Source organism: Canis lupus, chromosome 33 (genome assembly GCF_003254725.2).
Source record: "Canis lupus dingo isolate Sandy chromosome 33, ASM325472v2, whole genome shotgun sequence".
Taxonomy (NCBI): Eukaryota; Metazoa; Chordata; class Mammalia; order Carnivora; family Canidae; genus Canis; species Canis lupus.
The window spans coordinates 14,735,531-14,807,619 of record NC_064275.1 but is presented as its reverse complement, the minus strand read 5'-3'; the positions used below and the strand labels follow the sequence as shown (position 1 = coordinate 14,807,619).

General features: G+C 39.1%; 2 long non-coding RNA genes across 2 annotated transcripts in view; one reads left to right on the top strand and one right to left on the bottom strand.

Annotated features, from left to right (window-relative positions):
* Nucleotides 1–26,657: 26,657 nt before the first annotated feature.
* On the bottom strand, nt 26,658–62,681 carry LOC112678798 (uncharacterized). The gene is made up of 3 exons (XR_007407892.1): nt 62,419–62,681; nt 61,913–61,959; nt 26,658–27,374 (listed from the first exon to the last, which is right to left on the bottom strand). It is a non-coding gene; the product is annotated as an uncharacterized LOC112678798 (long non-coding RNA).
* Nucleotides 62,682–65,027: 2,346 nt separating this feature from the next.
* Nucleotides 65,028–72,089, top strand: part of LOC112641238 (uncharacterized) — a 13,239-nt gene continuing 6,177 nt past the window's right edge. The window contains exons 1-2 of the long non-coding RNA XR_003124565.3: nt 65,028–65,108; nt 65,729–65,857. This is a non-coding gene — a long non-coding RNA (uncharacterized LOC112641238). The remainder of the gene's footprint in view (nt 65,109–65,728; nt 65,858–72,089) is intronic.

Genomic DNA, 72,089 nt, shown 5'->3' with positions numbered 1-72,089 from the left:
TGGTCCAGTATAGTTCTACAAGATACATATCTTTGTATCTAGAGACTATTCCACTTAGTCACATCTACTTGCCACAACTCAAGTCTTAGAGAACCGTAAGAAGAAGGAGCCCCAAATCAAGATCACTATTACATTCCTTACTCCCCTGGTAGTTGAAAACTAGACCCACAATAATTGTTTTTTAAAACGTTGAAGTTCTTTAATTCAAGCAATGTGTGGCATGAGTTTTAAGGTTGTTCTGAGCTCCGTTTAAATACTAACCTTAAAAGGATGTGTGGGTGGCTCAGTCAGTTAAGTGTCCGGCTCTTGATTTTGGCTCAGGTCATGACCTCAGGGTTGTGAGATGGAGCCTCATGTCAGACTCTGCACTGAGCATGGAGCCTGCTTAAGATTCTCTCTCGCTATCTCTCCTCCTGTCCTTCCACCCCTTCTCTCTCCCTCTCCTTCTCTAAAAAAAATAATAATAATAAAAATAAATACTAGCTATGTATATGACCAATATTAAATGACTTAAATTCACTAAACTTTAGTTACTTTAGTATTTGTAAAATCATAACAATATCTTGAGGCAAAGGTATAAAACTTAGGATTTCATAAATTGATGGACATCTTGTGTGGCATACAGTAGGTGCTCAATAAATGGCAGCTATTTCTATCATCATTATTATTTTATAAATGTGCTCCATTATGGAGAAAAGAAAAGGTGCCATTTCCATAAAAGGGGGCCTATAGAAGGTGCTGTGGTATATCACTCAGATCCCCTTCAGAATCAAAGAATTCTTGAACTGGGCTACCAGGCATTTGGATCACAGAACTCATCCACTGGCATAAGTTGGGAGAGCACATGTAGAACTGGATCTAAGCATGCTAGAACAAGGGGGCATGGAACATTAAGTTGGGTAAGAAAGGATCTATCACTATGGGAGCATTCCCCTGTGAGACAGGACTAAACATTCTACAAGGACTTCAGGAGACAATACTAATAGGCTGCTCAGAGGATGTTGGAAGCATGAAGAAAGTGATGGCCTACGTTAGGTGACTGAGAAATATCAGGAGTGCATGGCTGGCCCAGTTGGAAGAGCATGCTACTCTTGAGCTCAGGGTCATGAGTTTGAGCCTCATGTTGGGTGGAGAGATTACTGTCCTGCGTACATATCTCTGAGTCTGTTTCCCAAGGAACCCAATCCAAGAAAAGGCTAACCTAAACATTTATAACTTAAAAGGAAAGACAATGGAAATGTTGTATGAAAGATAATGAATACTTTCATCATAAAATGTGTATTTTAAATTCCTGAATATTTTAAAGAAGACTGAAGCAAGTGGCTAAAATTGTTACCACCACCACCCACCCCACACCTGTCAACGATACAAACACATAGACTCACAACTCACAGACATACCCACACAAACATTCCACTCATTCCTTGGAACAAAAAAGAACAGAACAGTGGGCTCCCTCACAAAATCAGATTTCAGATTGGGAAAAAAATCAAAATATGATCTAGAATATGCACAACATACGTATCAAGCAATAAATGACTAAATATGTGATGCTTAACTGTATGATGGAATATTATGCCAAAAATGAAAATTGTCTCACTTAAGGATATCTCATGATGTTATTACAAAGTTTGACATATTACAAAGTGAATAAAATCTGAAACAAAAATGATGCCACTGTATATCCATTAGAATGGTTAATATAAAAAATAAAACACAAACAAAACAGAAAACAACAAATGTTTACAAGGATGTAGAAAAATTGGAACACTTGTGTATTGTTGATGGGAAGGTAAGATGATGCAGCTGCTAGAGAAAACAGTATAATGTTTTCTAAATAATTTAACATATGATCCAGCAATTCCACTTCTGGATATACACATAAAAGAACTTAAAACAGGATTATGCACGATAACCAAAAGGTGGAAACATCACAAATGACCATCGACAGATGTCTAAACCCATGTGGTATGTATGTATATATGTTGGAATATTACTCAGCCATAAAAAGGAGTAAAATTTGGATATACTCTATAATATAGATAAGCCTAGAAGACATTAAGTGAAGTGAGCCACACACAAAAGAATAAATACTAACACTATTCTGTATATATGAAGTACCTAGAATAATCAAATTAGTAGAGACAGAAAACAGACCAATGGTAACAAGGAGCTAGAGGGAGTGGGTACTGGGGATTTATTATTTAATGGATGGATATAAAATTTCACTGTGGGATGATGAAAAAATTCTGGAGATGGATAGCAGTGATGGTTATACAGAAATATGAATGTACTTAATACCACTGAAATGGGGACACCTGGGTGGCTAGTGGTTGAGCGCTTCCCTTCAGCCCAGGGCATGATCCCAGAGTCCCGGGATCCAGTCCCACATCAAGCTTCCTGTGAGGAGCCTGCTTCTCCCTCTGCCTGTGTCTCTGCCTCTCTCTCTCTCTGTCTCTCTCATGAATAAATAAATAAATTTTTAAAAATACCATTGAAATGTATACTTAAAAATGGTTAAATGAGTCAATTTTATGTAGGCATAATTTACAATAGAAAAAATAATTTTAAAAAACAATCAAATATGGGGCAGTGTGATACGATTTTTGTGAAAACATGCCTAAGTTCTATAATGAGCATCTAAGAATCCTCCCCTCCCTGTCCCCCTTCTTCTTCCTTCCATAACCATGTATGGAACACTTACTCAGTGTCAGATCCTAAATACTAGAAAAACAAAGATTTCTTTTCTTTTTTTTTTAACAGTTTTCAAAGACAGAAAAGGATCCTTTAAAGAGCACACAGACCCAAAATTTAATATGAGAAAGAGATCCTGAAGAGAAAATGTCACCACAATTTGATTAAAGGCTCTAATGAATATAAAAACAGAAGACTGGGAGAGCAATAAATTCTGCTGTTACTCTGCCCCCAGTAAAGTTCTGGGAAAATAGCAGTAGGGTTAGCATGGAGCATTTGTATCAAAATATATTTTTCAACCAAACAAATATTTTGAATACCTACCTCATGGGGTATATATCATGCCTAATTCAAAGCTTGCATCTAAAAAATTTTTATCATGCCTATCCACACTCCCATGAAAATTTTTACTATGCATAGTAACAGCCATTACGATCTTTCTCCAACATTAGAATTCCAGTTGAAGACATTACTGTATCTTGTTCACCATTGTACTTCTACTTCCCATCCCAGTGTCCAGAACTTAATAAAAGTTCAAGACCTTTCAATTGAAGAAGCATATGATGGAGAAGTAAGAGTGTCCTAAGAGCCTATATGGGGACTGAGGAGTAACGTCATTGCAAAGATGGCCTGCTATTCAGTGTCCACAATGGAGAATACCTCCTTGTCCTAAAAGTGATTGGTGAATTGAATGACAGCTGATGGTTGAGAGCCTTGTTTATCATTTTTTGGTGGGAACTCTAGCAGTTTGTTGAACTGTTACGCATTTAAACTATATGTTTACTAGACTATGATAAACCTCTGAATTAAAACTAAAATATCCAGAATGAATGAACGAATAAATAAACTTATATCACCTCTGGAAAGATAAAATCCATTTAAAAATTAAATTAAGAGAGGCTCCTGGCTGGCTCAGCTGGTTGAGCATCTGACTTCAGCTCAAGTCATGATTTCGAGGTCCTGGGATCAGAGTCCCATGAAGGGCTCCCTGCTCAGCGGGGAGTCTGCTTCTCCCTCTCACACAGTCCCTCCCAACTTGTGCTCCCTCTCTCTCAAATAAATAAAATCTTTTTAAAAAATAAAGAAAAAAAATACATATTAGAATAGAAAATGGAAACTATTTATTGTGCTAAGAAAAATACAGTTGAGGTCAGATGCACTTACTACTAGTCCCAATTCAACCACTTAAAGTTGGGTAACCATAGATCAATTATGTAATTCTCTGGACTCCAGTTTCCAGTTTCCTCATCTATAAGATAAGAACACTGGATGGGGCAGCCCAGGTGGCTCAGCAGTTTAGCGCCGCCTTCCATCCAGGGCATGATCCTGGAGACCCGGGATCAAGTCCCGCGTCGGGCTCCCAGCATGGAACCTGCTTCTCCCTCTGCCTGTGTCTCTGCGCCTCTCTCTCTCTCTGTGTGTGAATAAAGAAATAAATAAATCTTAAATAAATAATAACAAATAAAATAAAATCTTAAAAAAAAAAAGAACACTGGAGGAAAAACTCGAGTTCTTTCAGAACTATTTTTCCTGAATTCCACATGCATCACTGTGGTTCATTGTGCAATTAGAATTAAGTGAAGTATCTCAGTGTTTGTAAATTCTAGGAATATCATTGAATCTGGAGCTATCAAGTTTGCTTTGGAAAGATGATCAAATTGTATTAGAGAAAATAAAAAAGAGAAAAGGTTTTTATCATGAAAACAATAGGAATAAGATTACTAATCTAAATATCCTCAGCAAATATGGCATCAATAATCTAACATTAGGGGCGCCAGGGTGGCTCAGTGGTTAAGTGTCTGCCTTTGGCTCAGGTTGTGATCCTGGAGTTCCAGGATAGAGTCCCACATTGGGCTCCTTGTCAGGAACCTACTTCTCCCTCCACCTATGTCTGCCTTTTCTCTGTGTCTCTTATGAATAATTAGATAAAATCTTTTAAAAAATCTAAGATTAGTGAGAAAATTAAAACTGCTCAGTTATGCAACATTCTTACTCTTTTACTGGATGAGAAAAGAGAAAACACTATCAGTCTCTAATTTTTGGATGGTTAATTTTATGTGCCAATTTGGCTAAGCTACGGTACATAATTGTTTGCAAACATCCATGTAGATGTTGCTGTGAATGTGTTTTTAGATGTGATTATTTAATTCGGTAGACTTTAAGTAAAAGAGATGACTCTCATAATGCAGGTAAGCCTCACCCACTCTTTACAGCAAGATTCCCAAGGTAGAAAGAATTCTCAAAACTGCAACATGGAAACCTGAATTTGTGCCTGAATTTCCACCTTGCTGGCCTGCCCTACAAATTTCAGATTAGCCAGCCTCCACAATAGCATAAACCACTACCTAAAAATAAATCTTTTCTCTCATCCATACAAACATGAATTCTGCTTCTCTAGAGAACCCTGACTAATACAATTCTCTTAACACTCTCATAAATGCTTTATTTTGGGTTGTTGAGTAAATACAATTCTTCATTTAGAATAGTTGAGAAAGTTCTAGAAGATGCATTAAATAAACTCTGCTCAGTCATTCCCAATTTCAATTCATAATGTTGCTTGAAACATACTGTTTCTGGATCTCCACATACATTGCAGTCTTAGACTTGATTTTCCATTATCAAGAGAATTTTAGAGATATTAAATTTTAGAATTACTGAGTTGCAATTAAAGAAACAGCCTTAATTCAGACAATGACAGTGATAATGGTAGTGGCAGTAGCAGCAATCATAATTATAATAGTGGTTCACATAAGTAAAAAATAGAAAGCGGACTTGACTTCAAACCTAAAAGGCTTCCAAAATATCATCAAGACTCCTGAGCCATCCTTGACTTTGGCTTTTTCAGTGGAGAATTTACTCTCAAACATTCTCTAATATGGTCGTTCCCATGCAATTCCAGCACTGTTTCATCCTACATCTAACAACTCCCAGTGGCAATAGAGAGCCTCTAATTCTCAGTAATTCCAACAAGTTTCCAGAAACCACTCTAATGGTCTTCTGCTGTCATGCACCTATAACTAAATAAATCACTATCAGGAGGGTAGAATATGCTGTCTGACCAGAAACAAGTCACTTCTTACAACACGGAGTTAGGGAGGAAGGGAATAACACAGTAGGATTGATATAGGGTAAGGAAAAGAAAAAAGAGAAAAGTCCCAAAGAAAACTCAAAATGCTATTGCCAGAGAACAGCGTCATTTTTCAAGAATGAAAATTTAAAATACAGGGCAATATTTTCTCCAGTAGGTATTCTTGACCAAGAGGTCTTTAAATAGGGAGGTTTCTAAAATGGCCAATGAAGTACTACTCCCTGGAACACCCACCTTGTGTTAACCCCTCCTTTTGAAAGAAACATCAGAACCGGTGGATATAACGGAATATCACTCCCATGATCATGGATGCATTATATGGCAAAAAGGATTTTTCAGATATAATTAAAAGTCCCTAATCAGGGGACAACTGGGTGGCTCAGTGGTTGAACATCTGCCTTCTGCTCAGGGTGTGATCCTGGGGTCCTGGGATTGAGTCCCACATCGGGCTCCCTGCAGGAAGCCTGCTTTCCCTCTGCCTATGTCTCTGCATCTCTCTCTGTCTCTCATGAATAAATAAAGTCTTAAAAAAAAAAAAAAAAAGTCCCTGGTCAATTGACTTTAAGTGAATCAAGAGGAAGTTATCCTGGGTAGAGTTGACCTAATCAGATGGGGACTTTAAAAGAGACTAGAAGCATCAGAAAGTTCTTGTGCTAGAAAGACATAAACTGTCTTTTGGATAGGGCCTTGTGTATTACCAAAGACCCGGAAGTGGCCTCTAAGGGCAGACAGTAGCCCTTGCCAACCACTAACTAATGAAAATTGCCTAATGATAATTAGGGTCTTGATCATTTTATAACCCAAGGAACTGAATCTTGCCTTTCACTTGCCAAAATGAGCCAGAAGAGCTCTGTCAAGCTACAAATCAGACCACAGCACTAGCCAACACCAGTTATATGGTGCAGAGAATTCTGATGTACAGAAACTATAAGGCAGCTTGGTGGTATTTTAAGTTCATGGTAATTTGTTATACAACAATAGGAAATGAACACAAGATCACTTCTTAAATTCCTTTGTTTCCATTTTCATGGCAGGCAGCACAATACACAGAAGTGCACACCACGTCTGTTAATAATGACGGCTGCAGTGTTACAAACAAAGGATTTTTTTTGAGTATTTTTAGCTTCCAGCAGTGGCAAATAGGATAATTTTGAGATTTGAAATGTGCTCTTGCCTGTGATATGCCCTGAAGCTGAGTTTCAGGCGTACTTTCTGGCCAAATAATCTGAGTCTTCATTTCAGTTTCGGAGCTAAACAGAAAAAATGTTGATTGTTTACTTTGCAAACGTTCTTTTCTATCACAAAGATCAATCTGCACTTCTTAAAATCAATTAAGTTCTTTTAAAGTTATGCCTTCTTATCTGTAAGTCAGGGCATGCCTCCTGAAGCTTTAATACTCAAAAGAGATTGAAAAATGAAGGAAATATTTCCCAAAATATGTCCTTTCCTGCTAAACCACTGTACAGGAATTGTAGAATCTTTACCAAAAATAATACATTTTGGAAAAATCAGGAGCCAGGAAATGTGTTTTGCTTCCTTCCTGAATCCTAAACCCTCTACTTGCTGACCCTGTGACCTTGGGAAAAGTTCTTCTATGTAAAAGATTTCATAAACCCCAAAAATTGAATCAGTGAAAGGATTTCATGAAAATGATGTATGTTAGGTGCCTTATGAATTCCAGAGTGATAACTAAAATTAAAACACGGGATAACATCCCTATTAAGTGGAGGGTTTTTTCCTCCCCCAAACAGAATATTCTAGACACCAGCACGCTCAGAATATAAGCCTTTTAGGAATGATGAAGTACTGGAGTACTTGTATCCAGTACTGGTATCCTTGGAGTGCATTGTAGAATGTGTTCTATTGGGATGTTGATACTGGAAAACAAATTACACTAATCAGCCTGTTAAATAATACTTAACCTCATAAATTACAGTGCTTGTATACTTTGTAAAACTTATGTATAGGGGCACATTTAAATGTTTAGTAAATTGAGGCAATTATTAACTAATTGTTACTGGTCTAAGAGTCTTGAGTTATTAGTGTAATTAAGGTCATTTGTACAAGAATGAATCTTGATACAGGGGGATATCTTTTTCTCTTTCATTTTTTTTTTTATTTTTTAACTTCCTTTGACCAGAGCTTAATAGAAATCCAGAATCATTGAAATCTCAACAAGTAGGGTGCCTGTGAGTTTGAGATGATTTCAGGAAAAGTGATAATTCAAACTTCTCACTGCTCTTTGGATAGGAAAATGCAGTGAGAAGATTTTTTCATTCTCTGGGTGATATTCCTGGGGTTGGGGAGGAAGATCTTGCTCTGCCCTATTGTCCTTCTAGCTGGACTTAGAATCAAATTGACGTGAGGCAGATCACAGGGTAAAAATAAAATTTAAAAAGCGTATATGGTACAGGGAATCCACACAGATATGGATTCCAGAGACAATGAGGCAACAGGAACCTTATATGAGCTAAGGAGAGAGGTGGGGATCTGGGGATACCAGAGGGAAAAAACTCAACAGCAAGAGCTGAAGAGGGGTGTTTAGGGAAAAACAAGGTGCTCCATTATGCAGATAAGTTCCTTTGGTAAAGAGGAGTCTGTGAATAACTCTTCCTGTTGCAGGCTCTCCTTTCCAATGTAAATTTAGGCAGTTTGGGGGGAGGCAGAGTTTCTCCTACATCTGCTAGGTTTTCATACTTTCATCTTGAAATAATCTTTATGCCAGTGTGGTACATTTTGGGGTATTTCATCTACACCCCTTCGCTATCTTTGCTGCCTTCCAGGAAGTTTTTTTGTAATTTAAAAAAAAAAAATTTTTTGTATCCGATCATATACAGTATCTTGCTATTCACAGGGGGTAAGGAAACTTCTCTGCAAATCCATCTCACAGAGACATCAGGGGTACCTCTGGAAATTGCACTGTCTAACCACTTCATGCCATGCCGCAGCTCAGAAATCTAGAATGACATTTCCCCTGGACTCTCCTTGGATCCTACTTTTGTTTTCTCACTGTTTTGAATAAAAGTCATTCCTCCACTACCAGGGATCCACCTAGCCTAGGATAGTTATGAGTCCCTTCCCAGTAGTTTGGCTCAATGATACAAAATTCTCTATTTCCAAGAGATAACTGCTTAGGGCAGGAAGAAAAATTTTATTGCAATATCTGCCTTGCTCTGTTTTTAATAAAAGCCCTTACAGCTACAAAATCCTTTAAACTAGAATTATTTGATCAGGTCAGAACACCTCAGTGCCTCCAGCTCACCCAAGATAGATACTAAAGTAAGAAGTAAATCCAGCCAGTATTGCCTTTTCCCACAAAACAGACTTTGGAAAAAGAGGAAAACATACAACACAAAACTATAAACTTCTAGAATTGCCTAGGTTTAATCTATTGAGTCCCTGCAGTATTTTGAAAGTTGTGGTGATGCCAGATGGGCCATCCTGATTAATAAGATGATGTAGAAATCAATGTGTCAAATTCAGGGTTATTTAACATTATTTAAATCAGCTATTTGAAGCACACCACACCTTTCCAATTGGGATTTACATTGGAGAAACTGTGGGGATCAGGATTCAAACGCAGATCTTCTGAGTTTCAGTAAAATTGAGTTACTGTTTCATTTGTATAAATCATTCTAGCAGTTAAAATAAAAAAAGGAAAAAATACTCAATGCTAAAAGATTAAATCCCCTACTAAAAAAAGATTAAAGTATATATAAAATGATATTGCTATTATAATTGTTGTTATTTATTGCTACCGCTTTTGTGTCCAGCTTTCTCTAAGTTCCTATTACCATCATTATTCATCATCTTAAATTGTGTGCATTAGGCGACGTGCAGAAGCACACACCCAGCGCTTTGTGTGATCCTAGAGATTGTCCGTTGCCATCCTAATCCACCCATAATACTCCCTCAACTCTGGGGCAGAGAAGATTCAGTGGAATGATGTTCCAGAAACCAAAGGAAGGGACCAGCTTTCATAGCACTCCTTCTAGGAACTCTGATAAAACTAGGAGAGGACTCAGAAAACAGGTGCCAGGTACCAGTGCAATAAGATGGAATGAATTAACGCATCAGGAAAGGCCAAAATCTAAGGAGATCTTTCACTCACCCATTGACAGTTTGAGGCAGAGATCTGCTACCTCATTTATTGACTCATTTACCTGCTATATGTGTCACAATAGAGTAAACGCTAATAAAGACAAAACAAGTTAACCCATTTATAAATACAAATGGTGCCTAATAAACATTCCTTACTTACAAAGATAAAATACTGGAAAGAGCTAAGTAGAAGGAAAAAAAGAGGATGTTGAGCTAGTGTCACATGACAGAAAGATGGTAAGCTTCTACTAATATAAAAATTTATTATAGGGGATCCTGAGTGGCTCAGCAGTTGAGCATCTGGCCCAGGGCGTGATCCCGGGGTCCTGGGATCAAGTCCCACATCAGGTTCCCTGCGTAGAGCCTGTTTTGCCCTCTGCCTGTGTCTCTGCCTCTCTCTCTCTCTCTCTCTCTCTCTCTGTGTGTGTGTGTGTGTGTGTCTCATGAATAAATAAATAAAATCTTTTTTAAAATGTTTTAAAAACTTATTATAAAGTTACAGGAATTAAAATAGTGTGTTACTTGCGTAAGACAAGACAAATAGATCAGTGAAACAGAACAGAGAACAATGTCGCAAATAATCACATAACTGTAAGTGAAAACAAGGAGATACCACTTTCACTAACCAGATTAAACGACTGGCAATATCAACTGCTGGCAAGACTGGTAGGAAAAGGGAACTCATCCAGAGAGCAGGACATTAGAACAGCTATTCTAGAACAGCAATTTGGCAGCATCTAGAAAAATCCAAAATACTTAAACCCTATATGACCCAATAATTCAATGTCTATTTTTCTAAGGAAACTTTTCACAGAAACTCTGCCCAAAGAAACATATAAATATGTACGATGTATCATTTTTATAAACTCTTGGTATTTTACACTGAAAATGTAATGTCAATTCATTAGAGAACAGTGTTATGACAAATAGGGCCATAGATTTAGAATTTTAAATAAAACTTGGTAATTTACTCAGATTTTCATTTCAGGAGGGGTACCTGGTGGCTCACTCAGTTAACTGTTGGCCTTTGGCTCAGGTCATAATCTCAGGGTCCTAGATAGAGCCCCCCCCAGTCAGGCTCCCTGCTATAGGGGAGTCTGCTTCTCCCTCTACCCTCTGGCCCTCTCCACCCCTTGTGCCCAGGCTCGTATGTTCCTCCTATGTGTGTATACACACACACACACACACACACTAAATAAATAAATAAATAAATAAATAAATAAATAAATAAATAAATAAATAAAATCTTTTTCCAAAAAAAGAATTTATTTGGAGGAAGGGAAGGGGGTAAATATTTACCATCCAGGAGCTCGGTAAATATCATATCCTAATATTCCCTTAATATCAAAATCATAGTTTCTTTAGTATACAGGTACTTACTTAAAAAAGTCCTCCAAGAATTTTCTTGGGTTTTCAGGGGAAAAGGAGCCTTCTGACACTTAGGTAGATCTCATGACAGCAGCGGTCCAGAAGAAAAATTCACCATTATAAATCAGTAATCTTCAAAAGGTTATTTATTTATTTATTTATTTATTTTAAGGTTTTATTTATTTATTCATGAGAGACAGAGAGAGAGAGGCAGACACATAGGCAGAGGGAGAAGCAGGCTCCCTCTGGGTGCTCAATGGGACTCAATCCCCAGACCCCAGGATCATAACCTGAGCTGAAGACAGATGCTCTACCACTGAGCCACCCAGGCATCCCTTCAAAAGTTTAGTTAAAAGATATCCTTGACAATATGTTTAAAATGGGATTAGGGTGCCTTTCCTATAAAACGTAAGTTCCTATTATTTTGTTAAAACTTCTCTAACTACTATTACGTAACACTGACTAAATAAGGATTATTTTTCATCAGTCAACAAATAAAATGTACATTTATTCAAAATATTTATATGAATCAAATTGATCTATATGTATCAGCATGGGGACAGATCTAAGTAAAATGAATGGTTGCAAACAGATGTGTATAGTATGATATCTACATGCGTTATTTAAAAACAAGGAAGGAAGCTAAGGTTTTAGGCTATAGACACAGGTAGGAAAACAATAAGCTGAAAGGATATACACTAAATTCATCATAGAGATTGTCTCTGAGGAGGGGGAAAAGGCATTGGGATTGGAGAAGGGGGATTTAAATTTATCAACAGCAGTATAGTTGTTTTATATTTAAAATCTGAGTGAAATAATATATAACAATAATAAAATAATATATAATAATAAAATAAAACCTTTTATATTTCATAATTATCATGACAGGTATACATATAACTGTTGAATTATTACCTCATTCTTTCAACTCTGTCAATTTTGGCTTCATGTGTTAGGGGCTGTGTTGCAAGTTGCATATACATTCATAATGTTATCTTTCTGATGTAGTGACTCCTTTAGCATAATGAAATGTCCTTCTTTGTCTCTAGTAATATTTCTTACCTTAAATTGTATTTTATTTATAATATTAATACAATCATTCTAGTTCTCTCATGTTTATTGTTTATGCCATATAATGTTTTTCATCATTTTATTTTCTACATTGGTGTATCTTTTAATCTGTCTCTGACAGAAAGCATGTAATTAAGATTTTTCTTTTTTATCCTGTTAGATAATCTTTGCTTTTTGATGGAAAATTTAGCCCACTTAATTTTGGTTCAATTATAAATAAGTTTAAATTTATGTCTACCATTTTGTATTTGTTTTCTATAGGACTTGTGTCTGCTTTTTTTCTTAGTTTCTCCTTAACTGACGTTGTTAACCTCACAAAGTAGATAATGGTATTATGTTGGTCCGAGTCCTCAAGAAGGATAGATTAAATGAGAAAACAATAGATTAAATGAGAAAAGATTTTATTAGGGGAAGCCTCTGTTAGAAAAAGTGAAAGAGAATTTGGGAAAGCTGTCAGACCATGAAGCAAATTTCATTCTGAGTGAAGGAGAAAAGGAAGGACAGCTAAGGTGTACCATTCAAAGCGACATAAGAGTCTGCAAGCCAAAGAGCTCCATCAAAGGAAGTCTGTATTTCTCATGAATAGACCTATCTTCATGTTTCAGTAAACTCAGTCATTGGTTGGGAAGAGCACTTGAAAATAGAGACCTTGGGGTAAATCTGCAAATGGATTTCAAAGTGCAGAACGAGAGCTCTTGACTACTCATGCTCCCTGATACAGGAGACCTGCAAATTGCACTTTCATGGCTGTCACATCATCATTACCTTCTAGGGGCAATATTACTTTACATTCATCTACCTGTTTGCCAGTTTCTTTGCCCATTATTCCTTGTTGCATATCAGCCTTTTTTCTGGGTTCACTTTTCTTCTCGAAGTTCATATTATAGAAGTTTCCAGAGTGAATCTGTGCTGCTAAATTCTCTCAGATTTTTTTAAATGTTTTTCAGCCTCATTCTTTTTTTTTTACCCCCAGCCTCATTCTTGAAGGTTAAATTCAATAAGGACAAAAAAGTAATTTGACAATTATTCTCCCTTGGTGTTTTTAAAGTTATTATTCTTCTGTCTACAAGTTTCCATTGTTGTTTTAAAAACAATCAGGTGCTAGTTTAATTATCATTCCTCAGTAGATAATCTGTCCTTTCCCTCCACTGTTTGAGATTTTCAGTTTCTCTGTAGTGTTTTGAAAAGTCACTACAAGGGATGCCTGGGTGGCTCCATGGTTGAGCATCTGCCTTCGGCTCAGGGTCTGACCCCAAGATCTGGGATCAAGTACTGCACTGGGCTCCCTGTGGGGGAGCCTGCTTCTCCTTCTGCCTGTGTCTCTGCCTCTCTCTATGTGTCTCTCATGAATAAATAAATAAATCTTTAAAAAAAAAGAAAGAAAAAAGGAAAGAAAAGAAAGAAAGAAAAAGAAGAAAGAAAGAAAGAAAGAAAGAAAGAAAGAAAGAAAGAAAGAAAGAAAGAAAGAAAGAAAGAAAAAGAAAGAAAGGTCACTACAATATTCCAGGGATGGATTTTTTTATTTATCTTTTTTGGTATACTTTGAACTTTCTATATTTGTGAATTCATTTCTTTATTTTCAGAAAATCATCAGCGATTATTTCTTTGATATTCTTTTACATTCTCTTATCTCTTTTCCTCAATTATAATACAGCTACTCATTCTATCTTCAATATCTTTTAGCCTCTCTTTCATATTTTCTATCTCCTTGTCTCTGTGTTTTATTATGTAATTTTGTCAAAACTATCCTCTTGTTCACTAATTTTTAATTCATGTATGTGTCATTTGCTATTTAATTCATACTTTTAATTAGACCGTTAGACATTGTCATTTCTGGGGGCACCTGGATGGTTCAGTTGGTTAAGTGTCTGATTCTTGATGTCAGCTCCAATCTTGATCTCAAGGTCATGAGTTCAAGTGCTGCTTTGGGCACCACATGGAGCCTACTTTAAAAAAAATGTAATTTCTAAAACTATTTGGTTTATTTTCATATCTTACCTAAATGATTTTTTTGATATCTAACAAGTAATTTTATTGTAGTGTGAAAGCCATTCAGATTATATAAACCTTCATAGAACCAGAGGCAAAAATACCAGATTTCACAAGACCATATAGGCTTAAATAATGTTAAATTTAATTATATCTACAGGTATGGTTCAAGGACATTCATTAGCATTTATTAGACCTTACCCCAAATTCTTTTTTTTTAATAAAATAATTTTATTGGTGTTCAATTTACCAACATACAGAATAACACCCAGTGCTCATCCCGTCAAGTGCCCCCCTCAGTGCCCGTCACCCACTCACCCCCATCCCCCGCCCTCCTCCCCTTCCACCACCCCTAGTTCGTTTCCCAGAGTTAGGAGTCTTTATGTTCTATCTCCCTTTCTGATATTTCCCACACATTTCTTCTCCCTTCCCTTATATTCCCTTTCACTATTATTTATATTCCCCAAATGAATGAGAACATACACTGTTCATCCTTCTCTGATTGACTTACTTCACTCAGCATAATACCCTCCAGTTCCATCCACGTTGAAGCAAATCTTACCCAAAATTCTTAAAGATGATTTTCATAATTTATACTTTAGATTTTTATTATCCTTATCATTCAAGTATCCCTTAATTCTTTATTTTTACCATGTTATTATTATTTTTTTAAAGATTATATTTATTTGAGAGGGAGCATACAATGTGGGGGAGGGGTGGGCAGAAGGAGAGGGAGAGAAAAAAAGCAGACTCCTTTCTGAGCCACCCAGATACCCCTAAAGACTAGTTTTTCAGTATACTTTTGGGATAGTATCCAAAGAGATATGTTGAATTTGTGATTCAAAATAACAGTTATTCAACGTAGGGGGAAAAACTATTTTTACTTTCAAGTACAATATTTATAAATGTTTATAAATTATAAATTAAATGTTCAAAATGCATCATTAACATTGTGATTTGTATATCCAAACTCATCATAAAAAGTGCTCTTAAAAATTAACTCATAAATTCATATACATTAAATTTCAATGGATATAATTTCAACTTATAAATAAGCTACATGTTAATACATATTTAACAGATGTAAAAAAATAAATTTATCTAGAACTTAACATAATCATGCAATGTATCATACTACCCTTAAGATGCCTAGATTATAAGATTATAGTGCTATATATATATCTTTATAAAAGAAAATTTAGATATTAATGATTCAAAGATACACATAGATTCTCTGAGTATTAAAAATGTAACTGAAGAGGGGGACACCTCAGTGGTTCAGCAGTTAAGTGTCTGCCTTTGGCTCAGGTCGTGATCCCAGGATCCTGGGATCGAGTCCCACATTGGACTCCCTGCATGGAGCCTGCTTCTCCCTCTGCCTGTGTCTCTGCCTCTCTCTCTCTCTGTGTCTCTCATGAATAAATAAATAAAATCTTAAAAAAAAAAGAAATAGACCAAATTCTCATTAATTACAGGTGATATCACAGAATCAAATACTTATAAAACTCTGGAATAACTGCTGTATAAAAGACTGTAACCACAGGCTTTAGTAATTTAAATACTACATCCTGACATACTTTTCTTTCACTCTGCAAATATTTATTGGTTATCTCCCATGTGTCAGTTACTGTGCTAGAGCTTGGAGATTCAAGCAAGTCAAGCAACACACCACAGTCCCTGACATTTATGGAATTATGTCTAATATGAGACAGAGACACTAATAAAATATTTACAGTAACATAAATCACAGAGTATGATAAGTCCTCTTGATGAAATGTACAGTGATCTGTAGGAGAACTGAACTTCATCTGGGAGACAGAAGAAAAATCATGAGTATAAGAGATTCAAATAATGATGAGACATTAATTAGATGAGGCAGAAGAAGAAGGGGAAAATGCTTCCAAAAGAAAAATGACACATGCAATGGCACTTGGAAGTAGCACAGCCCATTAGAGAAAGTGAAAGATGCCCAGTGTGGTCAAGAAACAATTCTTCATGGTATTTATGGACATCCTGTATCACCTGTTGTACTGGACTATCTTTTCAAGGATGTGTGTATAGCAACAACCATGGAAGACAGGATAGTGCCTCTCTCTGGAGCAAAAGACCATATTTGTTTCCTGACCAGAGTAATAAAAATATCTTCCATCAGGTCAAAGACTGGACAACGTTGATAGTAGCCTATTTATAAGATCGAGGCTTTCCTAAGCACATGGTTCATCAGTGATTTAGACCCATCATGTAAAAGGCATCTACCTAGGCCTACACTCACATTACCTTCATGGGACTTGGAATCAGGAAGAACCAGGATGAACAAGAATCTGACTGCTGTGCTGTGCACAATAATATCCTCTGTCTCTGACCCAGGAATCTTGTGTCTTCTGCCGGCATCCACAAAACTGTGGCAGACGACATTGTTAGCTTTCTAGTAGCGTAAAACTTAAGCCCCTTTAACATTTCATAGCAAGTGTGAGTGAAGCAAAGACAACTTGGGAGTGAATGGCAAAACGACTCTGGAAGGGAGAACAGAAATAATATTGCAAATATTAGCAACCTTCTAGCATGGACACAATCCAACTTGAAAAAATTCAAGAGAATCACAAAGCCATTAACAAATCAATATGGCCTTAGGGATGCATAATTGCTAAATATGGGCATTAGCCATGAATGTCTTATTTTTATCTTAAGTACAAAATCATCATAGGATGTTTAGCCAGGTAGTGATACTAACATTTGATTTTCAAAAAGTTTACTCTGATGATAGTTAAATGTCATTTGTGATCAGAGACTGGATTCTGAACCGGGGGGGGGGGGGGGGGGGAATATTGTACTACAAGATATTAACGGCAAACTGGAAATTTTGATCAGTCTATAAATGATAGTATTCTATTTTTGGTTCTGATTTTAATCATCATACTGCGGTTATATAAAATGATTTATCATTTTCAAGAAATACACACTGAGGTGTTTAGAGGTAAATATGTACAATGTTTGCAATTTACTCTCAAAAAGTTCCCTCCGAGGGATGCCTGGGTGGCTCAGTAGGTTAAACATTCAACTCTTAATTCCAGCTCAGGTCATGATCTCAGTGTTATGGAATCAAGCCCCATGTCTGGCTCTGCACTAAGCAGGGAGTCGCTTGTGATTCTCTCCCTCTCCCTTTGACCCTTTCCCTACCCAGTGCTCTCTCTCTCTTTCTCTCAAATAAATGAATCTTAAAAAAGAGAGGTTCCCTGAAAATGTATAAAAATAAAAAGAGAGAAAAAGAGGAAGGAAGGAAGGAAGGAAGGAAGGAAGGAAGGAAGGAAGGAAGGAAGGCAGGCATAGACAGGGAAGGAGGGAGGAATGGAGGAAAAGAGAAAACTAAATGTAGTAAAATGCTAAAATCAGGGAAATCTAGGTGAAGGTTATATGGACCATTTTTATTTTCTTTTTTTTTTAATATTTTTATTTATTTATTCATGAGAGACAGAGAGAGAGAGAGAGGCAGAGACACAGGCAGAGGGAGAAGCAGGCTCCATGCAGGGAGCCCGACGTGGGACTCAATCCCAGGACTCCAGGATCATGTGCTGTGCTGAAAGCGGTGCTAGACCGCTGAACCACTCAGGGATCCCCCATTTTTATTTTCAAATCGTTTTGTAAATCTCAATTTAATTCAAAATAAAAACCTTAAAAAAACAAAAGATTACTTTGTTTATAATATGAGAAATATTTTAGAGGGGGGCCATATAGTAGGCAAAGTGTATCTCTAAAAATAAATTAATCTATTTTTTGCAGGCAAATTAATTACATTATCTCCTGATATAGTTGCCTTCTATCTTCCCACCACAAGATGTGATCCAGTCATTTGTTTTCAGTTGATCTTTTATTATTTAGACATTCTTAATATTTTTTTAGCAGTTTTACTGCAGCCAGCCTTATCATCTAAAAGGATAAAGGTTTTCCTTGCTCCTCTTCTCAATTTTCACTGGTGTATTTTCCTAAAATCTCTATTTCTGAAAACTGATTCCATTTCATCATTTAAAATTTCCTACCTTTCCCCCTGCAAAACCATGTGCTTCTATTTCACATTCGTGACCTAACCTGATTTCCACACTTAGTGACAGTCTCATCTACTTCTCCATTGCTTTGTGCAGCTCCAAAATTAACTAACTTTATCTCTTGTTAGCTTGCCCAGCATAATCCCATCTGCAGGCTTAATGAGCAATCTCTCCATTCCATCACCAGGAAGATGCTAACTAATTATTAAATTATAGAGTATGCAAAATCAATCTCTCTCTCCCTCTGCCTCTCCCTCTCTCTCTTTCTCTCTCTCACACACACATATAAACACGGGTACATATAGGCTAAATCTAAACTCTTGGAAAGATTAGATAAGACAATCTCAGTAACAGCCTGTCTGCTCCCTGAATGCATTTGTGCTATGCTATTTGTGGTTAGTCCACTGACTTAAAAAACAATGATTTTACAAAATATATTTCTAAAATTTTGTTAAAATGTGTATATATATCTATATATAAGGATTTTATGTATATACTTATATTTTATATTTTAATTAAATATATTAAATTTAATGTATATAAATAAACTTATTTTCTATTTATATATATATTAGGATGTAGGATCTTCTGGAGCTGTGGGAGAGTCTTATACTTGATCAACAAAAGCATTGCCATGTGCTGCCTATTTGCAGCTAGACTACAGCATGTTGAAAACTGCGTGAGTTGTCTAAGTGTCAGAGGCAAAGAGAGCTGGCCTTCTGTGACCTCAGCAGAGGTTGCAGAGATGCTAGAGGGGCCTGAGTTGTCAGCTTACCTTCTCCGTAATACAGGAAACTGGGATCTGGTGAGCTTTTCCTGAGAAAGAAACACTGTGGATGACTCTTAACTCCATCTTTGTTTTTCTCCAATGGAAAAAGTATTATCAAAAGCACATGTCATGGAAAGGAGCCAAAAAGGAGGCCAAGAGCTCCAGAAGTCCTGGATCTCTGTTCCTCCCCAGTCTCTGAGCCTCCTTTGTACACTGATGGGATACACTCACTCTTGGGTTGCAAGTCCACCTCAGGATGTTAGCAAAACCAAAGCAGAGAGGATTAGATAGAGGCCAAATGTATCTTTAGAAAGAAATCAGATGACAGTAGCATCTGCCATTTCAATCACAAAATCAGATCGTGTTTTAATAGATAACATTAGGGCAGCAGTTAGCATTATCAATGAAACAAATGCTGCCCTATAGAATTTGCAGCTGAGGGACCAGGGCAGGAAATGGCAAACAACCAAGCTCAGCAGAATCAGTGTAATTAACATGAGTACTGCATTTGGGTCACTCCGCGGACTGCACAGAGACAGAGGGATAAAGCAGGCGACCTTGCACTTTGCCCTTCAGCCCTACCATTTTCTGATTCTACGTAACAGGTGTCTTCTCAAAAATGAATTCAAGGATATAACTATCTGATGGGTTGTTGGGCACTTAAGTAAGTAAATAAGTAAGTAGATGAAAGAAAAGAAAGAAAAGAAAGAAAGAAAGAAAAAGAAAAGAAAGAAAAGAAGAAAGAAGAAAGAAGAAAGAAGAAAGAAGAAAGAAGAAAGAAGAAAGAAGAAAGAAGAAGGAAGGAAGGAAGGAAGGAAGGAAGGAAGGAAGGAAAGAAAGAAAGAAAGAAAGAAAGAAAGAAAGAAAGAAAGAAAGAAAGAAAGAAAGAAATTAATTTGAAAAAGAAAGCTTGTCATAACCAAGGGGAGAGCACCAGGATGTCTGAGAGCTGCCTTGTTGATTGGATACCTTAGCTAAGAGCCTAACCAGAAAGCAGGGAGAAGTTTTGAAGCAGGGGAATTCCTGATAACATCCTAGTTTTCTCACAGGAATCCAGAAATGGGAAAAAAATATTGCATCAATTATCTTGCTTTTGGACCTATTACCTTCTTATCACCAGGGAAGAGGAAGGGGTATCTCCTGCACGGTGCTGAGTTTTCTCACTCCCAAGCTGTCCCACAGACACCTCCCAGCCACAGCTGGGAGAATCACGTTCCAAGATCTTTCTCCTGTCCTCTCTGATACTGCACTAACCACTGGCCTTCTGGTTTTCTCTAACACTGTACTAACCATAGGCCTTCTGTTTTTTCTACACTGCACTAACCATAGGCCTCCGGTTTTCTCTAATACTGCACTAACCATTGGCCTTCTGTTTTTTTCTAACACTGCACTAACCATAGGCCTCTGGTTTTCTCTAATACTGCACTAACCATTGGCCTTCTGGTTTTCTCTAACACTGCATTAACCCCTGGCCTTCTGATTTTCTCCAACACTGCATTAGCCATCAGCCTTCTGGTTTTCTAGTCCTCTCTGGCTGGATCAAAGGAAAAATTAAGTTCCAAGCATTAGCAGCCCAGATTTCAAAAAGGCTGTCATCTCTTCTTTAAAGTCAGAGTAGGCACTGACAAGCACAGGGAAATCACACTCAATACCTATTCCTAACCCATCTTGGCATTACATCTGTGTCTGGACACATCCGTGCAGAAAACCCCACTGCTGGTACACAGAAAACAGGGATTTCTCAGTCTACCTCTTAAATAATTACAAGCCAATTTTTAAATTGCAGAACATTGAGCTCTGTTCTCAAGAAAATGATCATTCATTGAAGGAGTTCCCTCTTTCTCCATTTAGGTCCTTTCTCATGTTAATCTTTTTTCCCCCTTCCCCCTCCCCTCATTTGTTACTAAAGTTGTTCACATTTCCAGTCTTGCAGAGTTACTGTCCCTAAGCTGAGCAACCCCAACACGCAGACCACTCTTTTTTGGTGTCAATCATGTTCTGGAAGGCTCTCTTCCCAGTCTCTCCAGTGTCTGCCTCCCCACTGCAGGCTGATTTTCCACTAACCTGGGCCAGGTGCTCCTGCTCAGAAATAGATGTGGACCTAGGAGGCTTGACACCTTTATGGGTACAAATTAAAAAGATAGTCAAATTCTCAGTTTGGGACGTTGTAATGCATACTGTGCTCTGCCCTTTCTAACCATATCGCATTTGGCTCCCCAGCAGTGCCATGAAGATCATCAGTCTTGTTTCAGGATGAGAAACAAAAGCTCATAGATGTTAACTATCTTCCCCCAGGTCACATGCCTACTTAAGAGCCCAATCAAATTTCCCGATGCCAAACTGCATCCTACCTCACTAAATTGTTGGTTTGCTCCGTAGATTGGATACGTTTCCCTTCAACAGGCTACAAATCAAAAGCTTTTTTTCTCACAGATTTTTCTGGTTAACCAAGAATCACTAAGTATACTATTGAATCTCATTTCCAGGACAGTACACTCCCCACTATGGGAAGGAGTCAGAATTCATAAATTTGATCCTTCTCAATCCTTATAAATCCCTTGAGAACAAAGATCTTATTTAAACTATAACAACTTCTGTGGCTTTTGAACAGAGCTCAGCCCAGGAGAGCTGGTGATTCAATGGATATCAAGAATATCATGTTCTTGATCTAGGGGCCCCTGGGTGGCTCAGTCGATTAAGCATCTGCCTTCGGCTCAGGTCATGATCCCAGGGTCCTGGGACCGAGTCCCAAGTAGGGCTCCACACTTATTTAGTAGGGACCTTGCTTGAGAATTCTCTCCCTTCCTCTCCCCCCACTTGCTCATAAATAAATAAATCTTTTTTAAAAAATCACAACTTCTTAAAAAAAAAAAGAATATCATGTTCTCCAGCTGATTTCTTTACCATTTGGCATGGCAATCATGTTTTCAGGTTAATTTCCACTATAATTTCAAATAAATGTGCCCTCATCTTTAATTGCTCTATAATTGGCAGTGGATTCCCAATTCTTTAATTTTCTCTGCCCTGTTTTCTTTGACAAATAATGAATGATGTGTAAAATAGGCAGATGTACTTTTAGAGAAGGCTTTGGAAGCAACCCCTTGGCAAATCCATGCAATAAACTAAAGATCACTCGTGGAAAAAATCCTTCAACTGCTTTTTTGCATGTAGATTTTTCTTATATCAGTTTTCATAAACCGGGGTGCTTCTATGGTCTAGATAAACTTCAGTTCCTAGAAAGGATCACTTATCTTGTGAGCACAGAACTCAGTAGAAAATGAAAGGAAATGCAAATCTGAATTTCCACAAAGCCTAAGAAAAAACACTTCAGAAAATTAAATTCGGTTTACCTGGCATTTCCACTCACATGGCAGGTGGTGGTGCTAGAAAGGTATCATCACAAAATTATATCTACTTGATACAGTTGGTTTAGAACAAAGCAAGTTAAATACGGAGGGATAATGCTGTGACACATTGACAACAGCAAAGGGTATGTCACACGTGCCAGAGAAGTAGGAGACAAGTATTATCGTGACGAAAGGTAATAATCAGAAAACTACTTTGCTTCATTTAAAGCTGTCAGAATGGATGAAATGGGAAGAGATTTGGAGTTTGATCTTCTTTTTCCCTTCCTAAATGAAAAACCAAATATGTTATCATAAAAGCCTAATTTACTGGAGTGTTTTACTCTTTCTTATGCAACTTCCAGAATATTGAAAAGGTATTGTCACTCGTTTTCTGCAGTGTACACTATTGAACTGCTTCTCTCTTCTGTGCTGTAGCAAAAAGTATTTAAATATTGACATTTGCATTTTGATTATAAGTCTAACCGTCAGCTTCATACTGATAGCTCAATTGGTTGCTTTTTTTTCCACCCCCAATTTCCAATATCATTAAACTTTGTGGCTGACAGAAGGCTTCAAAAAAGAGCATGCTTCAGATTGAATTAGATTTAGTAGATCTTTTAGACTTACTCCTCATCACACAAAGGGAGGGTAGAGGGAGGCGCTGAGGGGGAGCTAATATTTTAAAATACTCAGTAAAGTTTCCAGCACTAATAACTACTCAGTAAATGGTAGCTACTATTACCATAAACTTCACTACTTTAGGGAAATAAACATCTTATTCTGGGAGGCCAGCACTGGGCCTAAGTCCACCATGTTGGGCTGGAGAGAAAGGCATAAACTTGCCCATAGCAGTTTACTCCAGTTCTTTAGAAAGATTCATCTGATTTGGTCTCTGTCTTTGGACTTAACTTCTAGTTCGAAATGAACAGCAAAAATTAAGAATAACATTTTCCAAGTAATAAAAAGGAACTTGTTTTGTAAGGATAAATGCAGTCTTCTTCAGGATAAAGGTAGTGATTGAAATCTAAAAAATCTAGATAAGAAGGTATTTGCCTCTTAATACAACCTTGGGAAGCACTTAACACTATGGAGTCACTTCTTAGTTGACTTAAAAGGGAAACATAATAGCTACTCAACCTCTTATGCAATATGTAATCGATTTTTTACTAATGCCCAGAAAAAAAGTTTCTGGTTTGAGATAATTGGTTAAGTCCACTTCCATGTTAAAATAGTACATTTGAAAAAAATAATAAAATAAAATAGTACATTTGCTTGGTGTTTCACTCTTAAACTAAAACTGTTTAACAAGCAGTGTTATGTAAAATTCTGGAGGGAGGCTTGTTATTTTTAAATGTTTTGAAATCAGAGAAAATCCAAAATCCTCAATTGAGGAAATTAGGGCATATGTTGAAAATTGATCGCATATGTATATATGTTTTACTCTGACAAATTGAAAGTTATTTATTTCCTTTAAAAAATTTACTAAGTGCTTGCTATGTGAAGGTTTAGCCAAAGCAAATGTGAAAGACAGTCTCAACTCTCAAAATGTTTATAATCTGATAGCATATTTACCAAGAAATTTACAATTTCACATTATTTATATGAGATTTTACAAATTTGTTTTTTAAAATTCAGGCAGTCTGGGATGCCTGGGTGGCTCAGCGGTTAAGTGTCTACCTTTGGCTCAGAGTGTGATCCTGGTGTCCTGGGATCGAGTCCCACATTGGGCTCCCAGCATGAAGCCTGCTTCTTCTCCCTCTGCCTGTGTCTTTGCCTCTCTGTATGTTTCTCATGAATACATAAATAAAATCTTTTAAAAAATAAAATAAAACAAAATAAAATTCAGGAAGTCTATAAATATTTCTGTTGTTGCTGAATAACAAAGAGCTGGATTATAAAATATAGGTCCATCTTATTCAGAGTATGACTTTTTTTTTATTTTAAATTGACTCTTCACTCCCTACAAAATACTCTTTTTATTTTATTTTTTTAAGATTATTTATTTATTTATTCATGAGAGACACAGAGACAGAGACAGAGAGAGAAGCAGGCTCCATGCAGGGAGCCCAATGTGGGACTGAATCCCGAGACCCCAGGCTCACGCCCTGGGTTGAAGGCAGGCGCCAAACTGCTGAGCCACCCAGGGATCTCCAAAATGCTCTTTTTAAAAGAACAAATAGAATAAAAAGTTTCATTAATATTAGTAGAGATAAAAATACATAATCCAGCCTAGGTACATGGCCATGGAAACATAAGTTTAAACAATTCTTCTTATGCACTAAAGATGTAGTCAACTCATAGAAATTAGAGAATAATTATGGGTAGCAAAAGCAATTAAAGACATCAATTTTAGCAAGACTTCTAAGACAATCATGGAAAAATGTGGGCTCTAGTTTCATTACAACTCAGTTTCCATAACCTGACTCTCCAAAACCCAACTCTAGACCCTGCTGTAAATTGTAAACAGAGAAGAGGCCAAACACAGATTCAAACAGGAAAGAGAATCAAGAGGCAGGGAGGAGCTGAAGGAAGATGGACTCAAAGAGGAGCACAGTGGTGCCTGGGTGGCTCAGTCAGGTAAGCACCTGCCTTCAGCTCAGGTCATGATCCCAGGGTCCTAGGATGGAGCCCCACATCAGGCTCCTTGTTCAGCGGGGAGCCTGCTTCTCCCTCCCCTTCTGCTGCTCCCCCGTGCTTGTGCTCTGTTGCTCACTCACTGTCTCTGTCAAATAAATAAAATCTAAAAAAAAAAAAAAAAAAAGAGTAGAGAGTTCTGGAAACAATGACCATGAGAAATTGTGTTCATCTCGGCCATCATCTCCCCACCAACAGAAGTCTAGCTGGATTGGTAAGGTTTCCAATACACAAAGTACAAAATAGAAATGCAAATGCAGCTCATAAGACAGCCTGGTCGCTGGGTAATTTGTTCTTGTATATGGCTTCTAAGAGGGATGCATTAAGTATCAACATAAATATTGACCAATTTTCAAACTGCTGTTATTTCATTTAGTATAAACTCCAATGTAACTCTGTATATCCTGGAGTAAGAGTATATTAATTAGTAAACTGCAGTGGGATTCATGTGATAATATTTATTTTCTCTCAATAAATATTACATTAGAATTAGCCCATCATATCAGGAAATTTTCTCCCAATTCTAATTAAGGTATATTAGATATGCATGAATTAGCATTGGCATGATAAATGCCAAATAAATTAATAACTATCGACCACTAATTATATGAAGAGACAGCAGAAAAATTGAAAAAGATTAAAATACAGTTTGGGAAGAGGCATTTCTGATCTTATTTATTCAACCATGGAGAGTGGGGTTGTTTTTTCTCATCCGTTTAAGATTCACATAAATTTATATCACCCAAATGTTCAACAGCTCACCATTACTGAGCTGCCTTTTCTTTCTTCTGTTTGATCTTCCTTTATCCTTTCTGAAATTGAAGTTTGAAACATACTAAAATCTGGATATAACCCTGCGAAAATATTTTTTAAATTATGATCTTTCTAAGACCATTAAGAACTACCCCCAGCAATGATTATTTACCACTGTTAAAGTATATTTGAGACTAGTGGCATTAAAAACAAAAACATAAACTACATAGAAAGGCTGTCTTGATATTAGGAATAGTCCTAGGGGTGAGTGGAGGATATAAAGTGAACATTTGAATATCAAATACGGTTTCGTGACAGGTAGTATATCTACATATAAATGTTAGGCCTTGGAAAGCAACAAATATGGCACTTATGATTCCCAACATGAGCTTCAAAGGCAATTTTGCTTTTGACTAGATGCAGTCTCCACACAAACAAAATCCCATCGGGCTCTGGGCTCAGCACGGTCTGCTTAAGACACTCTCTCCTTCTCCCTCTGCCCATCCCACCCCTGTGTGTGCTCTCTGTCTCCCAAAAATAAATAAATGAAATAAAATATGTATCTATATACTTTTATACACCTATAGATATGAAAAATAAAGTCATATACATATATATGTATATGACATATACATATAACTATAGTGTATCAATGGTCTGCAAACTTTTCTATAAAGGGCTATATGGTAAATAGTTTAGAATTTGAGGGCCACCCAGTCTCTACTCCATGTACTCAATTCTGCTATTGTAGTGCAAAAGCAACCACCAATAAAACATACGCAAAAAATCCTGGTTGTGCTCCAGCAAAATTTTATTTACAAAAAAGAAGTAGAGGTCAGATTTGAATAGTACTTTGCAAACTCCAGGACAGACAATATGCAGTGTAAATGCTGAATATACTGTGTATGTGGTGTGTGTGCACATACATATAGCTTAGATATGATTTTTCTAAATTTTGATTCAGTATACTTTTATGGGCTTGTTAAATATCTATATGTTTGTGTGAAAGGGCCTTGTGAATATTCACCCAAATGAATCTTGGAGACACGTGTCTGATTATTTTATATGCCATGGAGATGGTTTTCTCAAAAGACAACTGCTTTCATTACTGCTACATAATTTGCCAAATGGAAATATTTTTATAGTCCTCTGAAGATCCAAGGTTCCCCACATTGGTAATGATAATAAAATGTGAATAATCATAGCCATAATTTTTAGTACATACTATTTGCTAGGTGCAGAATTAAGACCTTGATGTACATTACATAGATGCCAACATGTACAGCGCAAATAGATACTGTTCCAATTAACAAATGGGAAATGTTGGTTTGCCCAATAACCACTCGAACTAAGTAAGAATTGATGCAAGGAGCAAATCTGTTTTCTATTTATACAGTCACAAGGTTTTAGAGCTCTAAAATGATTAATTTATTCTCTAGACCCAAATTTGCTCTCTCTTCTCCTCCAGTACTCCATCTTGCATATAGGGAAACAGCCAAGAGAGATCCAAGATTCCTCAGCTAGTGAAAAAAAAAGTGGGACTTAAATTCATTAGGAGTTTCACATGTACTGGTAAAATAGATTGAACTCAGTCAAATGCAATGAATGAGAATTCTTCATTCCATATCAAAACTACAAGGTTCAGTGCCTAGTTTAATTTCACTTATTCAGACTTACAGCAAGTTTAAGCTGTACAAATACATACGGAAAATAAAATCAGTCTGTCAGATTTTAAAACTTCCTTGGAAATCAGAGCACCCATTTGAAAGAATATTCCCTTAAGCCCTCATTTAAATTCTTACTGTATTTATTACCTCTTCTTCAGTCAAATAGCTGATCTCTCTATGATTAGGACCTTGTAGAGAATTAATTCAGCCTCTTGGCCTGACCTTAGTTAGACATGGGTCCCTCTACTCTGGTCTAAGCATTTATTTGAAGTCATTATTGTCTTCTCTTAACACCTTGCCCCTCCAATCCCAGTCCCCTGGCAGTATAATGACCCCAAGCCTACTAAACTTAGGTCTTTGCCCTTTGTGGTTGAGCAGTCCTTGGCTGAAGGGTACTTTCCAACAATTAGCATATGGCCCCTTAACACTACCATCTTTAGAAAATACTGAAAAAAATCACCATGTCGAAGGATTGGAATACTGAATTTGTTGCCTCTTTCTCTATTTAGTGATTGAAAGTTATTCATTTCCTTGACATTCACTGTGCTATTGTAAATTCAAATATATCAAAAATAGTTTAATTAAAACTGTAAGAACTCATGTGATAAAATGAATGGACTAATGCATTATTAATTAGAAATAAATACTTCCATAAGAATTTCAGTGTGTTTAGTAAATAATTATACCACTGAATGAAGAAACACACAAAAATATTATACAGTCTTTGAACTTTAAAATTTAGCATTATATTTAACAATTTTAATATGCATTATACTTCACATTCATTAAAGAATAAATTCAACTTTCTCTATATTTCACTCCTGAAATAGCTTTCTTTTATCAGAAATTCAACTCTTATTGCGCCACTGTCCTTATTTTTAGCTTTATAAACTGGGATTTTCTTACTGTAGTTTGACTTAAGCCATAGTAAAGTTTTTCCCTCCATACACACAATCTGTTTCTACTGAAAACCAGTGGCACCCAGGACTCTGCCTCTCTGAGTAGGTCACCCCTACTAAAATGATCAGGAGACCAAAACAAAATAAACACATTTGCCATTCATTCTCAATATTATCAAATCCTTAACATAAGTAATAAAAAATCTTTAGCAAACATGCTTTTAGGGGAATAGAATTCTTCCCCCCAACCCCCGCTACCACTATATTCTTTGGTTAATAGAGAGTTTGGGGGTTTGCTTTTGTTTCTTATCTGTTTACGTTACTTATTTGCTTTGATTTTCTTATAAGCATCTTGAATATCATTAGTTTTGGTTTAACATTAAATGCTAACTTTCTCAAAAAAATTTTTAAAGATTTTATTTATTTATTCATGAGAGACACAGACAGAGGCAGAGACACAAGCAGAAGGAGAAGCAGGCTCCATGTAGGGAGCCTGATGTGGGACTCAATCCCAAGACCCCAGGATCACACCCTGAGCTGATGGCAGAGGCTCAACCACTGAGCCACCCAGGCGTCCCTAACTTTCTCAAATTTTAATCAAAATGCCACTTGTGATATTTGAATTGAAAACAAACTCTTACTCCTTATTTTGTTTTCTACCAAAGTGAAACTAGTTGTAGCATCTAATATTTAATTAAAAAGCACCTTGAACTACATGGTATGCCTTTAAATTAGTTTCTCACTCTTCCAGATAGCAATATATCCTACTTGAACATTGCAATTCTCAACTCACACAAAAATTAAGTCCTAAAAAATGTTTTACCAGCTATCCAAATATTTATTCTATATTTAATTTTTTTCAACAAATATTTCTTGAATAATAATTTTTAAAGATTTATTTATTTATTTCTTGAAGAGAGACAGAGTACACGCACATGTAAGCAAGCAGGGGTGGGGGCAGGAGGAGAGGGGAAATCCTCAAGCAGACTTCTTGCTGAGCCTAGAACCGGGTGTGAGACTCGATCCCAGGACCCTGAGATCACGACCCAAGCTCAAACCAAGAGTCAGACACTGAACCAACTAAGTTATCCAGGGGCCCCTCTTAAATAATTATTGCATGCAAAGCACTGTGCCAAATATTAATTATCCTGTGAATAAAATAAACATGGTACCCTCTTCTGAAAGTTTACAAACCAGTGAGAAAGACAAAGAATAATCATGAAAACTAATAAATATAAAATTTCAAGTTGTAAAAGTCTCCATGGGAAAAAAATCACAGGGTGCAGTGACAGAAAAATGAGACTTTCTACAGATGAGAGTATTGGAAGAGCATGATAATAAATTATCACCTGAATTGAAACTGGAAGGATGAGAAGGAGTTAATATTGAAAATGGATGTGGGGTGCCTGGGTGGCTCAGTCAGTTAAGCATCCAACTCTTGATTTCTGCTCAGGTGGTGATTTCAGGGTAGTAAGATTAAGCCCAATCCTGGACTCTGTGCTCTAGCAGAGTCTATTTGAAATTCTCTCTTTCCTTCTCCCTCTGCCCCTCCCCTCACTTGTGCACATGCTCAATAAATAAGTAAACAAATAAACAAATAAATATCTATTTTTTAAAAAAGAAATGAATGTAAAAGAGCTTCAGAAAAACAGAGGAGCCTGTACAAATGGATGTCCCTAATGTAGAATATAATATGTCTGAAACATTAAAATTTCCAAGCTGATGGGACATAAAGTGTCGAATAAAGAGGAGATAAAGATGGAAGAAGTAGTGAGTTTGTAGTTGGTTATAAGGAATTTAGAATGTTTTTCCAAGTACAAAGTAAACCTATTGAAAAAGTTTTAAGTTGAAAAATGACATAACCATATTCATATACATAAATATATAAATACACGCACATGAAAATTTTGATCACTATGTTTTTTGGCAATGGATTGGAAATGAACCATAATGGAAGCAGAGAGGCCTTTGGGAGATTATTCCAGAAGTTCTGATAAGAGAGCACATTCAATTGGATGAAGATGGTGCCAGAGGAAATGGGAGAAGTAGATAAATTCAATAGATATTTTGGTGGCAAAACTTATAGGAATTTCCGAAAGACTGGATGTGGAGGATGAGAGGAAGCAGAGACACTGGATCTCTCATCCTTTCAGACAGGAAGAGATTGAATGACTCAGAGGATAAGACTTAAAAATTAAGAGGAAGCATATTGAGTTTGAAGTTGCAGAATGAAAAGCAGCTGCCCTTGGCCAAAAGAAACTTTCTCCCAATGTCTGCCTTAAATACAAGGTGAAAATCAGTAACAAGAATGTTTGTTCCAATTTGCACAAGTTCATAATTCCTTCAGCCAACCTTAACAATTTAAAGAAACTTTAATCCAACTCTGGTATCAAGAGTTATGGCTAAAGAAAAAAAAAAGGAGTCATGGCTCCCAAAAAAGTAAAAAAATAAAATAAAATGGGATATGTCAAAAAAAAAAACAATTAGCCAGTTTAAAAGGCTCCCTCTGACTGAATCTGAGATAATACAAGCCATGAAATAAATGAAAATCTCAGATTATAACCCACAGAATAAAATAAGAACCTATGACTTGACATTGGTATAAATAAATAAGAAAGGACAAACTCCTCTTTACGCAGAATTGCAACTAATAAATGTAAAGGGATGATCATAATAGAAAAAAATTTCCATTTGGCAACCACTGCAGTAACAATTTTCAGGCAAGAATCATTTAGGGATGCTAAAAATCATGAATATAGGAAATAGGATATTAACTTGATCTCACAATATCTCTCAACAACATATTTATTAATCACAAAGCAACAACAGTAACTTCAGAGTAAAGAAAACCACCTTACTAACTCTAACCCTAACCTTAATTCTATATTAACCTTAACTTTAACCCCTAATATTGCCAATAATGGAACAAGTCAACAACATATGCCTCCTGACATGGTGCACTGAGAACATCTGATGTATTCCTGTCAAAAACCCATAGCCTGAATCTAATGTAAGAAAATATCAAACAAACCCAAATTGAGAGATGCTTTAAAAACAGCTAGCTTATGATCCTTTAAAATTTAAGACCATGAAAGACAAAGAATGACTGTAGAACTATTCCAAGTTAAAGGATACAAAAGGATACTATTTCATCAGCATTAACAACCCTATTTCGAAATAATCGAAATACAGTAGACTCCTTTTATCTCTGGCTTCACTTTTTGCAGTTTCAGTTCCCCGCGGTCAGACAAGGTCTGGAAACAGATGATCCTCCTTCTGATATACTGTCAGAAGGTCAACAGTAGCCAGAAGCTACAACACAATGCCTACATCATTCATCTCACTTCATCTCATCACACAGGCATTTTATTTTATTTATTTTTTAAAGATTTTATTTATTCATTCATGAGAGATACACAGAGAGAGAGGCAGAGACATCAGCAGAGGGAGAAGCAGGCTCCTCACAGGGAGCCAGATGGAGGACTCGATCCCCAGACTCGGGATCACCCCTGAGCCGAAGGCAATACTGAGCCACCCAGGCATCCCTCACATAAAGCTTTTTATCATCTGGCATCATCACAAGAAGAAGGGTGAAATAGATTTGTCAAATCGCTGTGTTGTACATCAGAAGCTAACATAACATTGTGTGTCAACTATACTTTCAATAAAAATAATAAATGCAGTTTAAAAAAAAAGGTGAGTACAGTAAGATATTTTGAGAGACAAATTACAACCACATAACTTTTACTACAGATTACTGTAATTGTTCTATTTTATCAATGTTGTTAATCCCTTACTAAGTTTAATTTATAAATTAAACCATAATAAAGTTTAATAATAAAGTTTTATTATGGTTTAATTTATAAATTAAACATTATAAATATTTATAAAGTATTTAATTTATAAATAAAATTTTATAAATATTTACAAATTATTTAATTTATAAATAAACTTTATTATTACAAATTAATTTATAAATTAAACTTTATTTAATTTTAAAGGAATAATTTTATTCCTTTATTGCAATGGAAAAAGAAACATAGTATATAAAGGGTACAGTACCATCTACAGTTTTAGGCTTCCACTGAGAGTCTTGGATCATACTCCCTGTGGATAAGGGGGAGTATTGTAATATAGTTTTATGAAAGGATATCCTTGTTTTTAGATCCATCAAAATCCTAAAGTATTAAAGGCAGCAACCTCTGTGACCTCAGCTGCGGCAACTTCTTGCTAGACATGTCTCCAGAGGCAAGGGAAACAAAGGCAAAAGTAAACTACTGGGACTTCATCAAGATAGAAAGCTTTTGCACAGCAAAGGAAATAGTCAACAAAACCAAAGGACTACCAACAGAATGGGAGAAGATATTTGCAAATGTCTTATCAGATAAAGGGCTGATATCCAAAATCTATAAAGAACTTATCAAACTCAACACCCAAAAAACAAATAATACAATCAAAAAATGGGCAGAAGACATACAAATGGCCAACAGACACAAGAAAAAATGCTCAACATCACTTGGCATTAGGGAAATAAAAATCAAAACCACAATGAGATACCACCTCACACCAGTCAGAATGGCTAAAATTAACAAGTCAGGAAACAACAAATGTTGGAGAGGATGTGGAAAAAGGGGAACCCTCTTACACTGTTGGTGAAAATGTGAACTGGTACAGCCACTCTGGAAAAGAGTATGGAGGTTCTTCAAAAAGTTGAAAATAGATCTACCCTATGACCCTGCAATTGCACTTCTGGGTATTTACCTCAAAGATACAAATGTAGCAATGTGAAGGGGCACCTGCACCCCAATGTTTATAGCAGCAATGTCCATAAATAGCCAAACTACAGAAAGAGTCTAGATGCCCACAACAGATAAGTGGATAAAGAAGATGTGGATAAAGATGGATATACAATGGAATACAACTCAACCATCAAAAAAAAAAGAAGAAAGAAAGAAAGAAAGAAAGAAAGAAAGAAAGAAAGAAAGAAAGAAAGAAAGAAGAAAAGAAAAGAAAAGAAAAGAAAAGAAAAGAAAAGAAAAGAAAAGAAAAGAAAAGAAAAGAAATCTGAAGGCAGATGCTTAACTGACTGAGCCACCCAGAGGCACCCAGGTGCCCTAGACTCTTAATCATAGAAAACAAACTGAGACTTGCTAGATGGAGGGATGAGGAGGGGATGGGGTAACTGGGTGATGGATGTTAAAGAAGGTACATGAAATAGTAAGCACTGGGTTATATAAGACTGATGAATCACTGAACTCTATCTCTGAAACTAATTACACACTATATGTTAATTGAATTTAAATTAAAAAAGAGAATATCCTTGTTTTTAGGAAATACTGAATTATTTAACAGCATAGGGATATATGGGACACAATTTACTGTCAAGAGTTTAAGAAAAAAATCATGTACACACACAGAATACACTAAAGTATGTTTAGATGCAAATATTTGGGAAATTTGAGTGAAAGGTACATGGGTATTCTTTGTCTTATTATAAAGTCTGAAATTATTTCAATATTTTATTTTATTTTTTAAGAAGATTTATTTGAGAGAGCATGGAGGGAGGAGGAAAGGAGAGGGAGAGACAGATGACCAATTTCTTCAATACCGTATTAGCATTTATGAAAGCAGCATTCTAACTTGTAGGTAATCCTCCCTGAATCCAGACCATTCAGTGACAAATCACTAGAGCTGGACAACCAGAAAATATATGCTTCCTGACATGAAACTTACAAAAGCATCTACTACCACTTGTAAAGTTTTCCCTCCAACAATCTAAACCTAATTAAGACTTGAGTGCTAACTTCCAGTTTACAGTAAATGCCAGGGTTAGAGTAATAATTTGAATGACAAATAAGATAAGCTTAAAATATGGGATATTCACAGGACAATAGATCCACTTTCTTCAGTGCAGTGGCAAAATAAATTTTAAAAAGATTATAGGCATAACAGCCAAATGTGATAGGTAGACCTCATTTGCATGTTTATTTTAATAAATCAATTAGTTAAAAATGTAGACAATCTGAAATTTGAATATGGGTTGACCATTGTACAGTGCCAAGAAAATGCTATTAAATTTTTTTAGTGTGATAATGACATTGTAGTTTAATATTTTCAAAAATTTATGTATTTGAAAATATATTCTGAATTATATAGAAGAAATGATATGATGTCTGAGATTTGCTTTAAAATACTTTAGAAAAAAATACTTTAGAAAAAAAAAGGAAGAAGGAAAAGGAAGGGGAATAGAAAAAAGAATGTGTGGCCATTTCTAGACAACTGTAAAATCTAGGTGATGAAAATATATAGGGATTCACTATAGTATTCCCTCTCATTTTGTTGTCTTTCTGAATGTTATTATAATAAAAATCAATCTGTACTCAATCTAGTCTTCCAATCCCATTCTTTCTCCCAGAAAATTCTCTTTGCAATTTGTCCCTTTCCATATACCCTAGATGCTACACATAGGACAATTCACTATTTTTCTGCTCTTTAAAACCTTGTGCTTCCACAAGATACTCCTGCTGCCAATATTCCCTACAACCTCAAAAATTATTACAGAACCTTCAAAGCCCAACTGGTCCATTACCCTTGCTGTTCCCCAAACATGCAAGTGGCTCCTACCTCAGGCTTCTGCACATCCTGTTCTGTGCCTAATATACTTTGTCTCTAAATAAATCTTTAAAAAAAAAAAGTTAAAAATAAAAATAAAAAAATAAAAACATTACACACAACTAGTTACTTTCTTGCACCTGAGAAAAGAAACATTGACTTTATCATTATGTTTTTTCCACTAGCTACATCCATGCTACTGTCCTGCATTATAATACTTAAGAAATGAGATGTTAGGGATGTTGGTGTGTGTACATGTCTGTAAAAAGAAAAAGGAGAAAGCTGGAAAATATTTTGGCCTTGATTTTGAAATTGAAGATGTGCACACCTCATGAGCCAGTGTTTCAACTCTTATATATCTACTCCTAGAATAATTATGGCACATATATACCAGGGGCCATGCACAAATATATTCATAGTAGCATGGTCTGTAATAGCAAAAACTTGGGAAAATGCAAATTTCATCAATAGAAGAATGGATAAATCAATAGTAGCATATTCAGGCAATGAAATCACCTATATCAGTGAAACTGAATGCACGTCAGCTTTGCACATAACATAGACAAATAGTTCTCAACTGGAGGCAATTTTGTCCACCAGGGAGCATCTGGCAATGTCTGGAGACATTAGTTAATATCCTGACTGGGGGCATGAGTAGGGACCCGGGATGATGCTAAATACCTTAGGAAATGCAGGGCAGCCCCTCATAACAAATAATTATCCAACCCAAAATGTCAACAGCGCTGAGAAACTCAGACCTAGATGAACAACAAAGACACACTGAAGGGGATCCCTGGGTGGCGCAGCGGTTTGGCACCTGCCTTTGGCCCAGGGCGTGATCCTGGAGACCCGGGATTGAATCCCACATCGGGCTCCCGGTGCATGGAGCCTGCTTCTCCCTCTGCCTGTGTCTCTGCGTCTCTCTCTCTCTCTGTGACTATCATAAATAAATAAAAATTTAAAAAAAAAAAAAAAAAAAAAAAAAAAAAAAAAAAAACAAAGACACACTGAACAAAAAAGTCCAGCAAGTCACAGAAGAAGCTTTCATATCATATTTATAATATCATTTACATAGAACCTCAGTAAATAGGCAGAATTTGAAATCTATTATTTAGAAACTCATATTGAGATGGTAAAATTATGAAGAAAAAAAAAGGGAATAACGGACACCTCTAAGAGAAAAAAAGGGATGAGTCTAGGGAGGGACACACAAGACCAGGCAATACTCTTGTTTTCTACCTGGAAGATAAGCAGATGGGTGCTTGCTTTATTATCCTTCTCTAGAGTTTATTATATACTATATGTATTTTCTTTTATGTTTATTACAGTTTTTTTAGAAGAGAATATCAAGAGCAAAGCTCTAGAATAGAAACAAAATAATTAAACACAAAGAAAAATTTCAAGATCCACCTGAGCAAGCTGTTATCTACTTTTTTTTAAAGATTTTAAGTAATCTCTACACTTAAACTCACAACTCCAGGATCAAGACCCACATGTTCTACTAACTGAGCCAGCCAGGGACCCCCAGGGCTGTTATATACTTTGAGATCAATGTATTTATCTTGCAAGTTGAATGATTTTTTTAACATACTTCCATACAGTATATTTTTCCTTAAAAATATTTCCTGCTGGTGGCAAGATAAATTACACAAAAATTTTTTGACCATGTTGATAGGTTCCCAGAAGATCTCAGTTAGGTAACATCTCCTATAGTATTATCTTGCAAATAAATTGATAAATACATTGGATATAGTTCTAGTAATCAGTACAGAGAAAATATACGGTATGAAAGGACATGTCAATAAGGGAAGGGAGAAGAAATGTGTGGGAAATATCAGAAAGGAAGACAGAACGTAAAGACTGCTAACTCTGGGAAACGAACTAGGGGTGGTAGAAGGGGAGGAGGGCGGGGGGTGGGAGTGAATGGGTGATGGGCACTGGGGATTATTCAGTATGTTAGTAAATTGAACACCAATAAAAAATAAATTAAAAAAAAAAAAAAAAGAAAGGACATGTCAAATGTGTGATACAACCAGCAAAATCCTGTTTGTAGGAATCTCTTACAGGACAAACAGCCAGCCGCTGCCACAAATAATTTGCAAGGAAGTAGAGAAATGAAGAAAAAGAAATAAAAGGAAGATAAAGGGCAGGAAATTATTGATTAAGAGACTTAAGGGGCACCTGGCTGGCTCAGTCAATGCAGCATGTGACTCTTGATCTCTAGGTTGAGTTTGAGCCCCATGTTGGGTGTAGAGATTGCTTAAATAAAGAAAATCTTTTATTTTCATTTTTTTATAAACTTTTTTTAAAGATTTTATTTATTTATTCATGAGAGACAGAGAGAGAGAGAGAGGCAGAGACACAGGCAGAGGGAGAAGCAGGCTCCATGCAGGGAGCCCAACATGGGACTCGATCCTGGGTCTTCAGGATCACACTCCAGGCCAAAGGCAGGCACCAAACCGCTGAGCCACCCAGGGATCCCTAAAGAAAATCTTTTAAAAAAATAATAATTTAAAAAATGAAAAGAGACTTAAGCAGATCAACTAAGGCATATCAACTTCATTTGCTCAAAAAGTTATTTTAAAGTGAGAAGTAACAGGTAAATTTTAAATATTTCCTGGATAAGTGATTACTTAAAAGAAATACTGTCAACTCTTTATTGATAATTTCCTTAAAAGATTCTATTTATCTTATTTATTTGAGGAAGGGAGGTGAGAAAAAGAGTGAGAGGAAGAAGGAGAATCTCCATCAAAGTCAGCGGTGAGTGCGAAGCCCTCATGTGGGGCTCAATCTCACTCAGGAAGGACCCTGAGATCATGACCTGAGCCGAAACCAAGAGTTGGACGCTTAACCAATGAGCAACCCAGGCACCCAAATAATGTTGGTTTTTGTTTTTTTTTTTTATGAATGCTTATCTTTATGAAAGAAATTTTTATCAGGGATTTGTTTTAAAATTACTTAGAATGAAAAAGGATGGCCATGATTTGGTCAGTTAGAAGTTGGAAGGTATATACATAGGAGTCATCCTGCATGGCTAGCATGTGGGTTTGTGTAAGTGTGAAATTTTATAAATTAAAATGTTTTACAAATTATCTTCTTGTCTAAAAGTGTATTTGCACACACATCCCCAACTAAAGAGAAAGACATGATTAGCTAGTTTGACCTAGAAGAAGGCACTAAAGGAATTAGTATTACCTTTGCCCAGGTAAAAGTGAAAATTATTTTGGTCAAGTATCTAGAATGTACAATAAACAACTTTTGTCTGATTTCTTAGTCCCCAAATAATCAAAGAAAAGGAAACTTCTCTTCTTTGTTGAAATTGCCATACTAAGGGACGCGTGGGTGGCTCAGTGGTTAGGTGTCTGCCTTTGGCTCAGGGCTCAGGGCGTGATCCTGGGTCCTCATCCGGCTTCCTGCAGGGAGCCTGCTTCTCCCTCTGCCTGTGTCTCTGTCTCTCTCTGTGTTTCTCATGAATAAATAAATAAAACCTTTACAAAATTTGCCATACTAAAACAATAGAACAGAATAGAGCAAAAAGAATATAAAATAGCACATGCAAAGTAATAGGACATAATTTGTATGTAGGATAAAAATCTTACCATTAAGTCTCATGACTTTCCAAGCAACCTACATACGATCTACTGTAATATTCAGACCATATTTGAAATAAAACCCAGCTGATACCTGGGAAATCAGGAAGGGAGACAGGATAAAGTAGAAAAGTAGAAAATATATTAAAATTCAGCCTTATGTCTTATTTTCACAGCTTAATTGCTTGTGTATCTATGGGGGGGGCATTGTTTAGGGAATGTATTTCTATCATTTGAATAAAAAGAAATAAAATTTTTTAAGTAACTCTTCTCTTTTTGAGCAATGTTTTATAGACAAGGCACAGAATCCCACTGTAGGGAAAGCCCCAAGGTGAGCCCCTCTCAAGGCTCCTCATCAAGGAAATGCCAGAGTAGCTCAATCCCGTGTGCACTCTGACAATGTGGATCGGTAATGAATTAGTGCCTTCCACCCCAGAGGCATCATTAACTTTATGAAAACCTATGGTGGCCCAAGCCATGCTGAGCCCTTCTGCAGGCATTAGATCAACTTTGTGAACCTGATACTAAACAGATAGTTTCTCTGGGCTTTGAAAGAGTTCTGTGGATTGTAGGCCTTTTAAAGAAACACACAGACTCCTATATCCTAAGGGGTATACGATGAAGGAATACTAGTTTTTCAACCCAGTAACAGGGTTGAAAGAAGGGTGAATACCCTTCTTTGGCAAAGGTAGCTCACTTCACTTGGCACACCAGCCCTTCCTCATAATTAAATCTGAGATTATGTGAGGATAAACTTGATCCCCTCCCCAGCTGAGGTTGCTCAAGTCTGACAGAGTCAGAGAATGAATATGGATTAAACCCTGTCAATGAGACCTGTCGAGAACTCGTGGAAACTCCCAGTGTTTGGATGACCCGGTTGGGTAAGTGTCTGCCTTTAGCTCAGGTCATAATCCCAGGTTCTGGGATTGAGCCCCAAGGCGGGCTCCCTGCTCAGCAAGGAGTCTGCTTCTCCCTTTCCCTCTGCCCCTCCCCATCATTTGTGCCCTCTCTAGCTCTCTCTCTCTCTCTCTCTCTCTCAAATAAATAAATAAAATCTTTAAAAACAAAATGGAGCACTGATAGAATTTTTTGAAATTCATGTCTGCTGGTGACATTTTTTTTTCACTTGGGATGAAGATCTTGCCTGACAAGAGACTGCTACAAAGAGACATAAAGCCTAGAAAAAGAGCCCTAAGAGCATTGTGTAAGGCTCTGAACCAGATGTGCCCTTTCTTATCTTATTTAAGAGTTGATGTGATCAGCAGAATATTGGCCCTCCCCAAAGATATCCACATCCTAATCCCCAGAATTTGTGAATATGTTACCTTACATGGTAAAAGTGACTTTTCAGATGTGATTAAGTTAAGCATCTTGGCAGTGGGAAGTTATCCCAGATTACATAACTGAGCTGAATATAACCATCAGGTTCCTTCTAAGAGCGAGGCAGGAGGGTCAGGGTCAGAGAGAGAAGCAGAGGTAGCAGTGATTCGGGGTCATGAGGGAAGGAAGTCAAGCAGCCTCTAGACACTTAGAAAAGACAAGGAAAAAAAAAAAAAGGAAAAGACAAGGAAATCAATCCTCCCCTAGACCAGCCACAAGGAACACAACCCTCCTGATGCCTTGATTTTAACACAAGATTCATTTTTGGACTTCTGACCTCCAGAACTGTGTGAGAATAAATGTGTGTTGCTTTAAGCTGCTAAATTTGTGATAATTTGTTACAGAACAGTAGGAAAGAAAGCAGTTGGCTTTCGACCGAATGCTTCCTAATCTGGTGGACAATTCAATACCAGTTACACAGTGAGATCAACGTCATGGATGGATCCCCACACTTACAGAAAAATGCAGAGCTTTCAGAGTAAAGTTTTTGAAAACAAAACCACATTTAAATTTTACTTAAAAATGGAGTGCATGTTAACTTTAAATGGAATAATTATTTTACATATATTTGACTATCACTGAACAATTGCTCATCCAAACACAATAAAGGTGTTCCTATTGGAACAAATATAGATTTTCTACCTGTCTTAAATGTGTACATCGATAATTGCCACAATGTCAAAGGTAAAGAAAATTCCTATAGGACCATTTCCTAAAAATGTTTGATGGATTAAAAGAATGTTACAAGACTATGATGTGAATCAAGAACATGAACTTGGGACACCTGGGTGGCTCAGTGGTTGGGCGTCTGCCTTCAGCTCAGGGCGTGATCCAGGTGTCTGGGATCAAGTCCTGCACTGGGCTCCCTGGAGGGAGCCTGCTTCTCCCTCTGCCTATGTCTCTGTCTCTCTATGTGTCTCTCAAGAATTTAAAAAAAAAAAAAAAAAAAACATGAACTTTAGGGATGCCTGGGTGGCTCAGATCTGCCTTTGGCTCAAGTCGTGGTCCTAGGATCCTGGATCGAGTCCCACATCAGGTTCTCCACATGAAGCCTGCTTCTCCTTCTGCCTGTCTCTGCCTCTCTGTGTCTCTCATGAGTAAATAAATAAAATCTTAAAAAAATAATAATAATTGCTCTACATCACAGCATCCAGAGGAGCCAAGTCAGTTTAGTTTTTCATAAATCTCACTTCCTCCCAAATAGTTTCATTTATTCAGTTAGCACAAATAACTGTGTAATTAATACACATAGGTCTAGCAACCATTGGGAAACCCTAGCACCATTTGATATCATCAGCTACTTATTTTTATCCGGTCTTCCAAAGGCCTGTATTATCTTATCAAACAATATCCATAAATCCTGACATTTGTTGACTTGCACATTCCCCTTATGAGTACTGGTTAAAACCTTGCAGCTAGTTGACAATTTACCTTTAGAACTGGCTGTGTGCTGGAATTTAGTAACACATCTATCAAGCCACAATTACCAAGCCAAATTTGCATTTTATTTCTCAATGCCCAGAGAAGCATTTTTACCTAAACTGGCAAGTGTCTGTTACAAAATTATTCTCTGGACTCTGCACTTCATGAGGCTGTCTAATAGAGATTGATTCACCAATTTGATGAAATCTGCATTTTCCTAAATCAAAAAAAGAAAAAAAAAGAAAAAAAGCTGACTGAGGTTTATTTAGCTGAAAATCCCCTGTTAAATTATAAAAAGTGAGACATAAACAGGGCAAACACCACTGCGTGACACTAGCTACAAAAATGAATGACTTTATGACAAAATTAGAGGTTGAATAAAAAACTAACTCGAAGATGAAAAACAAAATCAAGCTTAAAATAAAAGGAATACAATACACCCATTTGTCTTTATGTCCCCAGGTACTCTAACATCTAGAACTTGATAACTGTTTAGTTAAATATGGAAGGAAAAGAGGGTCAGACTAAGTAATTTTGGAAATGCTTGCATATATCCTTTGCCTTAGTTAACTCATTCCTTTTGTAGCGATCAGTGCTTTCCCTCTTCTTCATAAGGATTATATGGGACCAAGGAGATAAACTTGGGAAAAGCTATGATCTTTGGAGAAAGTAGTGGGAAATTTACAAACTGCCCAAGTTAAAAAGAGTAGAAGAAAGAGAGATCGAATGCAAGAGGTCAGTAGCTCCTTTGTAAACACGAACATTAAAGGACTTCCATAGGGATCGGCAAACTGTGAACTGTTAAACATTGTCCTGAAAACCTAAAACCTTCACTTTGCTGAAGAGGCAGCAAGTAGACGCTCTTAAGAAGACACAGGAGATCATATTTCCAAATGGGCAATGTAATGAATGATTTGCTAGAGGTTTTTCATGCCTTACTAATTTTGATGATAGAAGTCACGTTTGATTAGCCTGGTTAAGTGTCCATTGTCCAGAGCAGCTTAAGTAGAGAGAAATGTCCTCTCTTATTGCCAAATTGTCATTTAGATTTATTTAGAATCTCACCCATGTTTAAGGTTGTCTCAGGGTATAAATTAACTGTTTTACAAAGGCCTCCCCAAAATGCTTTAAATGCTTGAAGAAAACGCCAATTTATCATTATTATATTCACAAAGCAATTTTTAGTAATTTATTTTCTAAAAATTTGACTTTGCATTTCTATCAAGAGACAGAAGCAGGAACTTGTCCCCAACAGTTTATTGTTAAAATAAAGAACATGATATTTTCACAGCAAGGACCTACCTAGATGGCAGGGGAAGAGACAGAACTAGAGTTCCCTCCATCTAGTATTTGAGGTTAACTTAAATAAATATTACTGGCATATAATGAAACAGTTTAACATTTTATGTTCAACCACTAAAACACCTCAAAAATAATAACTCCCCTTCACTGAGCAGTTAGTTTATGACAGGCACCAGATTAAATGTATTACAAGTATAATTAACAGCAGTATTAGATATTATTATTCCAATGTTCAGATGAAATACTGAGTGAGAGTCAAAGAGTTTAAAACATATGGCAAGAACAAATCATTTAGGAACCAGCAGAGATGGAATTTATAATACAGTCAAACCCTAACTCTGAAGTTTGGATTTCTGTGGAAATTGACAAGCTAATTTTTATATGGAAATGTAAAGGAGGGACGCCTGCGTGGCTCAGCGGTTGGGCACATGCCTTCGGCTCAGATCATGATCCCAGGATCCGGGATCAAGTCCCGCATTGGGCTCCCTGCGAGGGGCCTGCTTCCCCCTCTGCCTGTGTCTCTGCCTCTCTCTCAGTCTGTGTCTCTCATGAATAAATAATAAATCTTAAAAAAAAAAAAAGGAAATGCAAAAGAGTTAGAATACCCAAAACAATTTTTTAAAAAGAATAACAAAGTTGCAGAACTTAATTACCTAATTTTAAGACTTGTTATATAAAGCTGCAGCAATTGAGACACTGATATTGAGAAAAAGACACACAGATAATTGAAATAGAATATAAATGCACTATCAAGGGATCCCTGGGTGGCGCAGCGGTTTGGCGCCTGCCTTTGGCCCAGGGCGTGATCCTGGAGACCCGGGATCGAATCCCACGTCGGGCTCCCGGTGCATGGAGCCTGCTTCTCCCTCTGCCTGTGTCTCTGCCTCTCTCTCTCTCTCTGTGTGACTATCATAAATAAATAAAAAAATTTTTTAAAAAAAAGCACTATCAAAAAAAAAAAAAAAAAGAATATAAATGCTAAAAAAAACATACACACATAGCCATTTGCTTTTCTACAAGGATACCAAAGCTGGGGCACCGGGGTGGCTCAGTGGTTGAGCATCTACCTTGGGCTCAGGGCGTGATCCCAGGGTCGTGGGATCGAGTCCTACATCAGGCTCCCTGTGAGGAGCCTGCTTCTCCCTCTGCCTATGTCTCTGCCTCTCTCTGTGTGTCTCTCATGAACAAATAAATAAAACATATTTTTTAAAAAAAGAACATATAAAGAATTCTTACAAGTCAACAATAAGAGAAGACAGATGAAAAAAAAAAAAAAAAAAGAGAAGACAGATGACCCAATAAAAAAGGCAGAAGATGTGAATAATCACATTTTCTTCATCAAAGAAAATAAATGAATGGTAAATAAGCCCATAAATAATGTTTCACATCACAGCACCTGAGTGGCTCATCCAACTCTTGATTTAGGTTCAGGTCATGATCTCAGGGTCGTGAGATCAAGCCCCACATCAGGCTCTCACTGATGGTTGAGCCTGCTTAAGATTCTCTCTCTCCCTCTACTCCTCCCCATTTCTCTGCCTCACCCTTCCACTCCTCCCCTGCTTATATACATGCACTCCCCCTCTAAAAATTTTTTTCATGTCATTAGTTATTAGGAAAATGCAAATTAAAACCATAAAATGGTAATACTATGCACAGTCTAAAATGGCCACCATATGGCTGGCTCAGCAGTTTAGCACCTGCCTTTGGCCCAGGGCGCGATCCTGGAGTCCCGGGATCGAGTCCCACATCGGGCTCCCAGCATGAAGCCTGCTTCTCCCTCCTCCTGTGTCTCTGCTTCTCTCTCTCTCTATGTCTATCATGAATAAATAAATAAATAAATCTTTTTTAAAATAAATAAAATAAATAAAATGGCCACCATAAAAAAGACTGACCATAAAAAGTGTTGGAGGTGACATCATATGGTGAAATTATACATATATTGCTAAGAATAATCTCAAATGATATAAACACTTTGATAATTTAGTAGTTTCTTAAAAGCTCAATACATCTCTACTGTGTGATCCAGCCATTCCAATCCCTGATAGTTAACCAAGAGAATTGAAGAATACACCCCTACAAGGACATGTTTAGAGATTCGTACAAAAACATGTATTTCTTCATAGCAACTTTACTTGTTAATAGTCCCAAATTAGAAACAACAAATGTATATCAATATGTGAAGGAGTAAATAAACTGGTCAGTACAATAGAATACTACTCAGCAAGGGACACATGGGTGGCTCAGTTGGTTAAGCGTCTGCTTCTGACTCAGGTCATGGTCCCAGGATCCTGGGATCAAGCCCCATGTGGGGCTCCCTGCTCCGTGGGGAGCCTGCTTCTCCCTCTCCCTCTGCTCCTCCCCCTACTCACATGCACCTGCTTTCTCTCTCAAAAAATAAATAAATAAAATCTTTTTTAAAAAGTAAGAATACTGGGTATCCCTCGGTGGCTCAGCAGTTTAGCGCTGCCTTCAGCCCAGGGCATGACCCTGGAGTCCCAGGATCGAGTCCCACGTCAGGCTCCCTACACTGAGCTTGCTTCTCCCTCTGCCTGTGTCTCTGCCTCTCTCTCTCTCACTGTGTGTCTCTCATAAATAAATAAATAAATAAAATCTTTTTAAAAAAATTTTAAAAATAAATAAAAAGTAAGAATACTACTCAGCCATAAAAAGAATGAACTCTTGATATACCCAACCACATGGAATGAAGTGATGGATTTTTAACTATATACATACACCAGAACTCTTCAAACTGTATACTTTAAATAGATGTGACTTATTATTTGTCAAGTATACTTCAATAAAGCTGTAATAAATTAACAATGATAACAAACAGATCATAACCAATTCAATAAAATAGAAATCCATGAGTCCATACTAATGTAAGTAAAAAAAATACACACAGAGCAGCCTCTACCTTACAGTGGAATACCAATTAGGAAATGTGAGAAGAAATGATATCATTACAAAAATGATACTCAACAAACATCACTGTAATAAATGACCAGGCAAGAGATATGAATGGATGTTAAACTCACCAAGTAAAATGTTGATGTGAAATAGAATATGGAAGTATAGTCTCAAAGTAAATCTCAACAAGATATCTACTCATTACTTATTAATGAACTGTATGTACAGTGGAGAAATATTATAGACACCATCTTGACCAAATGACAAAAGGTAACATCGTTGGTGATGAGAAAATGAGATTTTGTGTGTCTTCTGATATGAGGCACTAGAAAGAAAACAGTACTATTTCTGTGGTGTTCATGCTAAAGTCACATTCTGAATCTAGTCATAAAAGAACCATCAGACAAACCAAACTGAAGAAAATGCTATAAAATAACTGACCTATATTCTTCAAAATTGTCAAGATGATAAAGAACAAAGAAAAACTAAGAAACTGTGGATTGAAAGAAACCAAACAGACTTGACAATGAAATACTGTGGATGACTCTGGATTGGAACTTGACCCAAAAAGCAAAAGAGGGAGAGGCAATGTTTGTTAATGATGTTATTACTATTCCTTTCTATAAATGACGTTATTAGACAGGCAGAAAAAAATGCATGGATTAGGTAAAAATGTTGTAGCAATGTTAACATCCTGATTTTGATAAAGGCACGGAAACTCTGTGGTAGTGTCCTTGACTTTAGGAAATACACACTGAAGTATTTAGGAGTAATCTGGCAACATGTCTGCAACTTAATCTTAAATGTTTTAGAAAGAAAATGATATATGAGAAAAAGTGAAAAGACAAATGTAAACCATTAATAATTTCGAAACCTAGGTGAAGGGGATAGGGTAGTTCTTTGTATTAGTAGTACTTTTTTTAAAAAAAGATTTATTTATTTGAGAGAGAGAGACTGCAGAGAGTACGGGTTGAGCAGGGCAAAGGGAGGGAATCCCAAGCAGACTCTGCACTGAGCACGGAGCCTGAAGCAGGGCTTATTCTCACAACCCTGAGATCACAACTTGAGCTGAAACCAAGAGCCGGACGCTTAACTGACTGTACCATCCAGGCACCCCAGTTCTTTGTATTACCATTTCTATTTTTCTTTTAAATCTCTTATAAGTTTAAAATTATTTTTAAATAAAATGTAAAAAATATATATTCATGTGGCTTTGGATAAAGGATCTATGAGTTCCTTTAATTCTTACATCTCTTCTGTAGGTTTGACATTATCCTTCCCCTAGAAAAACACAGAGAATGAAACCATGGGGGTGGGGGTGGTTGAGGAGCTACTTGTCTGGTCTCTGGCCTCACCCATTTGGGCATATACTCAACACACACATGTCAAATGCCTGTCGTGTCCCAATCTTGTGCCAGTTTCTGGGGATCTGGGCTGGAGTGTAATGGCCGTGACCTGGAGCCTGTTAGAGTGCAGACATGCAGGGCTGCCGGCCAGCAATGTGTGAAGCTCCTTGGTAAAACCCAACAAAAGGTAAGAATCCGCAGCAATCATCCCACTTCATCTCCAGAGTACAGCACTGGTATTGTTCAGAGCCCTTAAATACATGCAGTCCTCTTCTGCACTTCCTCAGGAAGAGATTCATCACCATCTCATTCCACATCACTTAAATTCCAGCATCATTTATTTATTTATTTTAAAGATTTTTATTTATTTATTCATGACAGACACAGAGAGAGAAAGAGGCAGAGACATAGGCAGAGGGAGAAGCAGGCTCCATGCAGGGAGCCCGATGTGGGACTCGATCCCGGGTCTCCAGGATCACACCCTGGGCAGAAGGTGGCCCTAAACCCCCTAAACCCTGGGCCACCGGGGCTGCCCCCTCCAGCATCATTTAAATTTCAACAGCGTCACTTAAGAGAGATAGCAAGACCATTAGACTTAATGCTTGTGTCCTCCACCACCCCCCTCCCCGAATTCATATGCTGAACCTCTAGCCCATTAGTGCTGGTAGCTGAAGGTGGGGCCCTCATAATGAGATTAGTGGCCTTTTACGATGAGGAAGAGAGCAAGAAATGGCCATATGAGCGAGCATACAGCAAGATGACAGCCACCTGCCAGCCAGGAAGACAGTCGCTACCAGAAGCTACCATGCTGCCATTCTGATCTAAGACTCAGTATCCAGAGCTGTGAGAAAATAAATATTTATTGCTTAAGCCATTCAGTCAGTGGCGTTTTGTTATGACAACCTGAGCTGACTACAACATTCCTTTGCCCTCCTTCCCTTTTGGGCTCAGGAGCCAATCCACGATCAAGTGTTGTCTTTAAATGTCTTCCTCTTGGAGTAATGTCTCTCTGTCAGCATTATGAACAAATAAAAGGACCAGAAGCAAAGTTGCTACAAGGAAAGTTTTACCAAAGAGTTTTTTCCTTTGACTACAAAACAATAGCAACAACAATAATGACAAACTTTTTTTTTTAAAAAGCACTTATTAAGTACCAGCCTATGTAGTAAAGGATTTCGAAAGCTTATCTCAGTAAATCCTCCCAAAAAAAACGCATGTAGTGGGTTCTCCTATTATTCCCCTTCCCTTCACTTGCTAATGACTTAAAAGAGGTTACTTTCTCAAAGTTGATGCAATATTTAAGTGGCAGAGCTACAGAGAATTCTCTAGAACGGTGCCTCTTAAATGTACATACAAGTCACTGAGGTATCTTGTTAAAATGCAGATACTCATTCTGCATGTCTGGAGGAGGACTCAGATTCTGCATTTCTAATAAGCTCCCAGGTGATGCTGATGCTGTGTTCCACTAAACACGATTTGAATAACAAGCCCCTAGAAGTACATAACAGCTAAATGTGCCCGGCACATAAGTGCTCACTAGATATTTCTTGAATTATTTAACAGAGAGAAGAGATAAAGAATGGGATTTTTAAAAATCTGTTGTTGACCTCATTTTAATCAGCAAGCCTTGGTTATTGTACATTTTCTCTATGAGGATGTTGTAAAATCAAATACTTCACAGGAGATCTGGAAGATTTTTAGGCATAAGACACTGAACAATTACAGAGAACCTAACGCCAGAAAGCTGAGAGCAGACCATCACCGTGTAGGGAACGCTTTTCCATATGTATGTCTACTTAGTTACAGCCTAATTTCAGCAAGGCTATTCCCTTCTCCATCCTTCTTTGCACTGACCAGCTGGTGAGAATACCATGAGTTAATGTCTCACCCTCTAAATGTCATACGAGGCTACAGGGGCTGCAAAAATCCTGTCAGGAAGAGAAGATTCACAAGGAAGTTAAAGGCCAACACTGGCTAGCATTCCTGCTTAGGCTTTGTGGATAGAAAACCTTGACATCAAAGCAAGTCACTGATATGACAACTGCACATTAGTGTTTTAGAGGATAAATTAAGTATAAATACAGGTTAGTGTGCAATTTTGAGACTTAATAAATACTCTTATTAAGTTACAGCCTTTTAAAAAAATATTCTATTTATTTTAGAGAGAGAATGTGAGAGCATGAGCAGAGGGGGAGGGGCAGAGGGAGAAGGAGACTCCCTGCTGAGCAGAGAGCATGACACAGGGACACATGGGGACACTTGGGAACACAGGGCTCCGCGACCAGAGCAAGAGGCAGACATTTAACCAACTGAGCCACCCAGGCGCCCCAGTTACAGCCTTTTTACCTGCTTAATTAAGGTATAATGGAAACTATATATATTTAAAATGTACAATTTTGTAAGTTTTGACAAATGCATATGCCTGTGAAATCATCATCACAACCAAGATGATGAAATACCAAATATTTCCTCAAATCCAGTCCTTACCCCATATTAACAGAAGTAGAAGTCTACGTTTAAAACCTAAATTTGTGCTGTGGTTTAGATTTCTGACCACAGGGACATAAGTCCCAGACCAACTCCCCTATTTCCTCAAAGGCCTGAGTTCAGCTCTCCAGGGCCCTTTATCAAGCCTTCAACGGTTAATAACTCCAAACTCTTTTGTTTCCCCATCCTTAGGAGTGTGTTACGGGATGAGTTGTGTCCCCACCCCACAAATATGTCTATTGAAGTCCTAACCATCCCCCAACCAATATGACTGGTGGCTTTATATAAAGAGAGAATTTGGATATAGACAGCTACAGAGGGAACACCATATGGAGAGAGAAAAAAGATGACCATCTAGAAGTCGATGACAGAGGCCCACGGACACCTGGGTCTCAGATTTCTAGCCTCCAGAATAGTAAAGAAATAAATTTCTGTTGTTTAAGCCACCCAGTCAGCGGGATTTTGTCATGGTACTCCTGCCAAGTTGATAGAGAGTGCTATAGCTGTTTCTCCAGTTGTCATATCTGTTATCTTAAAGGATTTTATTTTTGAACTTTTTACTTACCTAGTTACCAACTTTATTCCTAGCTAATAATTCTTTGTGTTAAATTCTCTCTACTACAGTAACTGGTGTGGTTTCTGGCCCCTAATGGGACCCTGACTAATACATCAAATCACCTCCTTGCCCAGCAAAAAGAAAATCGATAAACTGACTTCATTCTAGATACTTCTTTTCACTAATGAAGATGGCTGGGGTTCTCCAGCAAGGGCAGGTCTGTATAAATTTCTCATCTCTAAGGTGCTGAAAATTAAGTGGTTAGTTCACAAGTTTATAAGAAAGGGTATATCACTCCAATAAAAGAGATTTAGAAAAATAAATGATTTCTCTATGCAATTATATGCCAAAGTTTCATATAATAAAAGCTAAGAAAATATGTTAAGTATGTTACTAAAATTGACTCAAAATAGTGCTCACTTTGGCAGCACATACAATAATAAGATTGACTCAAAATAAAATTAAACATTTAGGGATGCCTGGGTGGCTCAGCGGTTAAGGGTCTGCCTTCGGCCCAGGGAGTGATCCTAGGGTACAGGATCGAGTCCCTCATCAGGCTCCTGTGTGGAGCCTGCTTCTCCCTCTGCCTGTGTCTCTGCCTCTCTCTGTGTCTCTCATGAATAAATAAATAAAATCTTAAAAAAAAATTTAAACATTTAAGGAGATTATCATAAAGAAATTAGAAAGGTATCTGAAACCTACCCTCATCTCCCCCTCAGCTCTCAACATTTAAAAGATAACAACCCAGTTGTTTTTACTGGTGAATTCTACCAAATTTTCAAAGAATTCCTACACTATTTAAACTGTTCCAGGGCAGGGATGCCTTGGTGGCTCAGCGGTTGAGCGTCTGCCTTTAGCTCAGGGTATGATCCTGGGATCTGGAATCAAGTCCCGCATCAGGCTCCCTGTGAGGATCCTGCTTCGCTCTCTGCCTATGTCTCTGTCTCTCTGTGTGTGTGTCTCTCGTGAATAAATAAATTAATTTTTTAAAAAAAGTTCCAGGCCATAGAAAAAGAAGGAAAACTTGACAAATTGTTTTTTGAAGGAAGCAAGACCTGACTCAGTTCTGACAAAGATGCTCTACTCTATCCCCAATAAAAGAACGTAAAGATAACTTGTAAAGATCATGAATTTTCACATACACATCAGAGAAGAATGAGGCCAGGTAATCTGGAGAGAGAGTGGCCTAGGAATGGCCTTTAGCTTCTCTCTTGAAGAAAAGAGCCCCCTCTGTCAATCTGTCCCAACCCTCTGCCTTTGAGACAGATCTCACCTAATTCATTTCTGAAAACTGGGCATATGTCCCACTCTTAAAGATCCTTTGTTGAAAGAAAGAGCATGCTGGCTCTCCCTCCAACCTGTGCCAGGGGTTCACCTGATGTCATTTATCCCAACCTGTTTTCCCAGTACTGCACGGCCAGCTAGTCCCTTGTTCCGTGGGTACACACACACACACACACACACATGCACGCACGCACACAAACACACATTGTTGTTTTTCTCCTCTATCTTTTAAACAGGGGATATATTCAATATCTGACTATGGATGTTGATGAAAGGATCCGAGCAGGAAAATTAGGCATTTGGTATTGTGTCTCTAACATGTATTTGTCTATTTTGGTGGGCAAATGGCCATTTGGGACTGTTCTACTGAACTAAGAAAGCGAAGTGACCCCAGTGTACCAAAAGGTAGAGAACTGAGAAGGATCAGAAAATGATTGTAAAACTACTAGTCCTAGACTCCAAGTCATGGCTCACTCAATGTTTATTTTCCCTGATACAGAAGATTCACAAAAAACGATTTGTACAGGAGCAAAAATATTATCATTTTCTGGGTTGCCTAGAACCTAGAATCTAACATGTGGCACACGGTAGTAATGAACATGCTGCTATTTAAACTTCAAATATGACAAACAACAGAAAACATATCCTTTTTTGAATCCCAGAAATGCCTAACCTCTGAGAGCACCCAAAACTATCCAGAAGTGACTCAGAGTGAGATGAGTGTCAGGAACTTGAAACCATATGCTTTTTTAAAACATATCATTTATGGACATCTGGGTCGCTCAGTGGTTGAGCGTCTGCCTTCGGCTCAGGGTGTGATCCTGGAGTTCCAGGATCAAGTCCCACATCAGGCTCCTTGCAGGGAGCCTGCTTCTCCCTCTGCCTATGTCTTTGCCTCTCTCTGTGTGACTCTCAGGAATAAATAAATAAAATCTAAAAAAAAAAAAAAAGTATAATTCACTTTAGGAATCTGCAGGCTATCCTCTTGCTTAAATAAAGTCATATATTTATGAAAAGCCACAGATATGGGCAGCCCGGGGGGTTCAGCCGTTTAGCGCCTGATCCTGGACACCAAGGATCAAGTCCCACATTGGGCTCCTTGCATGGAGCCTGCTTCTCCCTCTGCTTATGTCCTGCCTCTCTCTCTGTGTCTCTCCTGAATAAATAAATAAAATCTTAAAAAAAAAAAAAAAAAAAAAGCCACAGAAAAAATGACCTTTCAACTCAAAAACCTGGTCTCAAATAAATAGCTTACCTCTTTGAAAGATAAATCCAGATTGATAATGCCTGAAAGACTTAAAGTTGATGATTTTTTTAAACTATTTGAGCAGGAAGTAAAGTCAAAATAGGTAATATGTTTGCCCTGGGTTCAAATAAATCAGAGAAAAACAAATGCCTTATGATTTTACTCATATTTGGAATTTAAAACAGAAAAAAAAAGAAAAGAGACAAATAAAAAAAATCCAGATTCTTAACCATGGAGAAAAAACTGGGGGAAGTCGGTGGGGGGGGAATGGGTGAGATAAGTGAAGGGGATTAATGATGAGCACTGAATAATATATAGAATTGCTGAATCACTATATTGCATGCCTGAAACTAATATAACACTGTATGTTAATTATACTAGAATTTAAAGAATTTTTAACTAAAAATAATAAAAAGTAAAAGTAAAAAAAAATTGTGGAATAGAACTTTAGGGAAGTCCTAAAATCCTCCAGATTTTTAAGGAAACAAAGAATGCTCACTTGAGAAAGTTTACTAAAATAATTTCCTACCAATATTGAATTCATCACTGCTTTCAAATATCCTGATTCCAGGAGATGACAACCACATTATATTACACATTCCTGCTATGGACTGAATTGTGTCTCCTCAAAACTCATATGTTGAACCTCCTGGGTTCCTGGAAATACTCTATGATTTTTTTTTTGGGGGGGGGTGCTGTAGTTAGTGTTTGCATACGTAAAAATTCATGGAACACTTAAGATTAGTACATTTTGCATGTGTGATATACTCAATTTAAAAAAAAAAAAAGACAGGTATTTATTGTATAAAGCATATCTGGTCTTGGGATACCTAGGTGGCCCAGTCGGTTAAGCATCCGACTCTTGATTTCAGCTCAGGTCATGATCTCAGGGTTGTGAGACTGAATCCCATGTCAGGCTCCACTGAGCATGAAGCCTGCTTAGGATTCTCTCTCTGTCCCTACCACTCTTCAAGCCCCTGCCCCTGCTCGTGTACTCTCACACACACGCTCTAAAATAAATAAATCTTTAAAAATATATATAATAAAGTACATCTAATCTCTTTTGTGTTGCTTAGTAAACACTGGAGCCTGCTAGTTTGTACCGAGGGTGGTATCAATGGCCGCATCCAGGTTTTACCTCTAGATGGAATCAGTGCACCAGCTGCCTGGCAGGTTAAGAGTCCGGAGCCCCCCTCAACCATCCCTACCTCACCACACATCTTCCTGCCCTGTGATCAAGAGGTCATTGGGTAGCAGTCCAGAGCGGGAACCTGTAACTGCTTCAGCATTGACCCAGGTACAAATTCTTACCCAGAAAAAAGGCCTAAGAATGCCATAGAATCACTATTCAATTATGCTGTACGATAGAGGAATCTCAACCACCTGTGAACTTGCTCTACTCTGGGCCTTATAAAGCCCCTCATAGGCACATTCAACCCCAAAGTGGGGCATTAAGAAAAGAGATAAGGAAGATGTACCCTTTCAATGCTTCTTTTTTATGGTCCCTACATTCCAGCTCTTGAGGTTCACATCCCCTTACGAGTGAAACAAGGTGGTCTACACAGGGCACAGTCTCCCCAGGACCTGCTCCTGTTTCTCCCAGGCTTTTCTAATTTCTAAAAGACATACTTTCTGCTCGGTTTCACAGCTTGTCTTCTTTTTGTTCTTTCTAGAATTCCCCCATCCAGACTGTCGTGAAGGAAGAGAAAGGAATATGAAAATAATATAGAATAAATATTAGAATGTAGAATAAATAAGATAGAATAGCTCCAGAAGAGGACCAAAATATTGTGCAAGTAACAGCTTTAAGGAGTAAATTGCGACCCATTAATTTGAAGTTTATGGCTCTGCTATTCTCAGAGAACATAATAAAAAAATGTAATCATTTGCAAGAGAAATGACAGCAGTAAATCCCTGGAAATGAGGGTTACAAACAAACCCAAGCATACTGCTTTGTTCACTAATGTAATGTCCAACTCAGTCGTAACTCTACAAGGAGAGCCCAGAAATAATTTGGACATCATAATCTGAGCTTGGTCTCATAGGTTTTTAAACAAACAGAGCACGTAAGAACAAGCCCAAGAAGTTAGAGCAGACCAGGCCCTGCTGCGGGGATATTTACTGCCTCTTCTTCCTCCGTGATCACCCACCTCAACTCCTGTCTCTTTTCCATCCTTACCCTTTTGCTCAGATTTGTTCCCTGCAACCATGTCCTCAACAACACTGCTTTATTTCCACTGCCAGTGGGTCCTCAATGCACCACCTCACCTGTTTACATTAAAGGGAGGCCTGGGCACAAAGCTGCTCTTATTCCTCATCTGGGCCCTGCCTGCCACCGCAGCAGATGGGCCATGGGTGAACACGAACCCCCAATCGTTAACCAGCTGGTTAGCTTCGGGAAAGCTCTTCCGCCCCGGTAAGCCTCAGTGAACTCATCTAACCCGATGAGGTTAAGATTAGGATTGATATTGATTTAGTTACTTTATGATTTTATACTAATTCGGGAAGCCTGGGTGGCTCAGCAGTTTAGCGCCGCCCTCAGCCCAGGACCTGATCCTGGAGACCGGGGATCGAGTCCCACGTCAGGCTCCCTGCATGGAGCCTGCTTCTCCCTCTGCCTGTGTCTCTGCCTCTCTCTCTCTCTCTGGGTCTCTCATGAGTAAATAAGTAAAATTAAAATAATATATATTTATTCATTTCATCTTCACCACAATCTTGTGAAGTGGGTATTACTAGTCCTGCTTTATGGGTTGAGGGAACAGACACAGAGAGTAAGTGACCTGCCCCAAATCACACAGCTACAAAATGGCAGAGTTGAGACATGAGCAGATATATGGCACCTGAGTAATAAATTCTTTATCTTTCTACTCTACTGTCTCATACATATTCAGTTAATACCAGCTATGATTGTTACCGACTGGCAATTTAGGGTAGTGGTCACATTATAAATGACAGGATAAGCTGCAGGTGAGCCCAGTGTCTACATAGAAAACTAGTAGAAGCTACTGATGATCACAGGAGTAGTTAACTCATTGATTCATCTACTTAATAAGTATTAGAGCTAGGCACTGTTCTAAGGGATGAATATGTAGCTGTGGGTGAGAAAATGTTATGGTTTTATCTCTGTACCTTTTCACATGCTTCTCCTTTTGCTTGGAATGTACACAACACACATACACACACACACACACACACACACACTCTCTCTCTCTCTCTCTCTCTCTCTCTCTCTCACAGTCTGGTCAATCCTCACTTTTTCCCCTCAGTCTGGTAAAAGGCAGCTGTGGCTCAGTCAGCTCTGGATTCCCACCTTCTGCAACATCTCAGATTCTGCAATTAAACTCTGAGAGGAGCAAAAGAATAAAAGAACATTAAAAAAAGGAGAAAGAAATAAAATTTTTAAAAAAGCACATTTGGGGGAAAACTACATTTGGGGACATGCCAATGGAAAGAAACCAAAAATAAACATTAAGAGATGAAACTGGGGTATTAAAGAGTGGAAAAGATGAGACCGAGAGGCAGTTTAATAATACTCTCCAGTACATGAAGGACTTTTACATGGAGAATAATAGTAGGCTCTTCTCCTCAGGGAGTTATAAGGGAGGAAATCATTTCCAGTGCAAGTGGTAGAGGCCGAGTCAGGTAGCTTTACTGGGCACTTACCACAGGCAGGGCATGATCACTGCTATCAAGGGGCTTACACTTTAATGGGAAAGACAGCTGTGCATAAAAGGATGACTAATATTCAATTTAATGGGACAGATTAGAAGAGCAATGAATTCAGAGAAGGGAGAGATCTCTATGAATTCATGAGCTGAGATAGAGAGGAAACACTTCACTGAAGAGATGAATTGGTGAAATCCTATCAACGAAAGATAGACTGGGGCAGAGAGAAGAGCAGTAGAGAATGGCAAAAACCTGATTGGAATGCCTGGAAAATGCATTTTTAGCAGCTCCTTGCTAAAATCAATTTCTTTACTTCCTCACTAGAAGCTGTGCCAGGCTCAGCAAATCTCCTGTCTCCAATTTTTTTTCTCCCCTCTTTCCACTGGATAATTCCATCAACAGCCTGATTTTCTATCATTTAAAACACAAAACCAAAACAATTTCCACTCTATCGTCCATTTCTCTCCTTTCTCCTTTGTTCCTTTTCTTATGGGAAAATTGCTGGACATCATGTCTCCTATTTCTCTCCTCGCATTCTCTCTAGATCCCACTACATTCAGGCGGATCCCACTACATTCAGGCGAATCCCACACCAAACTGCTCCAATCAGGCTCGTGGTGACCTTCACGTGGCTAAATCCATGGTCAATTCTCAGTCTTCAGCTTATTTAGCTGACTTATCTGACTCACTTGATGCCTCTCTCCATGAAATGCCTTTCTGACCTGGCTTTCAGAACACCGAGCTCCACTCCTTGGTGATACCACTCACTCTCGTGACTTTAAAATATCATCTATATGAAGATACCTAGGTGGCTCAGTGGTTGAGCATCTGCTTTTGTCTCAGGTGGTGATCCCCACGTCCTGGGATCGAGTCCTGCATCAGGCTCTCCACGGGGAACCTGCTTCTCCCTCTGCCTCTCTCTCTCTCTCTCTCTCTCTCTCTCTGTGTGTGTCTCTCATGAATAAATAAATAAAAAACTTTAAAGAAATATATTTTTAATAAATAAATAAATAAATATCATTGATACGCGAATGACTCCTGCAGCCTTAATTCCACACTTGTGTACCCAACTGCCTATCTGATACCTCTCCCTAGATGTTCAAAGGCATCTCAAATTTAACTAATCCAAATTTTATTCCTAATATTCCTCACCCATTTCCCCCAATTATACTCCTTTTACAATGTTCCCTTCGTCACCCTTGATAAAGGGCAGCTCTAATTCAGTTGTTCAGGCTAGAAATCTTGAGAGTCCTACTGAACTCATCTGCTGCTCACTCTGCATCCAGTCCAGCAAATCATAACAGCACATTCTTCAAAATAGCTCCAGAATCTGGATTTATTTTTAACACTTCTTGTATTGCTGAGTTTAAATCACTGTCATCTCTCACCTAGATTTTTACGAACCTGCTAATTGGCCTGTTTCCACTCTTCTAGTCTATTATCAACACAACAGGCAAACATCCACATAAAATGCCAGACAGACCAGGGTACATCTCACTCACAGGAAAGGGCCACTGTCCTCTCTCTCACCCACAACATCCACACTATCTGCTCTGCCTATTTTACTTCTCTAACCTTATCTAACACACTTGAATTTGTTCACCTACGCCAACTCCTCTGACCTCTTCCCATTCCTAGAACACACCAGGCACTGGTTAGGCCTCCCTGCTTGCTTGTTCTGCTTAGAACGTGCTTCCCTCAGATAGCCACATGGGTAGATTCTTTGCTTTCTTCAGGGCTCTGCTCCTATGTCTCTTAGAGAGGACCACCTTGGCCACCCAATAGAAAATTCTGAACCCTTCCCAAAGCTTCCAATCGTCCATCCCTCTCTAGTTTCACCCTTTACACTTATTAGTTATCATACAATAAAATGTACTTATCTTATTATCTGCCCCCATTAGAATCTAAGCTCTGAGATGGCAAGGCTTTATTGCTTTGTCCCCAGGGACCTTGAATTATAGCCAACAAATAGTTTTTGAATGAATAAATGTTACCAAATATTCATTATAGGCTTCACAATATTCAATAGAATCTGTATTCATAAAGAAATTAGCTTATGTAGAGTATAAGCCACTTGAAACTGAGGAATTTGAGTACTGGGTGCAGAGAGAGGAGACATACTTGACCTTTTATATTGTAATCTGCTTTTTTCTCTTAATATATTGTAAATATTTTCCTATTTCTTCTACAAGATGATTTGTAGAACACATCTTGATTAAGAATCATGGTAATTGCACCTGCTTTCCCCCAAATGCCATTTTGAAAATACAATTACATATTTTTTGGCTTTTAAACATCTCTACTATTATTATTTATGATCACATTTTTAAAAGAATAGCTTGTTATTTTCCAAATTTGAATAACAAACATTCTCTAACCTAACACTAAAGAGTTTACTTTTTTTTTCCATGCCACATCTTCAGCTATAAAGACAAAATGTAATGCATCTAGCAGACTATAAAAGGAATAACCAAGACATAACTTTTCATTAGTACATTCTCATTATTACCTATCAAAAGTGATGGAATTTTGTGTCATGCATTTAAAAACTCAATGATAATATTTATATTTCAATGGCTTTTGGTGATGCAGTACATATGCATATTGAACTAATTGGATGTGAAATTTCAAGGATTTTTAAAATCCCTTCAAGGAAATAATCCAGAGAATAACCCATATACTCCCAAGAACAATGATACTGTACTACATTAAATCTAAAGTCCCATCAATAGGATATAGCTCACCATTTTATTATCCACCACAAAGAAAAAAAAAGGAAAGAAAAAATATCACCCATTAAACTATGGAAAAATGCTTTTCTATCACTCAGATTTTTATTTTATGACTATTGAAAGAGCTTTTTCAGATTTATTTAGACATAAATTTCTATCATATATCATTCTCATGCTTATATAAAAAGGCAGATAGAAGTGAAATAAATCGGTCAAGGTATTCCCAGTACTTCCTATTTAGAGGTAGGCTCATCTAAGTCACTTCTCAACTCAATCTTATTGATATCCATGTTTTCCACCAATATTGCATGTTCTGATATCAAAGCAAAATAATACTCCACTGTGCTGTCTGGGGCTTTCTGATAACGTGTCAGTGTATGGTTTTCAAACCATAAGTGGGCTTACGGTCTTTCTTAAATCCTTCTGAAATGGTTAACTCCCTGAAACTTTTAGGGAGCTACAGTTTTACAGCCATGCCAGCAAGAAGTAACAACCTAAGGACGCACATCCCAGCAATGGTAACTAAGTCATTTCCACTTCACTGGTTGACAGTTATTGTAAAATGCCCTAGGTTGTAAGATAGTGACTTAAAATTTATAGATATGGCAACAAACTTCATTTTTGCCTCTGTAGCAGTAGGGAGGCAGCAGGGAAATCACCCTGTCTGGTTGTGGCAACGGTGCACCGCAACTCTTCCAGCTAAGTGCTATGACACACAAAACCTACGTGTGGAAAGATTCGATTCTAGGCAAAAGACCTGGAAACAGCGTGGAGTCTGCTATCAGAGGTCAACAGAAGAAAGCTGAGGTCAATACAAGCAAAAGCCCTGGTCAGGCCGGATCACATGCAGACAAAATGTCACAGGTTTAGTTAAGAGCAGTGTCATGGGGCGTCTGGGTGGCTCAGTGTTTGAGCATCTGCCTTTGGCTCAGGTTGTGATCCCTGGGTCCTGGGATCGAGTCCCACATCGGGCTCCCTGCAGAAAGCCTGCTTCTCCCTCTGCCTACGTCTCTGCCTCTCTATGTCTGTGTCTCTCATGAATAAATAAATAAAATATTTTTTCAAAAAAAGAGCGATGTCATGAGTCAATTTGGTTCTGCTTGACCACTTGCAAGATTCTGTGAATGTTCCAAACTTTTCTACTAGACTAAGATATAAGAGTAAATGGCTAAGATAGAGAAACTTAGGAATTCACAGTTTAATATGCTGGTTTTTTAAAAAAATTCACATTAGATATCATTATTTAACATTTATGGAGTTCCTCAGGTCTTATAACAGGTGTTGAAATACAGTATTAAAGGTAATCCTATAATCCTCAGGAAAAAAAATGTTGGCTTTTTCAACCCTAGCATGAAAAGAAGGGGCTGCCTATATTATAAGCCAATTCACACTCTTAGAAAACCCATTAAAATAGCTGGATATTATGCTCAAATCTCTTAGAGCCCTCTGGTACAAAATGAGGATTAGAAAACGGGCTATGGAGAATGTTTCCGACCTGTGCATGGTTAAACTTACTCTTAAGTAGGAGATTGCAAGAGTATCCCCTGAGGAAGAGAACACTGTAATTTCTTCCTTCTCACATAATAGACATGATACAATAATAAAGCAAGAAGACATAGTTAAATCAATTTATCTGACAAAGAAGTGCCTGTTTGTATTGCAGAGAAAGGGAAGAAACCAGTGGTTATGAAGCATCTGCATTTCACTGGGCTTTTCACGAAGGTCATCTCATTTAATCCTCCCGGTGTATTCGTGAGGGGGTGATTTTGGAAACCACAGCTTGGGAAATCCAAGTAATGTGCCTGGGACAGTGAAGCTAGTGGAAGCAGGGGTGAAGCTGGACCCCAGCTGCTTAACCTTCTCAGTTTATGCTTTTTCCACCCTCACACCTGCTAAAAGATTATGAGTCTGCCAAAAGGGATCTTCCTGCCTCCATATAATCCTGCATTTCTCAAGGAGAAACAGCTAAGAGAGAAGGCAGCCAATCCACATTAAGACTCCGGCAGAGATTCAATTTCTATCTGCCTGGTAATAAGCTTAACAGTCTATTTACTAAAGGGAGTTTCTGGAATGCTCTCTGGTTGTAGGTTACTTTGCTGACACTACTAATTAGATCCTTTCCCAGAAAGGAATCAAGACCATTCAGGAACGTTCTGCCTCCCCCTTTTGCTCTACAACCCCCTTCTTTTCCTGTCCCCACCCCCTCCATCTCTCATATTGGATAATTGGGAATGGAAAAATGGTAGAGGGTACAGTCCTCCTGCCCCCTTAGTTTTATAGCCTATCGTCCTGGGGCTTTACAATTGGGTTTTAGTCCTGGAAAGATAAAGCAGCTTCCTGCACCTTCACCCATAATTATGAGGAGGCTCACAAACCCAACCAGAATCCAGGATGTCTTAACTACAAAGTGCTCTAGTAGATCCTGTGGCAGCCTTCATCTCAATAGAATGAACCCCTAATTCTTTCCCACATGTGACGTTTGCCATTTTTCTTTAAAAACCTCTTTTTACATATCGAGGCAGAAACAGAAAATCTCTTTGGCTTTCTTCCTCCCTGCTACTCTATTTATAGTTCCAAATGTTGCCAGGTGTCAGCAACAAAATTAAAGAGGGACCATTAGAGTCTCTGCAAGCTGTTGGTGTTACTCAGGCTACATCTAATATTTTACATTAACAAGTTCAGTGAAGTTGCATTCATTCAAATATCCGGGACATTGTAAAGATGCCGAATGATCTACTGGTTTGCAATCCCCAAACAAAGCCTCTTTCTGTGCATGCACATTTAAACTGCTAATACGTAAAGAATTGAGCCTGGGGGAGTCATGATTCAAGCTGAAACGCTTCACTGAAAGTGCCTGTGCTAGCTGGAGTGTCCTCTACTTCATGTTGTGATAACGCAGATAAGTAGCTGTGCTTTAACACCGAAGAAATGGAGAGAGCGCTTAAGATGGTAATTCCCATACCTTTAAAATCAGGCGCACATGTTCATCAACAGGTTCGACTCATTTATCTAGAAAATGGGAATGGAAAAAAAAAAAGAAAATGGGAATGGTTTTAATTAAGAGATAACTTCTGAAAAAAATTTAAAAGACTGCTCTCTCTATTGCTCTTGCTTAATTAGATTTATCTTGGAAGGAATCTGGAAACTCATAGCCTACTTAATTTCATAAGTGTGACAGGAAGTGTCTGTGGATGGGTGGGTGTGTGCAGGGGCAGAGGTCATAGGACTCAAAGCAATTTTGCTGTATTTCTTGAACTACTTCACATGAACAAGTTTATATTTTGACTAGTGGGTCAGACAGATGAGGCATATAACCAGGTGTTGCCAACTTCTCCCAATCCTGCCAGTCAGGGGAAATGACAAAGTAGGAGTAGGGGTAAAAAAATGAAGCCTGTATTCATAATGTTTTTGAATGTTTAGTTATACTTCAATACATTATAGTTCTAAAAATTACAGCTGTTGGGGTACCTGGGAGGCTCAGTAAGTTGAGCATCCTGCTCTTGGTTTTGGCTTGGGTTGTGATCTCAGGTTCATGAGATCAAGCCACATGTCCGGCGAGATGTTCAGCTGGGAATCTGCATGGGATTCTCTCTCTCCCTCTGCCCCTCCCTCAGCTTTTGTGACCATGCTCTGTCTAAAATAAATAAATATTTCTTTTAAAAAAATAATTTTAAAAAATAAAAATAACAGAAGCACTAATAGCAAAGAAGATATGACTAGATATCCAGAAATGAAAGTAAATGAGAAAAGTTCAGGAATGTAACTAAAAGAGACTAAAGAGATCATTGTGTAACCCTCCACAAAAATTAGCAATTTACCAAATTATCAATTTTCTTTACAGCTTTCCCAGAGAGGAATGTCACCCGTTACTTCTAAACTTGCCTTGGGTTCCCACCACTAAACAGTATGAATTATAAAATCAAATATAACAACTCTGACATATTCCAGCTTTCCCTCTGCCCCCACTCCATAGTCCACCTCCACCTGGACCAGCCCACTTTACAGGAGGTGAGGGCCAGGCTCAGTTCCCAAATCCCATTGTGTAGAGTATTAGCATAAACCTTAATCTGGCATTAATCTAATGACATTTTCATTCCTCCAGCCTCAGCTAGCCTGGGTCATTTACTCTCGGTTCTTTTTTGGTGGTGGTGGTGGTGGGTGTGGAGCGCTATTGACAAAGGATGCTCCAAATTTAAAACTTCATAAAATTACCGAGGACCTTTTCTCTTGAAACAAAAAAGATCTTTTAGACAAAACACTTTGTTTTCATAGTCCCAGGCTTTTTATACTTGAATTTTCTCTTCTCCTTTACAACTAAAATCAGTGTGTAAATTTTTTATTAAAATGCAGAAGTTCTGTACTGTTGGAGGCTTTTCAAGAGCTCAGAGAATAGGTGTATTTGCAGCTCTCTTATATCGATCTCTCTGTCATCTGCAGGACTAATTGATTTGCTTCAAATAAGATTTTTGTACTACCTGTATCAGAGAGAACTTGAAAACCTCAGTAGAGAACTTAGAGAAATAGAAAATATATGGAAAGTACCACAGCAAATAAACATTTATCTTTATTCTACTTTGCAACTCATTCCAAAGAGACTTCTAAACCGCTTGAATGAAATGCGCGGTCGTGGAAATAAACCGAGATCGACCGACCGAGAAGAGCAAAAGCTCGACTTTCAGAGCTTGCGGTGGGAGGGCTCTGCGGCCGGGTCGCCGGCTCCGGGGCCTCCGGGAAGCAGCCCGACACCCGCCCCGCGCCGAGGGCGGAAGGACAGACGGCCGTGCACGCGGAGAGCAGACGGACAGACGGCTGTGCACGCGGAGGGCGGACGGACAGACGGCCGTGCACGCCGAGGGTGGGACGGACAGACGGCCGTGCACGCGGAGGGAGGGACGGACATGGACAGACAGACGGCCGTGCACGCGGAGGGCGGACGGACAGACGGCTTCACACGCCGAGGGCGGACGGACAGACGGCTGTGCACGCGGAGGGCGGACGGACAGACGGCTTCACACGCCGAGGGTGGGACGGACAGACGGCCCCGCACGCGGAGGGAGGGACGGACACGGACAGACGGCCGTGCACGCGGAGGGCGGACGGACAGACGGCTTCACACGCCGAGGGCGGACGGACAGACGGCCGTGCACGCGGAGAGCGGACGGACAGACGGCTGTGCACGCGGAGGGCGGACGGACAGACGGCTTCACACGCCGAGGGCAGACGGACGGCCGTGCACGCGGAGAGCGGACGGACAGACGGCTGTGCACGCGGAGAGTGGACGGACAGACAGACGGCCGTGCACGCGGAGGGCGGACGGACAGACGGCCGTGCACGCTGAGGGCGGACGGACAGACGGCCATGCACGCGGAGAGCGGACGGACAGACGGCCTCACACGCCGAGGGTAGGACGGACAGATGGCCGTGTACGCCGAGGGCGGACAGACAGACGGCCCCGCACGCGGAGGGAGGAGGGACGGACAGACGGCTGTGCACGCGGAGAGTGGACGGACAGACAGACGGCCTCACACGCCGAGGGTAGGACGGACAGACGGCCGTGCACGCGGAGGGCGGACGGACAGACGGCTTCACACGCCGAGGGCGGACGGACAGACGGCTTCACACGCCGAGGGTGGGACGGGCAGACGGCCTCACACGCGGAGGGCGGACAGACAGACGGCCCCGCACGCGGAGGGAGGAGGGACGGACACGGACAGACAGACGGCCGTGCACGCGGAGGGCGGACGGACAGACGGCTTCACACGCCGAGGGCGGACGCGCAGACGGAAGAGGCGGCCCCTCGGGCTTGGCAGGTGGCGGGGGGCACGCGAGGGGCCTCACCCCGAGTCCCGCGTCCCGAGGGGACACGTCCGCACCCGCCCGCCCCCGACGCAGGCGTCCGCGTCGAGGCCTCACCTGGGTCGGGGCGGCGCTGCCGTCCAGAGGCTCGCGGGCTCCGGGCCGGGGGGCGGGGTGGGGGTGCAGGGGGCGGTGAGGGGCTGCGGGGCTGCGGGGGTCCGAGGGTGTGCAGGGCTGCGGGCTAAGGAGGCCAAGGGGCGTGCGGGGCGTGCGCGGGGCGGGGCGTGCGGGGGCGCGACCGTGAGGCCTCAGGCTCTTGCCGGTGAACCCAAGTGTCTTCCCGCATATCCTGACGCCGGAAGGTGATGATTGCGATGCTTTTCTATCCTTTGGCTCCCGTGGTCCGAGCCCAAATACCTGCACGAAGGAGCCCCGGCCGCGCTCAGGAGGCCCCAGCCCCGCGCCCCCCCCCCCCGCAGGCTGCCCCGCCTCCGTCCCGAGGGTGCTGGGGAACCGCGACTGCAGGCCCTGGGGCGGGCTGCGCTGACCTAGAGGCACCGAGGCAGCGGCGGGAACGCCCCCCGCCCCCTGCAGGCCCCGGGGCCGCCCCAGGAGGAGGCCCGGCCGTTTGGAGGACGGGACCTGCGCTCTGCGGGGCCTCGCGGCGCCTGCGGCCCTCGCGACCGGGAGCCTCGGAGAGGGCGCGCCCCTGGGCCGGGAGGCGAGAGGCAGGAGGAGCCGCGGCGAGGTCGGCGGTGGGCAGTGGGCGGTGGCCGGGCGCGCCCCGCCTGGAAGGGAAGCTCCTCCCGAGGGCTCGCCTGCAGGAGCGCCGCGCACTCCGCGAGGGGCCGTTGCTCTACCGTCTGCCCCTTCCAGAGCAAGGACCAAAGTCGCAGGAGTTCTCTCCTGTTTCCTCAGCTGGTGTCCACCCCATCCTCCGGGTGTCACAGGTATATCTAATTCATTTTTTTTTTTTTTTAAGATTTATTCATGAGAGACATGGAGAGAGAGGGAGAGACACAGGCAGAGGGAGAAGGAGGCTCATGCAGGGAGCCCGACGTGGGACTCGATCCGGGGTCTCCAGGATCACCCCCAGCCACCCAGCGGCCCGGTACATCTAATTTAAATGCAAACCTGCCTTGGGGGATGCCCAGAGCTCTACTCTGCATCACCGAAATTTCTGCCCTCTCAAGGCAGCTGGCTGCGCTGATCCCCAGGCCCGCATATGCCCCTCCTTTACAAACTGCACAAGGGGCAGAGGCGCTGCCCCAGGCGAGGAATAAACATTGTCCCAAACCCCCAAATGCCTACTGAAGGGAAGCCCTTGAAAGGGCCACTGTTGCCCTTTTCCCGCCTGAAGGCAAGCTGACCTGTGACTCAGCAGCCAGGAGTATGCTGAAAAGGCCTTTGCTGAGTCCAGTATAGGCTGGTACACATGAAGGACCGTGGCCAAGGTGTCTAAGGTGGTGGCAATGGTGGGCACAGCCGCACGGATGGGAGGCACTGCCTTTTTCACTTCCCAGGAGCCCACAGCCATCCACCGTGAGCCATCTGGCTTTCTAATCCGCCGTACTAGGCTGTAGAAAGCACAAGGGACAGGGTGTAAAATGCCCACTCAGTGCAGTTCTGGGGTAATTTCTCCAATTTCCTTATGCCCCCCAAGGCAATTGATGTTTTTGATAGTTAGCATTTTGCATGGAGTCAGTCAGCTTACTGGTTCCCAGTTGTCATCTCCCCTCAGCACTGGTGTGATTACTGTGACACGAAGGTGGAATTCACCAACAAATGTTTGCAGAGTGTGGCCTTGTAGGTTATCAAGACCCAATATGCTCTCTGGTTTTCACGGGGGAGAACACCCAAGTTGCAGTGTCAGAGGGACCTTCCTGACCATAACAGTTTTCCCTCCACAACCCATTCATGGCATTCAAGGGGCCAGAAAAATTTTAAGGGTTAATTACCATTTATTAGAGTACATTGGGCTCCAGTATCCACCAGAACCGTCACCTTTTGTTTATTTCTGGGGGACCAGTGAATGGTGAAGTCAACATGAGGCCTCTGATCACCTCCAGTGGCCCTCACCTGAAGGCATTCCTGCATCCTGCATCTTGTGGGAGGAACTCATCCCAAATAGGACTGTATCCCTGAGGCCTCTGCTAGAGGAGAGGTGTCTGGGATGATAGAGAAGATGGGGCAGATCTGAGCTGTTGGGGTTTTAAGGCCTTCCACAGGCTGACAAACACAGGGGTTGCAGGTCTATCTTTTCATGTGGGGGTCAATGATGCTATGAAATCAAACCACATTTGCTTCTGAGCTAGTTTTACTGGACCCTTTGCAGATGTTTAGGATAACTAGATTTCCCAGTATCATAAATGTCTTGTCCCATGATTGGTCTCAGCATAGATGTCAGCATCTCATACCAGATACTGTGGGCAGACTGGAGTATCTTGGCTTCCGTTCCTGCAGTGAATACGGCTGGATCAGGGGCCTTAGCGACAGGAGCATAGGTGGCCTGTCTTATTCCCAACTCCCTAAAAATTTGTTATATCTTCATGTGGGATTTCCAGGGTTACACCTCCCCAGGAAGTTCCCTCTCATTGGCAATCCTCCCTGTAGGCTAGAATAATCCATTCTAGAAGGCAGTGAGTAACTTGTACACACAAATACACACCCCAGCATACATGCAGGTGCTGCTGGAAGGCAGGGTATGTGATGATGTTGCTCATTTTCTCTACCTCTGGCCTTGGCAGAGAAATTCCATCACCACCACACCCTATAGCTGCACTAACCATGTCTGGATACTTTCCTTGGCCTTTTGCTGGAACTTGGCAACTATATCAAAAAGCATAGGGGGAGTATATTCTCTCATCATGAATGTTTCCTGAGTTAGGGGCTGCACCACTGGCTGGGGTTGTTGTTGCTGTGCTTTTGCTTTTCTTTGTACTAGTCAGAGGGCACGGAGTGTTATATGCATTTTCCTGTCAATTGCCACCATATCTCACTCTTCAGTCTCCTCACTTTCCCCAGAATTTTACCTCCTAGTCTCCCAATCAGTAGCCTCATTTCCCAGAAGTTGCTTTTTTTAGTCAGATAAAGAAGCTCCAAAAAGACTTCTTTCTAAGTCTGTTGAATCTCAGATATCTTCAGCTTAAAATAATCTTCAAATCGACTCTGGAGTTCCAAGTGGGTCCCCACAACTTCTAGCAGGCTGGCTTCCTGGGCTGTATATTATAGATAAGGGGGTTGACTTCCTGGGCAGGCTGCTGCACGTTGTGAGTCAGGGTTCTGCTTGTATATATGCCATCATCCATTTTTATACTCCATGTCCCAGGGCCATATCAGATACACCATTTTGCAAAGAAGGAAGAAGATCTTTTTTCTCCTTTTCTTATAAATCCACATTATCATGAATGTAAGCATATGTGCCTGAGGTTAAAAGAAATTCAGAAGGAATATGGAATACTTCTGTCCAGCTTCTCCTTTTTGTTTCTAGCTCAGTGGTGTTGCAGTGAGACTGGGCTGAGGAAGAACTGCATCCCCTAGCAGACAGACACAAAGACAATGAAATTGAGATGGATCTATGGGAAAGAAATAAAATAAAATACTAAAATACTTTTACCAAAGGGGTAAAGGATCTATACCCTAAAAACTACAGAACACTTCTGAAAGAAATTGAGGAAGACACAAAGATAGGCTCAAGAGAAGGAATGTGTGCTTTCATTGGGAAGGATTCTTACAGTGACTAGTTGTCTGGCTTTAACTCAAGGAAAGAGACATAGAGGATGATCTGTAGGTGATGGGGAGAGACAGAGACAGAGAGAAATGGGACACCTAGGAAAAGACAATGAGGCTTAATCATTCTAATTATCACTTAACTTGCCTACTACCCCGCGTGGTTAGAATGATGATCATCCACATGGGCCAGTGTGCTGCCCTGTCTTTTCCTTTACCAACTCTAAATTGGAGTTTTCCTGTAATTCTGAGACTAACTCAAGGTCTTATCTTCATGAAGAGAAAATATGGAGATCTACAGGACAAAATCAGTTGACCCAAGCAAAATAACAAGTTGCAAGGAAAATACAAGGTAAAAAGAAAATATTATTAATGATATCATCAAAAGAAGAAGGGCAGTGAAAATGTTACCCTCTTTTTGGCATATTTCATAACTGATATCTCTAGAATTTTTCAAACCTTAATTTTAAAGTTTGAAAAACTAACTGCAATTTAATATACATAATATGTACCAACTGTGCCAAGAGTGACAGACAAGTAAAAACTGACTTGTCTTGGGAAGAAAATGTTGAAATGTGCTTTAGATAGGAAGGGCTAATTGTCATTTAACTTAAAATACTCAAAAAATTAGCTCACACTGTCAAACCATTAGCTCTTATTAAGAAACACTGGAAAATAAGACATATGTGCTATGATTAAAAAGGGCAGAAGTTATGTTCCTTTTTAATGAAAAATTATGATAGGCCTATAAATTATAGACTATTCAGCTTTGCTCTGAGTCCCAAAAAGATACTGGATTTAATCTTTACACTATCAATACAAAAATATCAACAATGTCAAGTCCAGGAGAATGCTCAGCCTGACTCTATGAAGAGGGTATCTAATCAAACCCATGTATACTTCTGGGACAGCCTACCAGGCCATGCAGTTGAATACAACTAATGGAATGTTGTGGACCTATATAAGATTTTAATTCTATAATACCTGATTTTGTGTTTTTAAATTAACACAAAAGGTTTATAGTATAGAGTTTGTAAAGCTTGGGTAAAGGTTCGTATCCAAAAGGTTCAAAAGCTCAAGAACTGGGGCAGCCCCGGTGGCTTAGTGGTGTAGTGCCACCTTCAGCCCAGGGCGTGATCCTGGAGACCCGGGATCAAGTCCCACATCAGGCTCCCTGCATGGAGCCTGCTTCTCCCTCTACTCTCTCTCTCTCTAATAAATAAATAAAATCTTAAAAAAAAAAAAAAAAAGCTCAAGAACTCAAAATGTCCCAGAAGCACATTTCAAGGAGTGCCCCACTTAAAGGCAGATAGTCACCACCTGTAGCCTTCTGAAGCTGCACCATGATTAGTCAGGAAAAGGCACTTTTGAGTACAGTAGATTCGCTGTATTTCAATCCCTATTGATGCTTCACCAAACATCCTTGTGTCAAACAGAACTATATAGAGGCAGGTAGCATGATTGCAGTTCCCTCCACCCTCTCTAATCCTTTTTGCTTGCTTTATTTTTCTCCACAGCATATACCAGCTTGCAATATACTATAAACATTAACTGGAGGGGGGGCAAGATAGCAGAGGAGTAGGGTCCCCAAGTCACTTGTCCCTACCAACTTACCTAGATAACTTGCAAATCATCCTGAAAGCCTACAAAATTCAACCTAAGATTTAAAGAGAGAACAGCTGGAATGCTACAGAGAGAAGAGTTTGCACTTCTAACAAGTACAACTCATTTTTAGCCACTCTGCACTGAGCAAAATGACTAGAAAAAAGAACTCACCACAAAGGAAAGAATCATAAACAGTACTCTGTGCCACAGAGTTACAGAATTTGGATTATAATTCGATGTCAGAAAACCAATTCAGAAGCACTATTATAAAGCTACTGGTGGCTCTGGAAAAAAGGATAAAGGATTCAAGAGACTTCATGACTGCAGAATTTAGATCTAATCAGGCCGAAATTAAAAGTCAATTAAATGAGATGCAATCCAAACTGGAGGTCCTAACGAGGAGGGTTAATGAGGTAGAAGAAAGAGTAAGTAATGTAGAAGACAAGTTGATGGCAAGGAAGGAAACTGAGGAAAAAAGAGAAAAACAATTAAAAGACCACGAGGAAAGGTTAAGGGAAATAAATGACAGCCTCAAAAGGAAAAATCTATGTTTAATTGGGGTTCCAGAGGACACTGAAAGGGACGGAGGACCAGAATCCATATTTGAACAAATCATAGCTGAGAAATTCCCTAACTTGGGTGGGAAACAGGCATTCATATCCAGGAGATAGAGAGATCCCCCCTAAAATCAATAAAAACCAACACCTTGACATTTAATAGTGAAACTTGCAAATTCCAAAGATAAAATCTTTAAAGCAGCAAGAGACAAGAGATCCCTAACTTATATGGGGAGAAATATTAGATTAACAGCAGACCTCTCCACAGAGACCTGGCAGGCCAGAAAGGGCTAGCAGGATATATTCAGGATCCTAAATGAGAAAAACATCCCGTTAAGAATACTTTATCCAGCAAGGCTCTCATTCAGAATAGGAGAGATAAAGAGCTTCCAAAATTGGCAGAAACTGAAAGAATATGTGACCACCAAACCAGCTCTGCAAGAAATATTAAGGGGGACTCTGTAAAAGAAAGAGGAAGCCCAAAGAAGCCACAAAAACAGGGACTGAATAGGTATTATGATGACACTAAATTCATATCTTTCAATAGTAAGTCTGAAGTGAATGGGCTTAATGATCCCATCAAAAGACACAGGGTTTCAGACTGAATATAAAAGCAAGACCCATCTATTTGCTCTCTACAAGAGACTCATTTCAGACCTAAGGACACCTCCAGCCTGAAAATGAAAAGTTGGAGAACCATTTACCATTCAAATGGTCCTCAAAAGAAAGCAGGGGTAGCAATCCTTATATCAGAAAATTAAAGTTTATCCCAAAGACTGTAGTAAGAGATGAAGAGGGACTCTATATCATATTTAAAGGATCTATCCAACAAGAGGACCTAACAATCATGAATATTTATGCCCCTAATGTGGGAACTGCCAGGTATATCAATCAATTAATAACCAAAGTAAAGACCTACTTAGATAATAATACACTAATACTGGGAGACTTTAACACGGGCCTTTCTGAAAATGACAGATCTTCTAAGCACAACATCTCCAAAGAAACAAGAGTTTTAAATGATACACTGGACCAGATGGATTTCACAGATATTTACAGAACTTTACATCCAAATGCAACTGAATACACATTCTTCTCAAGTGCACATGAAACTTTCTCCAGAATAGACCACATACTGGGTAACAAATCAGGTCTCAACCAGTACCAAAAGATTGGGATTGTCCCCTGCATATTTTCAGACCATAATGCTTTGAAACCAGAACTCAATCACAAGAAGAAATTTGGAAGAAATTCAAACATGTGGAGGTTAAAGACCATCCTGCTAAAAGATGAAAGGCTCAACCAGGAAATTAGAGAAGAATTTAAAAGATTCATGGAAACTAATGAGAATGAAGATACAACTGTTCAAAATCTTTGGGATACAGCAAAAGCAGTCCTGAGAGGGAAATACATCGCAATACAAGCATCCCTCAAAAAATTGGAAAAAACTCA